We start from the raw sequence: 54325 nt of genomic DNA on the forward strand, positions 1-54325 counted from the left end.
GAAATTAATATTAAACCTTGTAAAAAAAAATTATTATCCTACTTATATTTATAATATTATTAACTCAATGGGAGAAGATTATAAAATTGCAATTATAAAATTGTCATAAATTATTATGATCAATTTAAATTACGAGATCAACTATATTTATGTAATATTTTAATAGAATGGTGTCGTTATTATACTGATAAAGGTATGCATTTTATAGAGGAACCTTCTAAACAGATATTTTCAGATCTCTTGAACCGGTATTCAACATTAATATTTTTAGCTAATGAAGTTATTTATTGTAATGATAACGATGGCCAGATTTATTAAATCTAGCAGAAAATCGTAAAGGAATATTAAGAAAAGATTTTCCTGAAGTTTATTTTAAATTAACTATAATCCCCACACCAAAAACTATTGGTTTATATAATAAAATAATAAATGAGAAATACAAACGTATAGATGAACATTTCCAAAAAAGAAGCAAAGAAAAAATGTTAAAATAGATAAGGTAAAAACAGAAGAAACGTCAAACATCAAATATAATATTATAACATACAACCGAAAACAAGTAATATATACAGACGAAAATTATATTAATGAATTACAAGATGCTTATGAAAATACAGTTTATATTGGTTCTACTTTAAATGAAAAAACATTTGAAGAATCTCTACCTGATGAGAACAAAATACAACTAGAAGTAATATTCGAATTAGATTTTTTAATTTATTATTTTGAAAAAGGTGAGGATATATCACAAAAATATTACCCAATACAATTCATGATCATTATTCAGATAGTATTAAAGAATTTAATCCAGAATTATTAGAAGGTCATGATGAAATGATTTATGTAATTAACATTGAAAATTATGAAATTAAAAATTAATTCAAAAATGATCAAGAATATTTAGAAAGTAATGATTTAAATAAATGGGTTCTAAAAATATCCCAGATCATTTAAAACTAATATTCAATGCTATTTCTATGGTTTAATCGAATGCAATTTTTTTTATAAATTTCTTTGAAAATTTTACAAACAATGATAAAAATAAAATAATTATGTTATATCAATATTGGATTGAATTTTTTACTGATGAATTAAATACACCATTAGCAATTCATGATATGTATATTTCAAATAATCTAAACGTATCATTTTTAACGATAACTGACATATTTACAAATTTTAATTGTATTGTGACATTTGTAATTTTAATTCAATTTTTATCGTACGTAGTTAAATTTATTTGCATGTGTTTTTGACATTTTTTCAATTAATTTAATTTGAAGTTTAGTCAGTTGTGAAAACATTTTTTTTTCTATCGGTTTTTTCGATATTAATTTTTTTCTTTTTGACTATGCACATTAGCAAGCAATAAACGGTCGTTTTGTAATAATGTATTTTTACTTTTATCCCAGAAAATATATTAATTTCACACAAAATTTTAAACCCTCAAATTAGTAGAGAGTAATACATTTTGAGTTATCAAAAAAATTAAAGAAAATTCTTTCGGAGAATAACAAAGTTTGTTCACTCAATGAGCTATTAATTTTTTTTTTTTTTTTTTTATTTTATAAAATTTAATCCCCCCTCCCCCAAAGAGAGCCCTAATGGAGAATGAGTCTCTATACTTTGTAATATTATTTTTATCATGGAAATCTATTGGTTTATCTTAATTTGAAATTTATACGAGCTTCTTTTCATAAACGGTCTAAACATGCTCTTGGATAGCCATTAATAGAAGCAACTTATTTCACAAATGAGCTTATTCAAGCTTTTAAAACTTTGAGTATTGGTATTTTCCATGATATTCGCTCACTCACAGTAAGAGTAAGAGATCAATCATATCAGTTCAATCTTAGATATGCCACCCTATCAACTGGACCTTCACGAGACTTACAAATATATGCTGTAGATATAAAAGATCAATATATAATTGCAATGCTTGCGTTAGATTCCAATATGATTCTTCTACTAAAACCGCATATTTTCTCTAATGCGATTAAGCACACACGCACGACAAAGTTTGTTTGTAATCTGAACGCTGCTCATTTTTAGCTCTGTAAACCATTTAAATGTCAAAAAAAGTTCGTATAATATTCAGTTAACTTTAAAAAGGCACAAAAAGTGGTGTAAACAATCGGAAAAAAGACATTCAAAAAGCTCGTATAAATAAGCGATTTCCCAAATCAAATATAATATTAATCATTTATAAGTAATTCCTCCTGATTTAACAAACTTTAAACTAATCTTTCTTTGCATAAATAATTTTACTACATCACTATAACTATATTTTAAGTTTAATGTCTCACCATTCTTTGTAACATATATTTTATCAACATAATCATAAAAATTGCTTTTACAACATTATTTAATTTATTAGCTGTTTCTCTACTACTACTCTTTTCTACAGTAGATTCGTTTGGCAATTGATTTTCGTAATTAAAATATCTGACTTCATAAGGATTTACAACGACATTAACATTATTATTCTGTTGAGATAGATAATACACTACTTTTAATAACTGACATTTTATTAGTAATAAAATAATAAGTGTTAAATCAATATATGAAGTATATAATCTAATGAAGTTAAAAAAAGTATGTACTATAAAACAATTATTTTATATAGAACATATCTTTTTTTATATTTATGATTTAGTGATATATAAATATATTAATGTTGCTAGATCAATTACCATTAAAAAAGCTCAAAAATTAGATTTAAATTCTTTATAAGATATTCACCGTGATCAATGTATTAAAATAGAATCTCCTATGAACGGTATTAATAAAATAAGATATATAATGATATATGCTGTAAGTAATAATGAAATGACTATTCCTGAAGCGAAAGAATAAATGAAAAATAATTAACTCATTCTTATTCTTGTGATGCAATTACCTGCTCTACTGATGCATTAGTAATCTCAATTTGTGGGTATCCTGGTGGTTGAGTAGCTCTAACCTTTGATAAAGCGTTCAAAATAAATACCTAGAGTGGCGAAATAAAACAGGTAATGACAGTTAAAAGGGGGTAATATTGAAAGAAAATATTATAGTGCGAAAAAAATTTCTCGAGAGTGTTTATGATTCAACTGTTATATCAATGTGAATTAGGTACTAGAGGTATCGGGTTCGAGATATTGATACTATGATTTTTATCCATAAAGCAAACTTTGTAGGGGTTCTTATATGGCAATTTAATTTTTTATAAATAAATAAAAGAGATTTTAAAATGTTTGTTTATTTAGCAATCATATTCATTCTTGGATGCTCATTGATGAGATTCATATTTCTTTGATTTAGAGTAAAAGATTTTATTTTTGTTACATTACCAAGATCTACCTTTCAAAATATTCCTCCATTTTGCAGATATGGTTTCACACCTGATGCTATGATTGCTGAAATAACAAAATGCGGAGCTGTTGCTTGATACCATGCTCCAAGCATCATTACAATTTGGTTAGATTGCCTACTTGTAAGCATATTTCTGTCTACTGGAACTTTGATGCTGTTTCCATTATAAAATTTTGGCGCATCCGTCCAACCCCATCATACTGTCTCATCAACATTAAAGATAAATGATCGAGGAATATCACCAATGACTGATGAGAGCTGATCATAATATTTCCCTATTTCTTCACTAAATGCTTCAACGCGTTGGCTTCCATATGAGAATACCTCTAACCCTTTTGACTCCATCAATGGATCTACAAATGTGCCGAAGAGTATCTCATTTGACACTTTGATTATAGTTATTATGAATGATGCTTTTCAGAAATTCAGTCGCTTCGGTATTGAGAATTGGTGGTCTCCCATTTGGTAGCGCATAATTTTCAAGTTTTTTATATCGTTAGTAAATCGAAGCACCAGAACGACCAAAAAACTCACCAATTTCTTCATATGATACTCGGTTCTGGCCAACATAGAATCTCAAAATCGTGCACACAATCTGAACTTGTTCTCTGAACGTTTTGACTTTTTAGAAGTCTTCCTCGAGTAGAATTGCAGATAATGTAGAGAATATTTTGTGGTTCTACGGCTTCTGTTTGCAGCATTTCCAGAAAAATTGCACATCTGAGCTGATTTTGCAACATAAAAATGGAATAACGTATTAACCGTTCATTGTTACATGAATAACTTTGACTTTACAACATGTTGATTGAATACTTTACATACGATATAATAGTGGCGAACTTTTTGAAATAAAGATAAGATACCTAGCAATCAAAGTATCAGATTCTATATATTATTTTTATTTAAAAAAAAGTTTGCACTAACTTAGTTAGCTTATATCAGAAAAATTAAAATTACTTGAAATTAAATACATTCGGTTCGCACTGGGTTGTTATGATTTACTTATAAAATTTCCGGCCGCTTGCGGTCGAAAATTTCTAAGTAAATTTTGACAACCAGCTTACCTCATGTCTTATTTTAATGTTATATGAATGACTTTTTTTTTTTTTTTTTTTTATCATGTTTTTTTACCCCCTAATTATTATTATCAATTCTTCCTAAATTTAACTTCGACATCTCAATGGTCGGATAATCATATTTGAGTTAAAAATTCTATGCTCACAGAAAAACCTCATAATCACTTCACTTCTCTAAATGGAATTCTACAATGAATTCTTAGCCATAAACAGATTCATTTTCGATCATTTGACCAACAAGACAATAAAGCCTACTCTTTCTTCTCTTTCTTCTTCTTTGTGTTATTCTGTTTCTTCATTCCGTACTCAACTTTTAAAGTTTAATCTTCCAACAAGAATTAATAGACTTATTTCATTAGCAAAATCTGCCACCGTTAATTCGAACCCCTCAAATTTACGTTTTACTAAAATATTGTATTGACAATGATACACGTTTGAATTCTCTTTACATTGAACACTTTAAGCCGTTAAAACCTCATCATTTCGACTTTTTAAATCTACTAAAAAAATATTCAAGTTATTCTTTACCACCAATATTAGATGATGACAAAAATTATGAATTAGATTATAAAAATTATTTTATGTCGAATAGTTCTATACATATTATGCAGGATATTGAAATATTCAATCGTAAAATGGAAGATATGTATGATAATATTCCGGAAATATTCAAATCACTTGATGGTGATCAACGATTTCTTATTAATAGCAATTTATCAATCGTTTTTTATATGGTAATGTTCAAATTGAAAAAATTGGTATTGATTCACCTCACCTTCATTGAACATTTTCTCTAAGTTCGAGAAAAAGTGGTACAGGGTATTTAAACTTGAATTCCCTATTAAACAGCCATAAAAAGCCTGACATGTAGAAACTGAATTCTATTTTAAATTGGCTGAAAAATAATAACTCGTTATATTCAAAAATTGCTCCACTGGATGTCAATTTCTACAGAACAAAAATCGATCCAGCTTTTGCACCAAACAATGATGTTATTGGTATTGCTGAGATACCCATTAGCGAAAATCAAAATAGCAATGAAATTGATTATACAAAAATACCAATTACATTGCCAAATTCCGAAGGGAAAAGTGAAATAATTTATGATATAGAAAAGGCTCTTTTAATGTGTTTTCCTTTGATATTCCCTTTTGGCAATATGTCAACTATTCCCGGTAAAACAATTCGCCAAAAAGCTGCTGTTCTTTTCGGTTCTCAGAATTTTATTATATGTGGTAGATTACAATGTACAATGATTCTTTTCTTATATGATGCTATAATAACTAAAATAGCTTCTTTTATAAAATTAATGCAGAAAATAGTCCTGAACAAGCAGCAATTATTTTAAATAAGCCAAATTCACCAGAACGACCGAGTAATACTCTTGCTGTCGGATCAAAATGGGAAGAATATAATTTGAATCCATTGGTTTTAATTGATTCAGATTTTTTATATCCTGCTGATGATTTAGAGAATGCTAAAGCTCTTAAAATTATGAAAAGGGGCAAGCCTTAAATAATATTAACTGAACGTTTCACAGTTACATTAAATATTAATGATTTCTGCTATCTTAAAACTGTCCTTGCAGGTTGCTGGAGATCAGACGAAGAAATTAAATCACATTAAGAAAGTTGGCAACAATCAATGGAATATCATGGTGTTTCAATTCCAGAAGAAGATCATATATTTCAATATTATAAAAATTTGATTATTTATATGCTAAATTCTACAAGATATAATACACAAGATTTTATTACAAATATATTTTCAATGAATTATGATATGTTTCCTCTTCTCAATGCTTTAAAAAATAAGGTAAATAATGAAAATCAAATCGAAATTGATCAAGTATTAAATTATATTAGATCAATAAATATTATAAATACAGATGTAATAATCGATATATCTAATTGTCCCTCTAATTTTCAGATAAATAAATATATATGTTATTCATTTAATAATCAAGAAATCAATAAATCAAACATTAATTTAGCAAATTTCGAGAGAAAATTTAACGATGGACAGCGTTATATATTCAATCAAGTTAAGAATAGATTATTAGCCGGACAACAATTAACTGCATTCATAAAAAGAAAAGCGGGGACAGGAAAAAGTTCTTTTATCAACTACATAATAAATTTGTTGAAAGTCAATAAAATCCCATATGTTGTATGTGCTTCTACAGGTATTGCAGCAAGTTTAATAAATGATAAAACAATTCATTCAACGGTAGGTATATAATGCGGTCGGGACTGATCACGAGGACTTTAGGGGACCCGCCACCGGGTCCTCGTGATCATTCCCGACCTTAAGTTTTCACTGGTGGGATTGGAGGGGTCTTCGGCCTCCGGAGGTGCCCTTCGGACCCGTAGGCCTCCGATTCCTACAATCCCCCGAGTGTGCTCGCTCCGCTCGCAACAAAATTCAAAATGATTTTTGTGAGCCATACAATTTGTTTAATAATTTGAATGCGCATTAAATTTTGATAGAACACGAAACTTTTTGATAGAAACGATAGCACTTTTATGCCACTTTTCGCATAAACCTCACATGACCAACACGAATCGTCCTCGGTTATCCTCGGTCGGACATTTATCTCATTCAATTTATCTTTGCCAGGAGGTTAATAGTCAAAAAACGACGAATATTTTTTGAATGCATGGCAAACTTTATTCTAAATAATAAATAACTGTTATAATTATCACTTCATTTTTTCTTCATGTATGCGAATATTTTTTCCATTGCTCAAATTGCAGACAATATCAAAAATAAGGATCTTTCTGCTATTGATGTTGCAATATTCTTTGATCCTAAATATAATAAAATGGGAAATTACAACAATTTTATTATCAATCCAATTGGGATGATAATAAAACATAGTAATTCTTCCGATTTTTATTTTATTCAAAGAGAAATAATAGAATTCTTTGACAATCCAATACTAATATCAATTCCAATTACTGAAAATAAGAAACCACCTATAAATCAAAATGTTCATTATTTAGAAATAGACTTATTTCCATTGAAATGTAAATTTGGACGATGGTATGCGTCATATATCTATGAGTCATATAATGATGAAATTAATCGTACATTATTAGATAATGTAATCGTTAATAGTCAACATAAAGACAAAACTCATCAATCTGCTTTTGATTTAAAGCAGGATCTTTTCAAGAGTGCCTAAAAATAAAAAAAAAAATGATTTAATTTATTTATTTATTTTGATTCTATAAAAAAACTAGAAGGTGATGAATATATTCTACTATTTTGTCTTTCAATTGGATAATTTGATAATTTTTCAAAATAAATTGAATTACTAATAGTTAGTTTTGGTAACTTTATATACTGGATAGATGGATCTATTAACTCAGTTTCTTTCTCTATCGTTGATGAATTTGATGTCTCATCGTCATAATAAGTCTTGATCACCTTCGTGCTACCAGACATTAATAAAAATGAAAATTTTATTAAATTATAATGAATTTTTGAAACTAAACTATGACAAATAGGACACAGGTGTTCTTTAAGGACGCCTGGGATTCGGAATAGTTTCAAAACAAAATATAAATAATATTTTATTATTTCTTTTGACCAACTAGTGCATTTGCTACACCATCTATAACAGGTGAGAATTTATCTGCTATTTTAATTCCTTTCGCAATAGCACCTGCATGACCAGGTAAATTTTCAATTCCAGGTATTTTACCTACTGTATTTACAACAAGTTTAGCTACTTTATTCCATACATTACCAATAAATCTTCCGACTGGTTTAATAATTTTATTTTTAATCCAAGCACCTGCTTTTTTAAATCCATTTTTAATTTTGTTCCAAAAACTCCAAGCCATAAATAATAATATATATAAAATATTAATTCTTTTTTTTATTGATAAAATATGAGATGGATCTTGTCATTTGCTTCATTTCCTATATTTTTAAATAATAAAATTATTTTATCACCGGTTTCAAATATTTTATCCATAGGTAACTTTTTAAAAGGTCTTATTTTTTTAATGTCTTCTTTATGTTGTTTAGCAAATTCATAACCTTTCACAATATGTGGACTAATTTTTTTAAATCCTTCTTTCATTTTTTTGAGTAAAGGTTATATTTTCTTTATACCGTTTTTAAATTTGTTCCACAAACCCCACGCCATAAATAATAATAAAAATAAATTCATTGTTTTATTAAATCCTGTAATATTAACTTATTCCTATCTTTTTCTTTTACATCTTTAAATATTATTTTATCATTAGGTTTATATGGTAGAATTCTATTTTTATTACCTAAATTCTTACCTAAATTCTTTTCATGTTCTAACCATTTTTTCACATTTTTGTTGAATTTTTCTTGTTGTTCTTTACTTAACTGAAATTTGCTCAAACCTTTTTTGATTTTATTCCAAAAACCCCAACCCATTTAAAAATTATGAAAAATATTTTTCATTTTTATTAATGTATTATAATAATACGCAATCTAAAAATGAACAAAATGATCAAGGTAATGTTGAAGCTTATTTTGATCGTCTTAAAGATTTAATTGCTAAAAATGATGGTACTCGTTCTTTTATTTTAAGAACTGAAGATTGTCATGATCAAAATGCACCATTTAATCAATCTCAAGAAACTAGATTAAGAATTACTCATGGTGATCATATGATTTCACAAATAACTGAAGGTTTTATTAATTTTAAAATTAGAATAACTGTACAATTATCAAAAGCTATTTCATCTGGTAATTTACAAGATCCTGAAAATTTAGCTAAAATATTTATAGGTTTTAAGAGTTCTAATCAATTATTAGATCAATTACAAATTATGTCTAATAAATATTTCTACTGGTTATCAACAAAATGAATGTTGTCGTGAAGGTTATTGTTATTCTACAATTAAACCCTATGCTGAAAAGAAAACTAGGAAATATACACATTCTTTATATGAAAATGTTTCAGAATATTCTCAATCTGTTTGTGGTACTTATGTTGATTTAAATACAATTGCAGATGGAAATAAACATGATATCGAATTTGAAATGAATCTTCCATTTGAAGATATATTAGCTTTACAAGCATTTGATTTATATCCAAATAGATTAGTTGGTGATATTGAATTAAAGTTTTATGTTATTCAAAATGGTTTAGTTTGGTGTCAAGTAGATCCACGTAAAATTAAAGAAGTTAAAGAATTTTTAGAAGATTCTACTATTAATGCTATATTTAATAATTTACCTTTATTTACTCATGGTTTTACTCAAATAGGTAATTCTGCTAATATTACTACTACATTTAAATATGATACTGAAACTAATCATACTATTGATACTGCAACTGAGAATGTTTCTTTATATTGTACAGGTTTAACAGTAGTTTCATGTAAATCTAATATGTTTGGATTTGGAGTTAAAGAAGAAACTTTAAATAAAATAGCTCAAATACTTCAACAACCTGGAGGTTTAATAATTCCTTCACAACAATTAGATTATAATGCATTTGCTTTAGCTGCTACTGAATCTGGTATACATGTAGTAACCCGATTTGATCTCCAAATAAACGGTCATATATCGTAAAAAAAATTAACGGTTTTGATTGTTACTTATTCGACCGGTCGGTTATTGATCGGTATGCATTGGAAAACTAGGTTTTTCAATGCATACCGATCAATAACCGACGGGTGTTTGTGTGCAATGTTTTTGTGCTAATTGGAACGGTTGTGGTTAGATTATACTGGTGATAACGCAATTTCAACTGCAACAGAATACAAAACAGGTGGGTCGGTTGATGTTGATCGATTGATCAGTAGATCGATTGTCTTCATCGATCACCATGCTTTGCCAAACAAAGTCTGATAAAGAGTTCAAACATTTCAGTCAGAAAAAAGTATGCTAAATTTTTATTTAGCAGATATCTTTTTGACGAATTCAACTTCGTCAGGGCATCCAGGTGACCAATGAGGTTCACTCAGCCACATGTCTGATGGTGTCATCCACTTTCTTGTCATCTCATGAAGACCGTGGTGTCTCCATGCAAAGTTATATTCATAAATGACAGTTTGAAGATCGGATGCACCTTTTGATATTTCATATGTTTCCCACCACCTTTCCATTTTCCCATTTTGTTGTGGTGTGTATGGTGCAGTTCGCCAATCTTTTATCCCATTGTGTGAAAGAATAGCTTGGTAGGGTTTACCAACAAACTCCCCTCCATTGTCGATAACAATCCGAGCTAGAGCTGAGGCATTTGTGATCTCTGATGGCTTTCCCCGTTGGATCTCTGGAAATGGAACTTGAGCAAGAGCAAATTCTTTTTTAAGGCGCTTGATTCCTATTTTTTCTTCCTTCATCAGCCCCTTGATTGTTTGCTTGTGTTCTTTTATTCTTCGTTCAAATTCTAATATTTGTTCGAATGTATAGATTTGTTGCTTATAAGGACCTCTCTCCATTCAAAAAAAGTGAGTAAAGAATTCGAAATTAAATAATATTAATAAAGTATTACAATATTGAATTGATACAGAAAATTCATAAATAATATTTTTATTACTTTGGTGAATCAAAATTCTAAAAATTATGCACTTTTATGACAGTTTTTATGTATGATTATTAAATATAACCAACAACTTTTTGATTGCTTTACATCGACGACCGTTCATTCACCGTTCATTTGGAGACCAAATCGGGTTAGAACACTGAATCTGGTATACAATCTACTATTAATATGCCTTTATTTAATGTTACAACTATTACAGTTGTGTTTCCAAAACATGCTAATGATTATACTTGTTTTGATAATCCTATTTATAATAATGTACAATTAACTATTGCAGGTCAAAATTATCCTGATGAACCAGTAAGTACTTTAGGTGCTAGATTTTTACAATATCAATTAGTTGCTTCTGATTTAGATGGTGGTATACAATGTACTAAAGAATTTGAAGATTCTTTAACTATGGATAGAAATGATTCTAATGGTACAAGATATAATAATACATTAAGTGATGCTACCTCATTTATGCTTAATATACAATGTGAACGTTCACGTGGTGGTTACGTATTCGACGGCTTATACTCTAACGGTCAAAATATACCAATACAAATTAAGGGGCAACCTATTTATACACTAGCTAATGATACTTATTATAATGTTGATGATACTGGAAATCATCCACCTCCTCCACAATTATTCATTTGTCGTGATACTTATTTCACATTAGATTTACATAATGGATTGAAATATTATCCTAATGGTACTCCTGATGGTTATTAAATAAAAATTATTTGAAATTAGATCTCAATTTTATTTAGATTAAAAAAATTAGAAGTATTTTTTTTATTTACTCCATTTCCTTGATTGCTGACTCAATTTGTTCATACATCGTATGAACAATCTCCGGTCTTAAATTCGGTCTATGAGTCTTGATCCAGTCATAGAGAAGATCAAGACTTCCCGGTACTAAGCATTCCAGGGGTTCTCTAGTGAACTCTCCTGTGCCCCAATGCACCAGGAAAGACACCACCCCTTTCTTAATGCGTGGCGCAGAGATGCTTTGGACTGGATATTCCATTTTTAGATGTGAGGTGATTCTAAATATTTCGATACAGTTAGACTTTTTGATATATTTTTTATTATTTTGAAACACAAACTTTTTCAAATATTGAGTACTTCTTTTAGGAATTAAGAAATATAGGATCATAAAATTGAATAGCGATAATGTTGTTTTCTGAGAGTTTTGATCACGATGACTTTTTGAACTGAATAAAGACTGTACTATCAAATATTTCCTGTTTAAATAGTTTACTGATTGTTTCCCATGATCTCGATAAATTAATTTATATCTTAAGTTAGTACATAACTGTAAAAATTGAATCTATCGTTAATTCAAAAGTGGGTAAATACGATCAAAATCAATTCATTTTTTTTACACTGATTCCCTGTCCATAAAAATTACATAAAAAAATCATTGTACATTTATTCAGTCAAATGTGTCACTTTTCAAACGTCAAAAAATATTAATGACATTAAGTTTTATTTTATAAGACATTTTGAGCTTGATCATTTTGATTTTGAGGCATCATTGAGTTAGCATAATTTTGTAAAACATTCAATTTATTTACAAAGGCATTATATTCATCAAAATTATCATTAAATATTTGATTTAATAATTCCATTTTAGATATTTGATAAGCTTGATCTAATTGTTCAGGTGTTATATTTTGTAAAGGATTTTTAATAGTAGGATGATATTTTTCATCTATAAATTTATAAATTTGTTTTCTTAATAAATTATGATATTTATTATATACAGTTATAGTTAAAGTTATTACATTTTTATTTTTTACAATAGAAAAGGAAGGTTTAATATTTATAGCACTAAAATCACAATCTTTAAATTCTTGTGCAAAGCATGTATAAAGAGATTCCATTAATAATAATGAATTGATTTTATAAAATTATTTTATTTTATGGAAAACGATATTAATATTGATGTCATAGATAATATGATTGATTATTGCTTATATAAAAATAAACCTAAATTAAATGAAGAATTAATAAGTGAAATTCATCCAGTGGTGAATGTACCTTATAATTCTTTAAATATAGCAGTAGGTAGAAAAAGAAGTGGGAAAACTCAATGTATAATTAGAGAAATTATTAAAATTAGTAATATTAGTCCTAGAACTCATTTATTAATTTATATTAATAAAAATGGATTAAAAAATGATCCTACATTTGAATCATTAAAACCTTTAATAAAGATTCCAATATTATATGTAGCTGAAAATCAAGCAGAAGATATAGTTAAAGATATATTAAAATGGAAACAATTTTATAATGAAATTAAAAATAATCATTGGGAAAATAAAATAGTAGATAATCAAATATCTGAATTATTTGAAAAATTATATATTAATAATTTTAATAATTTAACTTTACATACTATAATATTTTTTTGAAGATTGTGCTAATAGTCCTTTATTTAAAAAACCTACTAATTATTTTAATCAATTATTTACTAAATTAGCTCATATTCAATGTTCTGTATTTTTCGCTGTACAATTTTGGAAATCTTTACCTGCTGAAGTTAAAGCTAATGTAAGTACTATATTTATATTTCCTAATTTCTCTAAACAACAATTAAGATATATGATTGAACAAATACCATTGCCTTATACTAAAGATCAAATTTATTCAGTTTATCAAAAATTATCTGGTCATCAAAAAATATTTATTGATGTTAATAATCAAAATATAAAAATTGAATAAAAAATGATAAATCAAAATTCATTTTTTTTTTAATGTCATATAGAGAAAGGGGTATAGATAATTAAATAGCTACTTATCTCAATGTTCTGGGGGTCGATATGAATGGTGCTTAAGATAACTTAAGAGAATGGAAAAATCAACAAACCGATAAAACTATAAATGATCTCAATAATCAAATAAAAATATGGCAAACATTAAAAACAACCAATATAGCTCAGAATACTTTATGGGACAATATATTGATGTATTTACAAAATATTCAACATCCGTTTTTTGACGAACTAGCTCCATTTCATCCAGAAGTACAAAAGGATGATGCTTTGGAAGAAACAGAATATGTAGATCATTTTTCATCAGTGCAGCCAACAATAACTATCGACGACATTAAACCAATTTTGTCTAACGAAATTCCACCATTGGGTTATGAAAAAGTGGACGGAAAATATCAAAAAAGAAGAACAAATACCAAAAGTTTACCACCACCTCCAAGACCTCCTGAATATCACATTAGAACTCCTGGTGGTAAAATGTATGATTTTATAGAAGATAAATCAAAATATAAATATACTGGAGGAAGTAATGTTATATTGGATGAAAATATGGATACATTAGCACATCTTATTCTTGATTTAAAGAAAGATGTTAAAAAAATTAGAGAGCTTCAAACAATAGATGGTGCAAGAGAATTAGTTGAAAAACATAATAAAGATAAAAAGGATCCAAGATATCATTGGACTGCAATTGAAGAAGATATAAATAAGGATGGTATTCCAGATGTTATAGTTGCAGATCAACATAAAAGAGCAAAATTTGTAAATGGATGGACGGTTAAACAACATGACCTATATGAAAGTCAATATATAAGATTTTTACAACAAAAATATGGTAGTCCACAAAATAGAAAACTTTTGAGAGCAAAAGGTCAACATATAGAGGATTTCGATGAATTTATGGATAAATATATAAGAAAAGTTACATATGATGATAATAAGCCATTTGATGATCCTAGGGTAGAACCTACCCCAGAAGGTAGACAAATTATGGATACTGTTGATAAATTTAATTTAAAGTATTATCAAGATACAGGTGTTAGAGATGTTTATAAAACACACAAACCAAGAAGGAGAACAGCAAATCAAGTGTTTACTAGATATGTTATTAAGCCAATTTATAATGATTATCTTAAAGATTATCAAAAGAATAATGCTAATGATGAACAACTTCCTGTAAAGTTAGCTATGATTAAAAGAATGTTTTCAATACTTAGTGTATCTGCTAAATTTTATAATGACATTATAAAAACAAGAATGAATAAGATATTGGCAGGTCAAAATATTAAAGATGAGAAAACAGCTAAGAAATATATTAGAGAAGATACAGGAGAAAATTATTGGACAAGTGCTTCAAAGCAAGCAGTTTCTGAGATTTTACTAGATAAGAATAAATTTGCAGATGTTAAATCATCATTATATAAATATATTAACACTAAACGTGGTTTCGAATAAAAAATTTTTAAAATCATTATTTTTTATTATTAAAATAAGTGATTTCTCACCACATGTAGGGAAGAATAATACTGAACATAATAGTTCTAGTGCTAATTGTAAAGTTATTATTAATAATAACAATAGTGAAACACCAGTACATTATCCTGAAGTTAATGAAGAAACACCAAAAATAATTACAAGAGAAACTGATCTTAATACTGATAATGCTAGTGCTTTATATAAACATATAGCTTTAACATTTAGTGCTATATTAAAAACAAATAATATGAAATTAATAGCAAATTTAATTGATAATAGTGGAAAAATTATTATTAATGCTAATGATTTAATACAAGCTATAAGTTTAATTTTAGAAATTGATTTTAATCAAGTTAGATTAAGTTATGAAGATCCTGAACCTTGATGTTTAAAACATGTAAATCCAATTAAAAAAGTTAACTCAATTAAGATTAATGGTTATGATGTTAGTTCTCAATATAATAAAGAATATAACACATTAATGGATGAATTTAATATATCATTAGAAAAAGTATTTATTTATTAAAATTAATAGGATAAGGCACAGGATTTAATAAATATCTTGGTACTGACATTTTTATTCCTTCTTCATTATGAATATTATATTTACCTTTATCGAAATTATCTACTATAAAAATATCTGATAATATTTTTGATCTCTTTTTTAGTTGATCTGTATTATAAACTGTTACTGTTGTACCAGGAGGTAAATTAAATCTATTTTGTTTCATAATTTTATCATTTAATTTATGTAACTCTAAACCAAAAGATTTTCCTTGTTTAAAAGTATCTATTGGTGAAATTTTTTTGTGATTTAATTGACTTAATGTTTTATGATAAGTATTATTATAATTACCGACAATTTTCTTCATATGATATGGATCTATTTCTTTTAACTAATTGATATTGTAAAAATCTAGCACCTAAAGTACTTACTGGTTCATCAGGATAATTTTGACCTGCAATAGTTAATTGTACATTATTATAAATAGGATTATCAAAACAAGTATAATCATTAGCATGTTTTGGAAATACAACTGTAATAGTTGTAACATTAAATAAAGGCATATTAATAGTAGATTGTATACCAGATTCAGTAGCAGCTAAAGCAAATGCATTATAATCTAATTGTTGTGAAGGAATTATTAAACCTCCAGGTTGTTGAAGTATTTGAGCTATTTTATTTAAAGTTTCTTCTTTAACTCCAAATCCAAACATATTAGATTTACATGAAACTACTGTTAAACCTGTACAATATAAAGAAACATTCTCAGTTGCAGTATCAATAGTATGATTAGTTTCAGTATCACATTTAAATGTAGTAGTAATATTAGCAGAATTACCTATTTGAGTAAAACCATGAGTAAATAAAGGTAAATTATTAAATATAGCATTAATAGTAGAATCTTCTAAAAATTCTTTAACTTCTTTAATTTTACGTGGATCTACTTGACACCATACTAAACCATTTTGAATAACATAAAACTTTAATTCTATATCACCAACTAATCTATTTGGATATAAATCAAATGCTTGTAAAGCTAATATATCTTCAAATGGAAGATTCATTTCAAATTCGATATCATGTTTATTTCCATCTGCAATTGTATTTAAATCAACATAAGTACCACAAACAGATTGAGAATATTCTGAAACATTTTCATATAAAGAATGTGTATATTTCCTAGTTTTCTTTTCAGCATAGGGTTTAATTGTAGAATAACAATAACCTTCACGACAACATTCATTTTGTTGATAACCAGTAGATATTTTATTAGACATAATTTGTAATTGATCTAATAATTGATTAGAACTCTTAAAACCTATAAATATTTTAGCTAAATTTTCAGGATCTTGTAAATTACCAGATGAAATAGCTTTTGATAATTGTACAGTTATTCTAATTTTAAAAATTAATAAAACCTTCAGTTATTTGTGAAATCATATGATCACCATGAGTAATTCTTAATCTAGTTTCTTGAGATTGATTAAATGGTGCATTTTGATCATGACAATCTTCAGTTCTTAAAATAAAAGAACGAGTACCATCATTTTTAGCAATTCAATCTTTAAGACGATCAAAATAAGCTTCAACATTACCTTGATCATTTTGTTCATTTTTAGATTGAGTATTATTATAATACATTAATAAAAATGAAAAATATTTTTCATAATTTTTAATGGCGTGGGGGTTGTAAAATAAATTTAAATCAGGTATAAAGAAAATAGGATCTTTACTTAAAAAAGTGAAAGAAGGCTTCACAAAAATTAGTCCTCATATTGCGAAAGGTTATGAATTTGCAAAACAACATAAAGAATATATTAAAAAGATAGGACCTTTAAAGAAATTACCTGTAGATAAAATATTTGAAGTAGGTGATAGAATAGCTCCTATATTTAAACCAGTAGGTATGGAAGCAAATGATAAGATCCTGTCTAATTTACATCCTGCATTTTATATATAAAGAAATAAATATTTATTTTTATTATTATTTATGGCGTGGGGTTTTTGGAACAAAATAAAAAACGGATTTAAAAAAGCTGGTGCTTGGATTAAAAATAAAATTATTAAACCAGTCGGTAGATTTATTGGAAATGTTTGGAATAAAGTAGCTAAACCTGTTGTAAATACAGTAGGTAAAATACCTGGAATTGAAAATTTACCTGGTCATGCAGGTGCTATTGCAAAAGGAATTAAAATAGCAGATAAATTCTCACCTGTTATAGATGGTGTAGCAAATGCACTAGTTGGACAAAAGAAATAATAAAATATTATTTATATATATATATATTGTTTTGAATTTTTGAAACTAAACTATGCCAAATCCCAGGCGTCCTTAAAGGACGCCTGCGTCCCATTTGTCATAGTTTAGTTTCAAAAATTCATTGTAATTTAATAAAATTTAAATCATTTTTATTTATGTCTAATTATAAACCTGAGGTTATAGAAACCTATTATAACAAAAATAGGTTAGATATTCCTGAAATTACAAATTTAAAAGATATAGTAAAACAGAGAAGGGTATCATTTACGAATGCAATTATATTTGAGAAACCAATACCATTTTCAGCTTTAAGACAAAATAGTGAAATATATGTTATACCTTATGAAAAAGAAAATAAATAAAATAAACATTATTTATTTGTTTATTTAATTCTTTAACATTTTGTTCTACTGACCATAATGAAGAAAAAACATTAGTAACATAAATTGTCTTTTTCGTATTGCTTTGAGCATTGTCAACTTCTCCTAATTTATCATCTTTTGGTTCAAAAAATAAAGCTACTGCTGTAGCATCTGGGTCTTTTTCTTCGATAAAATCAGCAATTTTTGTAACTGTATAGAACTCTGTATTCATAGATAGTGAAGTGATGAGGTGACATTTTAAAAATTGTGTATACTTCCCATTGGTGTATTGAAATAAGTTTGCCATGCGACCAAACAATGACCGTCGTTTTTTGACTACTAACCTCCAACCAAAGATAAATTGAATAGGATAAATGTCCGACCAAACATAACCGGGGACAATTCGTGTTGGTTATACGAGGTTTTTGATAGGTTTATGTGAAAAGTGGTATAAAAAGTGCTATCGTTCCTCTCAAAAAGTTTCGCGTTCTCTCAAAATTGAATGCGCATTCAAATTTCCAGATGAATTGTATGGCTCACAAAAATCATTTTGATGATCAAAATGAAAAATGTGCAATTGATATCGGTGAAAAGGCTTTCGCCCATGGATCACTTTATGTGGCTTTATCTAGAGTGAAGTCTTTAAATAATGTAATGCTATTTGGTTTGGATAAATGGCCAGATGGTGGACCTACATTTCATATAAATCCTTATATTCAAACAAAACAAAATGAACAGGCCGAAAATGAGTTTGAATAAAAAACCATAAACAAATTTTTAATTTAATTTTGATATGTGTGAGTTATATATTAGTTTGTTGATATTTAAAACAACTAAACGCTTTAACATAGGTTTATTTCTGTTCTATTGTCACTTTTCTTGTTCAATCATCAAATAAAATTTCAATTGAAAAAAATCGGATACAGAAATGAATTCACTCACTAGATATGGAATATCAAAACTTAAAACCGAGGGCAAAGAGATGGATAATTATCGTTAACAATCCAAATGATAATTACATCAATGATATCAAAAAAAATTTATTATTCAAATATATAGATTATATTGTTATTATTGAAGAATATGGTTCAAACACTGGGACTCTTTATTATCATATTTATGTGAAATTTTGTCAAAGATTGTATAGGAATACAGTAAAAGGTTCATTTTCAGAAAGTTGGTTAGATATTGCTATAGGAGATGAAGCATCTTGTGTTAAATATGTGACAAACTAAATTAACATGGAAATACGATGAATGTATTATTAAAATCAGGAATTATTCAGATAAAATTGAAAAAACTAAAAAAATGTTAGAAGATATCATGAAGTTAAAACCTGCAAAATGTGAAAATTTATATCAAGTGGAATCATTTTATCAAAATAAAATAGATAACAGGTATATTTCTCATATGAAACAAGAGCAGTGTTATTAAGGATAATAAAGTAATATAAATATTTGGGCATGGGGCCCTTCTGGGACAGGAATATCCCGTCGGGCTAGAAGATGAGGAAACCTAGATGAAGTTTTTCTCGAACATTTAAATAAATAGTGGGATGGATTCAGACCAGGTGACCATAAAGTTGTAGTGTTTAAGTATTTTCCGGAAGATGGATGACATTTTGCACAGTTAAATGAAAGTGTGGAGTGATAGATATAATTAACACATTTTGACCTAAATTTAGGCACTGAAAAATATTATAAAAAAATCCTCAAATATAATGATAATGGATTAATGGTAATATAATAATTGTAAGAATTTGTCAGCATCGCTGGTCTAATGGTAGAATTTCAGCTTGCCAAGCTGGGGGTCCGGGTCCGATTCCCGGGCGATGCATTTTTTAATTAATTAGGGTCTATTAATACATGGATGAATGTGATTTTTTAAGATAAAACTTAATATAAATTGTAATATAAATTGTTTTACTACTATAAATATAAATAAATCCAAATAATTATCTATTGGATAATTAGCCATAGTTATAATGATTTAACACATAAACCATCAAGATTTACTCCATCATCTCATAATCATAAACCTAATGATATAGTACTCATCGAAATAAATTACATTGCAATACCTATTATAATAATTTTATGTGAGGAAACCGTTTATTTGCTATCTGAACGGCCAAAACTTTTTGATTTTAAAAAGGTTTAACTTCCGCACTAATAAAAGCACATATCAGTTTTTGATTTACAGCACGTTCATTACAATTTGGCTGCTTAACTTTTCAGCATTTTATACAATCAAATCAAATAATTATAATTATCAATCTTCCAACTATAAATCGAACAAACCAAATGCCACTACTAGTATGAATAATTCAACAAATGAAATTCATCGACATGTCGAAACTGATATCCATTACTCAAATCTATATGATTTTATCTTTCCTAAGCTTGAAGCTGACAAAGAAAAGCAACAGGCCATAAAAGAAGCATTTTTATTTGCTTGGTACAATTATAAACGTTATGCTTGGGGAAAAGATTTCCTTTCTCCCATCAGTAAAAAAGGTTTTAATGTTTTTAGTGGTGGCCTTACCATCACAGATTCACTTGATACGCTTCTAGTCATGGGTTTATACGATGAATTTAATCTTTCCCGATCTTGGGTTTTAGATAATTTTACTCTTGGAACTCAAAAATACTCAGTATTTGAAATTATTATACGACACCTTTGTTCTTTTCTAACTACATATCAACAAACTCATGATTCATTATTTCTTGAAAAAGCGATTTTTCTTGCTGATTCACTTCTTCCTGTTTTTGAAACCAACAGTGGTTATTTTCGTACTTATGTTTCTTTTCATCAAGATAACAAAGGCACTTTTCATGCAGAATCGCATGGAAATATTGAATGTCTTCTTTCTGATCTAGGCTCCATACAACTTGAATTTTATACACTTTCTCTACTCTCTGGTGATCCAAAGTATGCCAAAATCGCATCAAAGATTCACAAAAACTTGTTTATAAAATATCCTAATGAAGGACTTTTACCTGAACGTATTAACACCAAAGATGGATCATCAATGAGTGATATTCGTTCTGTTGATAGTATGTCTGATTCATTTTATGAATATCTTATTAAAATATATTTAATGACTCATGGTACACAAAGTGAAATGCTTAATCATTATCTTTTAACTACTAACGACATTAAAACAAAACTTCTAACAAAAAATGGAAATTGGACGTGGTTAACACGAACAAATAAAGGTAATAAAGATAATATGATGACTCATCTTGTAACGTTTGCAGCAGGAATGTTTGCTATTGGATCTGTTAAGAAGAATCCAAATGCAATCGAGGATTTAAAACTTGCTGATGAACTTGCTACAACTTATTATAAATTATATAAATCACAAAAGTCTGGTTTGATGCCAGAGTGTGTTCGAATAAATGGTGAAAATGTATTAAGGTCATGTGATCCTTATTATAAACTTAGACCTGAAACTATCGAATCTTTATTTGTTTTATATAGATTCACTGGTTTAAAGAAATATAGAGATTATGCTTGGGATATATTTAATAGTATTATCAAAAGTTGTAAAGTTGAAAATGGTTTCGCTACTTTAAAAAACGTAGATAATGATATGCCTTTGCATGAAGATATAATGGACTCATATTTCTTGGCAGAAACTTTGAAATATTTGTATCTGATTTTTAGTCCTTCTGATTTAATTCCAACCGCAAAATACGTATTTAATACAGAAGCACATTATTTAAAGGTTTGGAATGTAGAAGAGGCAAATAAAATGAAGGATATAATAGGAATGTATTAATGCAAAAATTTGTTTTATAATTTTTGTTAAAATAACAAATAAAAATTAAATTTAATGAATAGTATTTTCTGCATAACAGAATGATCGATTAATAGCATTATTTTTCTGCGAAACATTAGATCTTTATTCTCTTTCAATATTTTTTTAATATTATCAAAAATTAGGGCAGAATTGAACCAAGGAACTGTTTTTCAGCAATCAAAGCGTATTGGTCGTCCACTAATTAGAGAAGAAGATCAATACTTTGATGAAGTTCGAAGTCTGACAAACAGCAACCATAGAATTTCAACAAAAACAATTGTTGATATTTTTCGCCAAAATCCTAATTTGGGCCCAATTTCCTATGGTAAAATTTGAAGTATTAGGCATAAACTTCGTTTTCGATATTTTCCACCAGTTGAAACCTTTGCTGTTTCTGATGCTCAGCGTAAAAACAGAATTGCTTATTGCCAAAAATATCTTCAAACCAACACGAATTGGGAAAATGTCCTTTTCACAGATGAATCGAGCTTTTACTTGGACAATTCTCATCGGTGGCTTTGGAGAAGAAAAAACGAAAGCTATTTAGAAGCCGTACAACACAGGAAACTTAAATTTACATCAAAAGTCATGATGTATGGAGGAATTAGCTACAAATAGAAATCCATTGATCTGTGTCAAATGGAATATAAATTCAGAGGTATACATTGATGAGCTAATCGATGGAACCGGACCCATTCCAAGCATGGATGCGCACTATGGACATTGTCAATGGCTCTGACAACACGATGGAGCAACATGTCACACATTTTATAGCTGCAACTCATTAAATCATTTTGTCTCTTTCATTTGTCATAATAATACCTTATTACAGTTCATTTTCGTTGTGGTAAAGTTGTTATAAAATGTCGAAAAAAGAATTGATGAAAGACACTAACCCTGACGAAGATAGTCAATTTATGAAAAGGTGTTGGAACTAAATTCGCTACAGGGATATTCAAAAAGTCAAGAAACATTCAAAATAAAAAGCAGTACTTAGATAACATTCATCCGGATACTGAGGAAATCTTTCTAAATGACCCCGTTTTAAAGCCAGTAGCCATAATGGCACCACGTCCTCGGGAGGACGACGAACCAGGTGTACCAAGAACCAGAGCTCCCGATAAGATCGTGTATGCCAAGAAACACCCTAACCTAATAGTGGTTGAGCCTAGGACTAGACCTCCACTTTCACGGAAAAGTCCTAAAAGGCCATAAGATCCACCAGGAGGTCATTAAATAAGTAAAAAATGACTTACTCCGATTTTTATTTTATTAATAATTATTTTCATTTTGAGTGTTTTCTTCTTGAGTTTGTTGTGTTAATAAATTAGCATATTGTTGTAATACATTTGATTTACCTAAATAAGCATTATATTTATTGAAATCATTATTGAATATTTGATTTAATAATTCCATTTTAGATATCTGATATATTTGACCTAATCGTTCAGATGTCATATATTGTAAATTATTCTTTATAGTAGGATGATATTTTTCATCTATAAATTTATAAATTTGTTTTCTTAATAAATTATGATATTTATTATATACAGTTATAGTTAAAGTTATTACATTTTTATTTTTAACGATAGAAAAGGAAGGTTTAATATTTATAGCACTAAAATCACAATCTTTAAATTCTTGTGCAAAGCATGTATAAAGAGCTTCCATTAATAATAATGAATTGATTTTATAAAATTATTTTATTTTATGGAAAACGATATTAATATTGATGTCATAGATAATATGATTGCTTATTGTTTATATAAAAATAAACCTAAATTAAATGAAGAATTAATAAGTGAAATTCATCCAGTGGTGAATGTACCTTATAATTCTTTAAATATAGCATTAGGTAGAAAAAGAAGTGGGAAAACTCAATGTATAATTAGAGAAATTATTAAAATTAGTAATATTAGTCCTAGAACTCATTTATTAATTTATATTAATAAAAATGGATTAGAAAATGATCCTACATTTGAATCATTAAAACCTTTAATAAAGATTCCAATATTATATGTAGCTGAAAATCAAGCAGAAGATATAGTTAAAGATATATTAAAATGGAAACAATTTTATAATGAAATTAAAAATAATCATTGGGAAAATAAAATATTAGATAATCAAATATCTGAATTATTTGAAAAATTATATATTAATAATTTTAATAATTTAACTTTACATACTATAATATTTTTTGAAGATTGTGCTAATAGTCCTTTATTCAAAAAACCTACTAATTATTTTAATCAATTATTTACTAAATTAGCTCATATTCAATGTTCTGTATTTTTCGCTGTACAATTTTGGAAATCTTTACCTGCTGAAGTTGAAGCTAATGTAAGTACTATATTTATATTTCCTAATTTCTCTAAACAACAATTAAGATATATGATTGAACAAATACCATTGCCTTATACTGAAGATCAAATTTATTCCGTTTATCAAAAACTGTCGGGACATCAAAAAATGATCGTCGACGTTAATAATCAAAAAATAAAAATTGAATAAAAAAATTTTTTTCAAAATCATTTATTTTAATGCAACAGGTTGTGAGATATGAAACACCTAGACGACGAAATGCAGATGGTTCACGTTTATACCCATCACGTGTTGAACCAGAATCTCCAAGAAAATATATTACATTTGGAAAAGATCAATATATTTTTGATGATGATTTAAGTCATTATCATTTTATTGGATCTGATAGAACATTATTTGATGAGAATATGAAAGCTTTAGCGCATCTTATTCTTGATTTAAAAAAAGATGTTAGAAAAGTTAGAGATGCACAAACATATAACGGTGCTTTGGAATATGTTAACAAACATAATAAGAATAAAGATGCAAGATATCATTGGTCAGTTAAAGAAGAAGATATTAATGAAGATGTAATTCCAGATATTATTATAAGAGATCAACATAAAAGAGCTAAATTTGTTAAAGGATGGACAGTCAAAAAACAAGATCCTTATCAAGTAGCATATATGGATTAGTTACAAAAGAATTATGGTAATCCTACAAAAAGAAGACAACATAGAGCAGATGGAAATAATATTAAATCTTTCAATGAATGGTTAAATAGTGAAGTAAGAGAAGTAAATTATCCAAAACCATTTGATGATCCAATTGTTACATATAATTCTGCATATAATGACTTTAGGGAAAAAGTGAAAAGGGCTAATGATAACTTTTATAAAGATACTGATGTTATGAATATTAATAAATTACATAGTACTCGAAGAAGAAGGTCAGCAAATACAGTATTTACATATTTACTTGTTAAAGATGCATATGATGAATTCAGAAATAAATTTATAGAAAATACTGAATATCTTGCAAGAATTGAGGCTTATTGTCCAATGCTACAACTATCTTCTGCATTATTTAAAACAATGGTTATTCTCAAAGTAAAAGTTTTATTACAACAACATAATATTCCAAATATTTCTACAGGTAAAAAATATAAAATGCCACAAACAGGTGAAAGTTATTATTCGACTGCATGTAAAAAAGTTGTTACTGATTTGTTAAATGAATATAATCATGAAAATATAATGTTTGATGCAGTCAAAAATTATGTAAAGATAATGATTGGTAAACCTAATGCATTAGCTGCTTAGTAGATCAATAAACACAAATTTTTTACATCATTATTTATTTGTGATTAAGATTAGTGATTTCTCGCTTCATGTATGGAAAAATAATACTGAACATAAAAGTTCTAGTGTTAATTGTAAAGTTATTATTAATAATAACAATAATGAAGTACATCCACATTATCCTAATCCTGAAAATATTGAAAAAACACCAAAAATAATTACAAGAGAAACTAAACTTAATACTGGTAATGCTAGTGCTTTATATAAACATATAGCTTTAACATTTAGTGCAATATTAAAAACAAATAATATGAAATTAATAGCAAATTTAATGATAATAGTGATGAAATTATAATTAATGCTAATGATTTAGTACAAGCTATAAGTTTAATTTTAGAAATTGATTTTAATCAAGTTAGATTAAGTTATGAAGATCCTGAACCTGGTTGTTTTAAAACATGTAAATCCAATTAAAAAAGTTAGCTCAATTAAGATTAATGGTTATGATTTTAGTTCACAATATAATAAAGAATATAACACATTAATGGATGAATTCGATATATCATTAGAAAAAGAATTTATTTATTAATATCAGAATTACTATGCCAATACGATATTTCGCCAGTAGGTCTAATATTTCCTCATCTTGAAGGGAATATTTTATCTTCTTTTGAAGGTATATTAATTGCATTTGGAACTGGATTTAATAAATATCTTGGTACTGACATTTTTATACCTATTTTATTATGTATATTAAATTTATTTTTATCGAAATTATCTACTATATAAATATCTGGTAATATTTTTGATCTCTTTTTTAATTGATCTGTGTTATAAACTGTTACTGTTGTACCAGTAGGTAAATAAAATCCTTTTTGTTTCATAATTTTATAATTTAATTCATGTAAAGGTAAACCAAAAGATTTTTGTTTTATTTTAGCTTCATATGGTGATATTTTTTTATGATTTGATTTAGATAATGTTTTATGATAAGTATAATTATAATTATGTATTATTTTATTCATATCATGAGGTTCAATACACTCTAAACCCATATTATCAGCCATATCTCTAATAGTTCTACAAATTCTATTAATTATAGCTAAAGATGAATGTATAGGATAAGATTCATTTTTAATTATTATTTTTTTAAAAAGAATTATTTTAGTACCAATTAAATAATTTGAAATATATTGTAAAGGTTTTGATAAAAATGTTGTTTCTGAATCACAATGAATAATTTTAGGATTAAATAAACCTGTACCATAAAGTTCAAATAAAGCTTTAGCTACACTTTCGATTGATTTTTTTATAATGTTTATCGTTTATTTTAATATTAGTAAAAGTACCAAATAAATATCTAGTTTGTACTTCTACAGCTAATAAATAACAATAATCATAATTAAATTCATCACTATGTGAAAAAAATAAATCCATTTGATATTCTCCATTACCTCCAATATATTTTAATTGATATTTTTTATTTAATTTGAAAGGAAAATAATTTATATTCCGTTTTATTTTACCTAAATTTGTATAATCAATACTATAAGGTATATTTAATTTTTTAAATAAATATTTATTTTTATTTAATGTTTTAAAACCTGTATTAATATTTTGTTCATCTTCATAAATATTGTAAAATTCATTTGGAGTTACATATCTAAAATGATAAAAATAATATGAAATATATAATGAATAAGCATAATCTAATGGAATATTTTGTTGTATATTTAAGTTAGTTAATTTTGTAATTAAGAAATTAATAAATTCTTGTATAGTTTTAGGTTTCCCATTTTTAAAATCATTTTCTACTTCTTTTGCAAATATTTTATGAAGTAATATTCTTAAAGGTGTATATTTTAAAATAATAGATTTATAATAGTTATAATATTCATTTAATGTATATAAACCTATATGTCCATCGATATAATCTATATTATATTTTTTTAATAATATCATTAATTAATTTTTTGAATTCATCAAAATCTAATTTTGTATTAATTTGAGTTTTTCTTAAAAAATTTATAATAAATCTATTCATAATGATTTGATAATATTCTATCATAGACTTAAATTGAATTTTATATGTTGGCGATATTGGAACCCCATTTCTAACAGATTTTGTTGCACCATCCATTAGTTTTAAAAAATTATTTTATGATAAATTAAATTTCAGAATACGTAATATCAATTCTAAATTTTGCATTAAAAATTCGTAAAAAGAAGGCTCTTTAGCAGGTCCTTCATCATTAAGTAAGGCTAATCGACGTACTTCATCTATTGATGATTTATTAATGTTAGGTTTTTTTTTTGGTTCACGTTCTTCCATTGTAAAAAATAAAAATGAAATAAATAATTTTTATTCTTTAAATACACTTAATAAATGTTCATCAATTTCACCTGTTACTTTACCAACTATTGAATTTAATATTTTAGTAGTTATTACTAAATCATCTGATAATTTATTATTATCAAATAATACTACATCACCTATTTCAGAATCTGCAGTATTATTTACTCTAAAATAAAAATCTCCATGTGTAGCAAAATCAATAGTATCTTGTAAAATTTCTATTTCTCTTCTAATAACATCACCTATTGAAGCTTTATATCCAGTTTCATGCTTAGCTACACAAATACCTAAATATTCTTCATAAGTACCTGTAGTTTTAACTGATGGAATACAATCAGTTGATGAAGTATTTTTGAAATATTTACCTTCATTGGTTAGAGCATAAACATTGCCTGTTAAAAATACTTATGAACCAATTTGAAATTGTGTTAAATCTTCTGTAACTAGGGCATAATGAATAATAGTCGTATTTATTTGTTCGAGATATCATTCACCTTCATTTGTACTAAATGTATTTGCAATAAAATATGATGAAACATCTATAACACTAGAAGGATTATCACTTTGTTTTTTCTGTGTTACTGAATCAAAACATAATCTTCCATATTTTGTATTATCAGTAGGGTCATTTGTATAAATTCTTCATAATAATTAATGTGTATATCCTGATTCTTCTATTATACTCTGAAAAATGTGATAACAAATTATCTCTGTGACATTTAATCTATTACAATCGAATACACCTTTTTCTTCCATAAAACTGAAATCATATGCTGCTTGATTTGGTTTTATCACTAAATTATCATCAGAAGCTCGTATTTTCCAAGTATAATCAGTATCATACCCATTTTTATCATGCATATTTATATAATTACCTGTTTCTGAAACACCATCATTTTTAATGACTGAGATTGAAGGAACACTGATATCTACACTTGATCATACACATTATTTTACTAATTTAACATGTACTTCAATTAATGGTTTTGCTATTATTTTTTCTCCTTCTAATATTATTGGTGTTCCGTCAATAGCAGTTATTAATAATGATGGAGTTCTATAAGTATAACAATATATTGATATGCATCATTTAATTATCGGAATTTTGCATGGGATCTATCAACCCTGGAAACGAGTCTCCTTTGTTGGATAATAAGACCTCCTCGACGAAAGGCAGCAATTACATTTATTGGAGTTGTTACTCGCTGCCACGAATCAAGGATCTTAATGACTTGCTGGGTTTGTGGGTTAAATTGATTGTTAATCCTAATTTGCTGCATTTTTGCCTTTTGCAAGCCAAAGATTAGAAGGTCGACAAACTGAGTCTGATTGCTACTGTGGGGTGCAAATAGTAGAGGATGAATGTCATCGGTTAATAGAATTTTTCGAAACTGATCACAAAAATGTACACCGAAACCATCCATTATAATAATCATTGTTCCATCGTAATGGAACCATGCTCTATTCGCTCTCATCTCTGGAATAAAAGATTGCTTGACCCATTGCAAAAATAATTTTTGATTAATGTAGTCTGTGTCACACCTCCCAATGTGAACTCTATCTAAAGTGTAACCATGATCAAGGAGTTCCTTTTCGATTGTTTCACGCGAGAGAACAATCATAGGCTTGATGGTAGATCCATTAGCACAAATCCCATTTAACATTGTTGCTCTTTTTGATGTCCTGTCCCTGGGGATTCTTACAGCTATGTTTGGATAACCAATAGGAACAATGCACTGGAGATTTCTTGCGTTAGCCCATTCTTGGTATCCTGATTCATCAATGTTGATGATGAACTCAGGAGGAATACCGAATTCCAGCGAGGCTTCAAGTTCTTCATAATCCTGATTCATTTTTACAGTATCACTGAAGATTCATTCACTTTTCATCGGAGTCCCAGTAACAACATTCAACTCTTTCATAGAGTAAACCCTGTGTCTGATTGTGTCCATGGATAGGTGCTTACCAAACTTATCTTCAATAAACTCTCCTATTTTTTGGTAAGTTAGTTGCTAAGTATCTGAGCTTGAGTATTTCTTTAATCCAATCAATCAACTGAAGCTTCTCATCCTCATCAAGAATAGCAGGTCTACCACCTGGTATTTGGATATTCTCGAAATTAGAGAAAAAATGCTCTATATGATATTGGACAGTGTTTCTTTCGATTCCGAAGAACCTCGCAAGTTCATATTGGCTCACTGAAAAACCATTTTCTCTGCAAGATTCAAGAGCAAATAGAACCTGTTCTCTTTCTGATTTTGCATTTTACCACTCATGCGTTTCAAGAAGACCGTTCAAGAAATTGCCTATTGCACAGCTCTTTACCATCTCCGGATAAACATCAACTGTTCCATGTGGCCCTTTCAATTGAGACTTTTTTCCAGCATTCTTCATCGAAAATAAACAATCAAGCGAAAAACTTAAAAGTTTTAGTCAATTTTATTTGAACATTAAAAGTCATTCAAACTCTTTAACCGTAATTTTGGATGGGGTTTTTTCTCGCTGACGGGAGTTTTTTCTGTTACTTTAGTATTTTTTGATTGATAAGTAATTAAATATTAATTGATTTTTATAACTTTTCAATATTTACGTTTTATTTGATTATGTATTTCTATCATTAATTTGTTAGAATATATCAAAAGATTCTGTTTGTATTGATAAAATATGAATATTGTTATTATTAATTAGTCTGTATGATACATTAAAAATTTTATATTATTCAAAAAATGAATTTAGCTTTTTTATTGAACCGAATAATGATTGTTGCTGCACTGATAAAACTTGTTCTTGAGATTTGATGAAATTGTCAAAATTTGTAAATTTTGTTGGAGATTGGGGACTTTACTGCGGTAAAAATTGCTGCACTGCTGCTCTTGGTTGTTGAGGTACTTGTTTCTCCCGATGTGGAGTCAATTCCTCAAAATTTGAATGAAACTGAGGGTGCTCTGGTCAGACCTTTGATGGTGGAGAGCATGGATGATATTTGGTTTTCTTTTTCATTTACAGAAAATTGGATCAAATTTGTTAGTTTGTTAACAGAAACATCTCAGAAAAAGTTATTTCCTCTGTGCTGTATCTTTTTCTGTAACTTTACTCTAACTCTTACTGGAATACATGATATTTCCAATAAAATATTGAAAACAGCTGAATTTACTCAAAATTACCAATATTATATGAAAGAATTGAAACAAAACAAGGACTAATTTTATGTTTTATACCTTTGGGTAAAAACAAATCAAAAATTATGTATAATAAAACGATAGTTATTTATTTAAAAAACAAAACATATTTTTATTTACAACAAATTATCTTTCCTTTATATATTTTGTCAACTCCTCGGCAGGTTTGGCCACTTTTTCGTTATGACTTTTTCTTCCAATTTTCAAAACCTCATGAATATAATATCTATTTATTATTAAGTTATTTGTTCTTGAACAATTTTCGGCGAAAATTTTTGTAGTTTTTTCGAACTCCAAAATTACGTCATCGTCAATATTATCATTACCCAATGCTAAAATACATTTTGCCAATTCTGCCAATTCCAAAATTTGCGTTTTTTCGATTTTAATATTATTTTCGTTATTACCGAATCTTGTTGCGTAGAAGTTTCTTGCGTAAGAACCATATACTTCACTTAACGCTCTATATAAATCATTTGCGTATTGGACGTCTTGATCTAAATCGAAATTTAAATTCTTTGTTGAGTCTCTAATTGTTTTCATTAACACAAATAACTTATCATGGAATTGCATAATAATTTCATTACCAGAAAAAGAGTTAAACATTTGTGCGATTGTCCCAATAATAGTCGAATGAATTGGTCTAATTGAAGGGTTTTCCATTAATAATTTATATAATGATTCGAATGCTGGGACAAACATTGATTGCATTACTTTCCCCAATTTCTCGAACATTTTACCGAGTAATATAACACTTGAATTAACAACGTCACAATTCTTTGAGATTAAACCATCATTAATTAACTCGATGAATTTCGTCGCAAATATTTCATTAATTAAATCTGTTCGATAATATACGAAAGCAGCTAAAGTTAATAAACCTTCGTCATATATTAAAGTATTCCGACATGAAAGAATATTTAATAATAATGTAATTGTCATTTGGCCAAGTTGTGGATCTAAGTTATTACGAAGCCTTGGAATAATTGTTGAAATATTCGAACAAAAACCTGCTTGTAAAGTGAACTTTATATCTCCTGATAAAATTCCTTGAAGTGTTTGTTTCAAATTATTTAATATTATCCCTAATAAATTAGGTAATATTTCATCAACTATAGTCATTGGTAAATTTAATATTAATTGATTAAGTGCTTCAGATACTAATGAAATTATAAGTGTTGATGAATTAATATATTGATCTGTTAATGATATTTGTAATATCGTTGTAAGTTTTTCATATAATATTGGAAAATATTGCCCAATTAATGTTTCATGCATTTGATTGGGCATTTCCCAAACATTCACTAAATTTGTTATTATGTTTAAATATCGCTCAAGAATTTTCGGATGTTCGATTTGAGTTAAATCGATTATTTCGATAATTGAATTAATTACTAATTCTGGATTTGGACATATTTCTTGATTTGTAATAATTTCTTTATAATGGAATAAGATACAAGAAAGAACATATAATGAAGTTTCTCGTAAATGATTATTATAATTATGTTTACATAACTCGATGACACATGGAAAAGATTTCATTAATAAATCTAATATAATTCCATTATAAGGTCGTTCAAGTAAACTACATATAAGTAATACAGCAGTATGTTTATCAACCCAATTATTTGATGTAGATTCTAATAAATTTATAATGTGTGGTGACGTTAATTGAAATATTAAATCAGGAGTATTCATATACATAATTTGTAATGTTGCCGTAACATAATTACTTGGACTTGGCTCAATAGCATCTTCAATATTAATGTCATTCTCTGAAATGTTATGTAATATGTTTAATAACAATGTAAATAAATCAGTGTTCTCTAAACAATATTGAATAAGGTTTTGCTTGGGAACTTTTCGATTATGTGGGCGTTTATCATATGAATACTCAAACTTTGTGATCTGATGGAGTAGGAAAATCGCTATTTTTTGATATTCTGGTTGAGTCATAAGGAGACCGTTACGGATGTACATGAAAATTGTTCCCATAAATTGGAAACTTATACCATAAAATTGTTTAACCAAAATATACATAATCTTATGTAAACATTGGAATATTTGAAGATCTGCAACTTGAAGTGATGGAACTATATTTTGAAGAATTATAGATATCTTACTCAGTGGATCATCAGATAAGATTTGTTCGCCTAAATATAAAATATAGTCACAAGCTGATTCAGATGCTGTGAGACGTAACTCTGTAGTAATGGTTTGATCATTAAGAGGTGATGAAAGAAGTGTGATTGCTGAGAAAAAAAAATCATTGTAAAGTGATATAAGTTCTGGTGTTTTAAGATAGATTTGAAAATTTGGTGTATATAAAATTTCTTTGAAAATTTTTAATATGGCAATAGTACCATTAGGTCTGATATTTGGACTCGCAATGTTCAGTAAAATGGATTTAAGGGCGTCATACCAATTCCCTTGGTCAATCCCAAATATTAAAGCAAAGATATGACAAGAACAATTTCGAACAGTAGGATCTGCATCAAGAATAGATTCCATTATAGTTGATTTAAGTGTATTAACAAGATCAGGCATTGTTTCCCAAACTTGTTTTATGCATTCAATAAATTGTGAAGTTTTATTTTTTAAAATATGGGATATAAGAATTGCTGAAAATCGTCTTGTGTGAATTGGAATTTGGACGTTTCTTAGTGAAAAAGAAAAAATTTGGAGACATTTAATTGGATCACTCATGAGCATCTCAGAAATTTCTTTATTTGCTTGACTTTGAATTTGTGGATCATTGCTGTTTGCATTGGCAAAAAGAATATTTAAGTGTTCAATGAGTTGTTCCATCCAAAATTTTTTGAATATTGACAAAGTCTGTTCGATAATGACAATGTTAATTTTAAAAAGTGACATTATTAGATCCATAAATGAAAATAAAAATCCTTGATCTTTTTGGTAAGTCATATGATATAGAATCAAAAGAAGACATTACATTGTCTTCCTTAAAAAAGCTTCTTGCCGAAACATCTCATCTTTCTCTCGATCATACAATATTTTGCTTAAATGGGGTACAATTACAAGATACAGATCATATCAATAAAAATGACCAACCAATTGTAATGTTCGATAACTCACTTTACCCAGAAAAATCTTATCCAAAAGTTGAAAATGCTTTCGGATTTTCTGATCCAATTTATTCTAATTATTACTCAAACCAAAAAACTCAAATAAATGAGGAGGATCAAATTTCTAATTTCTTTAGACACAATAACAATGGTAATAATAATTTCAGAAGAAACCATCATTCATTAATCCAACATTTACAAGAGATTTCAGGGAACAATGACCTTACAAACTTGCTTGAACTCCAAGCTAACAACCCTATTGCGAACAACTTTCTTGAAGCTCTTTCAAATTTCTTAATTCATGGATCAGAACATGGCATGGGCAACTTTTTAGATGGTGAAGAATCTGACAATGCTAACAACTATGATTATGATGATGAATATAGTCACGATGACTTAGATGATGAAAATGTATTTTATCAAGATCTTGATGGTTATGAAGAAGAAACATCAGAAGACACAAACCCACGAAACCGTGAGCCAAGTTTTAGTGATTTTATTGATCAAAATGATATTCAATTAGGAGGAGGAGCTCCTCGGATTAGAGTAATTCGTGGAGCGCCAAATCCGGAAGAAAGAGCAGTACTACCACCAGACATAGGCATCCCATTTGAAAACGTTGAATGGCCGAATTTTGGTCAAGGAATTCAAATGGATCCATATTTTGGGGTGCCCCAAAATTTAACGGAAGGAATTGGTGGTGTCGACTTGCAACTAAGTCCAGAGGAAGAGCAAGCTGTAAGAAGAATAATGTCGCATGGGTATAATAGGATGACAGTGTTGCAGGTTTATGATGCTTGTGATCGTGACGAAATGGCAACACTTTCTTGTCTGGAGTCACTAAACTAAATTAAAATACTTCTCTTTTTTAAAATCTTAAGCCTGTAATAATTATTTTTTCATTTAAATGTTGGGTTAAATACACTTTTTCGAATCGAATGCAATACCTCAGGCCTCCGGCGTGGGTCGGTGCCCAGCCTCCGGCCGTTCAACCCCCTCCGGTCCCCTCGCTATCGCTCGGTCCCTCCGCGGGGAGGGGGTTCGCCTAACGGCCCCCGAAGGGCCCTTCGGCCCGGCTCTCCCCTTGCTCGCTTCGCACGCATTACAAAAATCAATATGATTTTTGTATACTCATACAATTTGTTCTATTATTTCTTGGGTTATTGAATTTTCTTTTTACCGATAGCTTTTCCTATACTTATCGTTCCTCGATCGGCTTGTATCGGACTGTATGGTTCTCTATCGTCTCACTGGAATCTGTTATTTTTTCACCGGGTTTTGTTATTGAATTTGGTCTCTCGCTTGCTCTATATACAAAAAATCAAATTATTTTGAAAATAAAAGTAATAATGATATATCGGAACCATAACAGTTTCAATATCTGATCAATTTCATAATTTGTATGCAAAATCTTCATTAAATATATTTTGAAATTATATGAATATTTTATTTATAAACCTATCACAGCCGATAATAGGAGGGGGGTCAGGACTTTTTGAACACCCTATATTGTTCATTTCAGTATTCAGAGTTTACGATAAATGTAAATGGAGGTACCATAAACTCTTGGAATGTATGAACAAAAAATATTGTAAATATAAACAAATTGTTTTGGCTTTTTGTTGTGTTTTGAATATCATTTTCTTTATAGAAAATCATTCTAATAAAAAAGATTGTTAATAAAATCATTAATATGAGATAATTATAAGGTTTAATGATATTATCTTTAATATCATCAAGAGAAGATAATAAAATTGTGTAATCATATGATATAATTTGTGAATTTGATGGGTTTTGAAAATCGATTGATTTTCTTAGAAACAAAATATTTAATGGCAATAATCATAGATTTTTCTATTGAAAATATTATATTATTTGAATGAATTTTTTTTGACAACAGCCATTCAAATTATTGGCATTTGATATTTCGATTGAAAAAATTTCTTGGCATATAGATTTTTCAATTTGAAAGGGAACATGTCTTATAATGACAAAAATGTTCCCCCAGGTCAAGTGACCAATTAAGTTGTAAAATATTTTGATATACTTTGTGCCGATATAGCCGATACCATCTTCTTAATCACCATATGATTGAAAAAGTGGTATCGGCGTCGACCGTTTACTTGTAATGAAGGGGAGTGTATGGGAAATCTTGACTATTTTGGAGCAAATCGACGAAAAATGGCTTGAAGCAGTAAGCGACATTAACAACGGTACAGCAACAATAAGAGAAGCCATATTAAGTGTAAAAATCAAAAATTCATCCGAGGCTATTGATATTTCTATTGGTACATTATATAGGATAATCAAAAGAAGAGGACTCAATGTTACACGAGGACGTGGAAGAAGTTTAATTAGTGTTAACAAAGAAGAACTCAAAAATATCATGTACCGTTTGAATATAGACAAAAAGGAATTATTATTGGAGTAACAAAAATGTATTATATTCTCAAAGGGTCAAACATAACAATTCTTTTTAAATATGATTCTATCCGTGAAATTTACATGAAGAAGAGTGGGTACAACCGAAAAAACCGAAGCAGCCGTTTATCGCCAGATGCCGATACCAATTTACTGTACCTAATGCTTGCTGGCATATTGATGTGCACTATCGGAAGAAAGTTAAGGGAATGTACATTTATGCTGCAATAGATGACTATTCGAGATATTGTGTTGGGATTGAGGCTGTTTCATCAAAAGATGCAAAAACTATTTCAAATTGTTCAAAAAAGTTCATTGAACTAAACGGTCGCCCCACTATCGTCTGGTGTGACAATGGAGGTGAAAATGTAGGCGATAAAGCTGTGGAATTATTAAGGGAAAAAGAAATAGGACTCATAAAAATATTTCCTTTAAATACACAGCAAAATGGTAAAATTGAACGCTTTTGGCCGTCACTTGAAAAAATGACAACAAGTGATTCAAGTTCATTAGAAACATTTAGGAATAATTATAATAACATTATTCCACACTCATCACTTTCTATGGATGTTCCAGCAAAACTTTATTTGGGTAATCAAAAATGGAAAGTTGGGGATGAAGTATTCATGAAAGTCGAAGAAAATGGGAAAACAACTATCCACAAAATGGAAATAAAAATTTCTCAAATAATTTTTGATTAAAGCTAAAAATACAATTATACATTCGAAAAGTGGAAATCGTAAACCATTCAAAAAGTTAAGTCACTTGACCTGACGGAGCATTTTCTTCACAACAGAGGAGATATATGTATTCATTCAAATTCTGTATCGTTTCAAATGGAATATTCCATTAAAAATTACCTTTTGTCCGATCATAAATCAATCAAAACCTATCGGGAAAGACGATACATTCAATACTTTTCAAATATTGATCGTTCATCATTTTTTTAATTCGATAATATTATTCAATATACTGATTCACTACTGGTATAAACTAATATATAATTTTTCTTTATTACTCGAACAATTGATAAAAATATTCAAAAATGACATAATATATTGGATTGCATTGCATAAGTTATGGAATGAATATCAAATTGCTGTCAATAAAAATTCAATTAAATATTATCAATACATAGTTTAGCCGATGTTAATCATGTGCATAGCAATCTTAATTTCAAAACTATTAACTAATTAATAATGACTTTGTAAAAATTTTTAGTATAATCATTTTTTCTTCAAATAATTTAAAATTAAAATAGCATAAGATAGTTGTCTGGTTATATTCGAAATCAGATGTACATGTACAAACTTATGTCCAAAGATTAAATTTGAAAAATTTTAAAAAGATTTTATTGAATCAAAAAAGAAATTTTAATATAGTATACACTTCGTATGTTTTTAATTTTTTCCCTGAAAGGTCATCAGATTACCAACAAAAACCAACTTTTTAGAAATTCTACATATCTCAACCTATTGTTTTACATTGCAAGAAAGCATAACAAAACCTTATTTTTTTACATTATAAAACAAAGAAGAAATATCAAATATTTGATTTGAAACTTTATAAAAATTACATTAAAGAAGGAGTTAACCCAATGGAAATTGCAGAAGTTATGAGAAATGATTATGATGAAAAATTGAACAATAATTCGACCTGAAACAAGGAACATGAAGATTATTTACTAAAACAAAAAGACATAATATTTTATTTTATATATATATATATATATATTAGAACCATGGCATCAGATATCGATCTGATGCTTTGTAAGACTTATTGACTATTTCATCCAAATCATTTGCTTCATTAACCAATTTTTGTAATTCTTCTTTTAAGTTATTTATATTATTAACATTTAAAAAAGAATCTACGAACAAAGAAAACTCGTAAAAGTTATTATATAAACACTTTGCAGTTGTTTTAATTCCATTCATTAACAACGCGTTTCCAATATTAACATTAAAGAATTTTCCGAATTTCCCAAACAAACGAAAAATTATTTCATTTTTCGCGTTAATATCATCGAAAACGTTTACAATGATTTCGATATTTTCTTCATCAATAAAAACATTAAAAGGGTTAAAAACATTTGTTTTTAATATATATTGTAATGTACATAAAGAAGAAAAACGCGAAATGAATACATTTGACCAATCATATAAACATTTCATTGTATTAAAGTTTAAAAATAATTTTTTTTCTTTTCTTAAATTTGTTTTTTCATTATTAATAATATTTAAAAGTTTTGAAATTTTTGTTGTTTTTATATAAGTTTTCATATTAGTTCTTAGTAAATAAAACTCATTTTTCAATTTTAAAAAAGGAATAAATGAAATAATTTGTTTAATGTTTCGACAAAAAATGTTTTTCGATAATATTTTCGAGATTAAATATAATAAAATTGTTTCTTTAGAATTAATTTCATATTTTGATGCCAAAATATATTTAACTTTTACTCCGTTTGTTAGAATTAAATCAATTTCTGATGTTCGTGAATTATTATAAGGGATTTGATATATCATTTTATATACTTCATCATTAATATTATTAATTAATGGAGGCAAAAAACTTTTATTAAATATTTTTATTGTTTTCCTTATGTTTTTAACATTATTCGGAATTAAAATGTTTTTATTTTCATTTTTTATTATTTCATTTTGTAATTTATATTCGAAGTTGTTATTAATTTTCATTTGTTTCATTTCAGTAAATTCAGTTATAGAGTCGAAAAATTGTTTATTAATGTTTGTCGAAGGATATAAATATTTTTCAAATGTTTTATCATTTTTCTTTTCTGTTGAGAAAAGTAATGACCAAATTATTGGAAAATAAATAATTTTATTCGAAACATTTTTTATTTCGATACGATTTAAATATAATGCTAAATATAACAAATCATTTGGTTCAATAATATATGAAACAAATTCATTAATATTTATATTCGATGAATTATAAAGTGAATATAATAAAAATTCATTTATTGTTTTATTATTTATTATTTCAGGTTGATAAATTTGTTTTATTTCGAAATTATATAAATTTCTTGACTTTTCATATGATTTAATATGTTTAATATCATCGAAAAATTCAAGTTGAAAATATTCGCGTATAATTTTATATTGGTCATGTAATTCAAATGTATCAAATTTATTTAAAACATATGAAAAGTTTTGATTTTTTATTAAATTTGTGACTAATAAATATATTGGAATTGTGTTCTTATTTAAATTGTTATCAATTTTCACTAAAATTTCATTTAAATCAGGAATAAGTTGATCGAAATTATCATAATTTTTATTATTAATTTTTTTAATTATTTCATATAAATAATTTTCGTTTTCATTTTCTTGTAAATTCCAATTAGAAATATCATTTGTAAAGTATTTATTAATTCCATTTAATACTTTATTTTTATAATGAATTTGATTTTTTATTTGGATATCAATACAACGATTTAATATAATGGAATATTTTTTAGATATACCAAAACTATTATATAAATCAAATGAATAATTACTATTAATATTAATTTTAACATGATAATCTTTAATAAAATTTAATTTATTAATAGGTATAACATATAATGAATTAGCATCAATAAAATTGAGTATTATCTCAATTGGCATTTCATTATAAAATGATTTGTATAAATTTTTATTATCCACAAAATGTTTTATTTCTTGAGAATAATCAACAGATTTTGTTGTTTGTTTAAAAAAACCAAAAATAAACCATTTAGAGATGTCAAAATTATTAATTTCTTCACCTAAAACAGAAATTGTTTTATTTTTATTCTTTTTAATGATCCAATTAGCCATTGCATTCGAAATTATATCATTAAAAGGTTTTGTTTTATTATTACTCATGAAATTTAATGCAATATCAATCAGTTCTTGAGAAGGATTTTTATTATAATATAAAATGAATTTAAGAAATGGTTCAATTTCAATGTTTTTAATATTATCATCATGAGAATTTATCAATGAATTCATTATATTCGGCCAATATAAGTTATTAACATTAATCATTGGTATTAACATTTTTATAAACTCATTAATATAAAAAGAATCTTTTAATAATCGAATAAACTCTGGAATTGGTTCCAAAAGTTGTAAACTTAATAAATATTTATTTTCTTTAAATGAATTTGCTAATAAATTAATGTAAATTGGTATAAACTCATTTTTAGATTGGAATAATTCAATCAATGATATTAAATATCCAAAAAATTTCGAATATGTTTTATTAAATATTTCACTTTTTATATAAAACGGTAAAAGAAATTTCGCAAATTTCGATAATTTTAAGCCAAAGTATTCATTTAGCTTAGTGATTTCATTTGGTAATGGTAAAAATGAACAAAATAATGTAAATGTTTTAATATAATGTTGAAGTTTATCACATGTAAAAACTTCTTCATTAAAAAAAGTATAAAAATAAAGAGAAAATTGTTTAAATGGATTTGGATATATGTAACGATTCATTTTTATGAATTTTAATAAGCGATTAAATAAAATTATATTGTTTTGATATGAAATTAATAAGTTTTCAATTGGAAATGAATTTATGATTTGCCTATGTTTATAACTTAAAAAATCAATAAAATATTGTTTTGGATATAAATAATTTTCGGAAATTATAAATTCGTTTTCAAATGTTAAATTAATTCCAAATTTCTTGGCTAATAAATATAATTTTATATCATCATCATTTACTTCAAAAATATTTTGAAGAATTTCTCTTTTCTTAGTTAATGATAATTCTTTTATTAAAATATTTTTTGTTTTTATATCAATTTTTTTGTTTTTTATTAAATAATTTTGGATTTTATTAGTAATTTTTTTTCTTTTATTTTTTAATAAAAATTTATAATATTTCATATATAACTTGCATTTATATTGTATTAAATCATTTAATATTTCAATATAATAATCATTATCAAAACACCATTGCAATAATAATTTAAAATTATATTTTTGTATGCTTTGTTTGATGATATTAAATTTTAATGACTTTTGTTTATATTTTATTGCTATTGTTAATGTTTCAGGATATTCATAAAAATGTTTTTTAAATATATCATTTCGAATAATTTCCTTAAAAATACCATCAAAATACGAAAAATTTAGTAAATAAAGTAAAAAAGTAATGAAATTTTTAGAATTTAATTTTTCACTTAATGTTTTTGCTGTTAATTTTACAGAATAATTTAAAAAATTTCGAATTTTAATTTCTATTTTATCAATGTATATTTTATCATAATAAATATTAATAATTTCTTCAAATATTATCTCAAAGAAATCATTTTCTATAATAAATTTAACAAAATTTGTAGAATTAATAAACAATAAAATTTCATTAATGTTCTTTTCTAAATTTTCTGATTTTTTTAGTTCTTTTATTATAATATTTGTTACTTTATTAGGATTTAATATGAAAAAATATGATAAATATTCCGAATAATTATTTAATTTATGTTTTAAATTCTCTTCTAAAATATTAGACAAATTATTTATATTTTTTTGGGTTTCATTATTTCCATTATCAAAAGCAAATCGAAGATATTTAAATATATAAATGTAATCAAAAATTTTTATGTTTTTAATGTTTTTCATGATATATTCTAAATACACATTAATACGTTTTTCAGTATAATCAAATGTACATAATGAAATAATATCATTTACATTATATAAATTTGTTGAATCAGAAAATTTATAAATTTGATTTTCGATTCGATCAAACAAATTCGGAAACGCTCTAACTAAAACAGAATCAATTTTAAAATCTTTTTTAGAAATAATTTGATTAAAATTAACTTTAGATGTTTTATTCATTGATGTTAATAACTCACTATAATAAATTCGTGATAAGTTTGAATTAGTTTCTAAAATTATATTAATAAAATCATTTGGATTTAATTTTTTAATGTTTTCTTTAATGAAAATTATATAATTGTAAATATTAGTTGGAAGAAATTCAAGTTCGAAAAAGTTTAAACTTTTGTTTTCATGATAATTAAAACAATTTTTAAGTTTTAATTTATTAATAATGAAATTATCAATGAATATTATTAATGTTTTAAAATCAATGAAATCAATATCAATTGAATTAATGAAATATTTAACAATTTTACAAGCTAAAAATATTGAATTTATATAAGTACTACTTAAAATAAATGTAATTTTATTAACAATAGTATTAAATTCTTCTTTATTTTTAATCGATACATAAATAGGTTTATCTAATAAACCCAACGAAATAATTAAATATTCTTTAAATGATTCAGAAATCTCTTGAATAATAGATTTAGTTTTATTATAATAAGTTTCAACTTCAAAACAAATTATTTTTATTATTATTTCAATTAACTCTGGAAATTGTTCTTTGTTTTCATTGATTATATTAGTAGTTTCTCTTAATAAATTATGTAATATTGAAGGAGGAGAACTAAAATCATTTTGTGGAAATGTTTGTATATAATTAAATATTGTTGTCGGATTTTTCATTTTAATAATTTTTTTGATTTCTTTATATACTTGAAAAGGATTTAATTCAAATGATAATGATTTATACAAAAAAGAAATTTTGAAATCAGTTGGAACTTTAGATACAGCTTCATTCGAATATATTAATTTCTTTTTAGGTATTATATTGATATAATAATCGATTAATGTCTTATCAACATTTGGATTATTAATCAAATTTAAGAATTGTTCAATAAAAATTTGATTTTTTGTAATTTTATTAAATTGTTTTAAAATTTTTAATGATTCATTTGGTGTATATTGAATTGAATCAATTAAAAATGAAATTATTATTTCGTCATTTAATAAATTTATACCGTTAATATTATTTAACCATTCGATTATAAAGTTGCTTAAATTTATTGAATTCTTTTTATTTCTAAATACATGTTGAAGAAATTTTTTGAGTTTCGTGATAGAAAATAATTTGTTGAATAATTTTTCATCAATTAATAAAAATTTTAATGTTTTAAACAAATTCGAAATAGTTCTAATGAAAAGTTTATCTTTTTTATATGAAAAAAAATACAAAAACAACAAATTTGTAAATTTTTTTAATTTCTCTTTTTGAAATAATTTTTTAGATTTAATGTAATTTGATTTTAGTAATAATTCCATAAATTTATTAAATAAAACAATTTCTTGAAATATATTTTCATTAGTTTCAAATGAATTAATCAATAAATTAATATATGCGTTAAAATAAATAAATAATAAATTGTTATCATTTAAAATTTTATTAATAAAAATATCATAAAAATAATTATTTTGTTTTTTATCTAAATTATTTTTATAATTTATACATTTTTCAAATAATATTTCAGTAATTCTATATGAAAGAAAATTAATACAATCAAAAAAACATTTTAAATATTCTTTAATTTTTTGATATATTATATGCTGTGATTGAATATTGATAAAAGAATCAGAGAAAATATCAAGAAAAAATGATTCATCTTTATGATATCCATGTGGAATATTATTTAATATATATGTTTCTGATTCATTTGATATATTATTTAATAAAACAAAATGTTTTAACAACAAATTTATTAATTCACTATAATTATTAATTATTTTTATTTTAGAATTGATAAATATTAATAAATATAAATGATGAATCATTCGAATTCCTAAAAAACAATTTTTTTTAATTTCTTCTTTCGTTTCGAATTTATTTATATTTGCTATTATTTCTTCTAATATATAAATTATTTGTTGCATTTCATCTTCTGATTCAATATCAATTTGTTGAATTATTAAGTTTATTATGTTCTCATTATATTTTTCCTTAAAAAATGTATTTTCTAAAAATAAAATTACTTGTTTTCGTTGATCAAATTTCTGCATTAATTTTAATTTCGCTACAAATAAATTAATATCAATACATTGAATTAGAAATAATGTATCTGTTTTACATTTTAAATTTAATATTAAATCTAAACAATTTGAAATTAGTTCTGCTTCATTAACCGTCATAAATTCACTAAGTCTGTTTAATTCAACAAGCAAATCTTGAATAAGAAAAGGATTATCGTTTGTATTCTCGAGAATATAATAATATTGTTTGAATTGTTCAACAGGATTAATTTCTTCACGTGAGTATCGTGTCATAACAAAATCAAGTGGTAATGAATTGTCTTTATATTTGAATTCATTTCCATAAAATTTTATGGTTTGTAGTAATAGTCGTATTAAATCATAATTTTTATCATCCGACTGAAAAATAGATTCAATAGTATTATTAAAATAATCAATGATATCTTGAGATATAAATGTATTTAAAGTTTTTGGAAATGACCTTTTAACAACCTTAACAAACTGGTAGTGTACCAAATGATTAGGCGAACATTTTCCTAGAATTTCAATAATTTCTTTAGTAATCTTGTTGTAATTTAAAGTAATTTTAAAATCAAGAATATTCAGAATTGAAAGCAAATCACAAATATTATCATCATTAATTTCAATTTCATCATTAAATATTTTTTGTATCACGTAATTTTTTAATTCATTGTTCATATCCGAAGAAATTACTTCCTCCTTCAATAGAGACAAATCTATTTCGTCCTCTCCGAGTATCTCCTCCAGCTCGCTCGTTCCATCCGGGCGGGGGTTCAACATCGCTATTTTAAACGTTCTCATTCGCCGATACGACGATTCAGTAGTTTATTTTGAACGTGCCTATAGTCCCAGAATAAACCCCTGGTTAACCAATTTTTTTTTATAAAATATTATAAATATTTTATTATTTATTATATTCTTTTTATATTTTAATTTGAAATATTAAAAATTAAAATAATTTTTTATTAAAATCAGTTATCTGAACATGTGAAAAAGTTTTTTATTATCTTTCTTCATGCTGGATGATTCTTGTTGAAAATGCCGAACATGCCTTGCATATTCTGTATTAACAATCAAAATCTTCGTTATAATGCGATATAATATCTGCAACTCTATATGCACCTACAACATTCTTTGGACATGTCGCTGTCCATATACATCGTATATTTACATGATCTTCTGCGTTTGCTTATTCAGTCCTCTTGGTAATGAAAATGATCGAACATAATGTTTTAAATTTTCATAAGATACCCAGATCTAATGGTTGTATTTGATCGCTGGTGTGAAGCGGAATGGGTTTAATGATAATGTTTTGTTCTTCTTGGCATTCTGCGACAAAATCATCAGATGTATGTCTTTACATCTTCGTGTTCTTCTGGTGTTAGTAAAGGGGGCCGTCCGATTAAAATTTGTTCATTATTTGATTGCATCAATAGGTGCGAGATTTTTACAATATCAATTAGTTGCTTCTGATTTAGATGGTGGTATACAATGTACTAAAGAATTTGAAGATTCTTTAACTATGGATAGGAATGCTTCTAATGGTACAAGATATAATAATACATTAAGTGATGCTACTTCATTTATGCTTAATATACAATGTGAACGTTCGCGTGGTGGTTACGTATTTGATGGTTTAGATTCTAATGGACAAAATATACCAATACAAATTAAGGGACAACCTATTTATACACAAGCTAATGATACTTATTATAATGTCGATGATGCTGGAAATCATCCACCTGCACCACAATTATTTATATGTCGTGATACTTATTTCACATTAGATTTGCATAACGGTTTGAAATATTATGCTAATGGTACTCCTGATGGTTATTAAATAAAAAGTAATTATTTGACCAAATCATCATATTATCATAAATTAAATAAATGTGCAATGATTCAAAAAAAAATCATTTTTATTTAGTTTTTAGTTAAATTAAACCCTTTTTTTCCAATTCGACTACAAAGCGTAAACTATTGAGTTTTTATTTAGTAGCTATTACAAGATTATCATTAATTGGTGTTTTTTTTTTGTTTCATATAGAAACCAGTGACCCTTGTAATCTGCTAAATGTATTTGTTCCTGTATACTGTTCTTAAAGCCAAAATAATTATAATAATCTCGGGGTCTATTATACCGTCAGTGGATAAACTCGAAACACTGGATAAACTCGAAACAGGGGGGTCATATTTTAATTTTTTAAATTTCATTAAAAACTATGAAAAACTGTTTTTCACTCCATTTTTTTTAATGTTATCGTCAAGAGATAGCAGAATATTAAAATTATCCGCTGCTGTAAGGTCACACAAGTCAAAATACTACCAAATGGTAACTGCAGCCGAGGAAAATCCAGGTGTCATACGACCAATTGCCAAAGAGTTCTTCGTTTCCACAAATTATTTTTATGGAGTCTTAATATCGCACGCACTCGGTTTAGATACAATAGCGGATTTGGGTTCAAATAAACATAAAAAACAGTCGGGAACAGCACTTTATTTGAACCCACGATATCAAGAATAATTAAAACAATGGATTATCAAGAGAAATGACAAAAACAAAGCACCAAATGTTGAAGAAATACAAAACAAAGCATATACATTTAGAGTTGAACAAATTAAGTTTGCCAATGCATTTGCTGATCTTATAAAATCACAAAAAGTCAAAAACGAAGTTAATATAGAAGTAATTATACCCGAGGTGGATTGGGTGTACAAATTTTCATAAAAACACGAATTAAAGCTTGTCAAGCCTGATTCATTGGATATTTCACGTGCACAAGCATCTTGTGCATCAAATATTTTATTTTGGTTTGATAACATATTCACACAAGATATTTCGTTATTATTCCCCAAAAATGCAATTTTTAATATGGATGAAATGGGAATCAACTGGAATGACATTACAATGGTCGCAGCACCTAAAAATTTGAAAAGACCCGTTTGCAAAACTCAAAATCAAATCAATAATCATTTTTCTGCTGTGATTACGTTTTCAACGAATCTGGACTTCCCGATGCCATCTTTGATTATCGGTGGTCTATTAAATGTTCCACAAGTGTTAAAAAATATATCTGATGAAAAAAACTTCCCAATTTATGCAAATACGAATGGTTCAATGACACAAGATTTATTTAATGAATATTCGGTTTATTTCACCAATTGGATTCATTTGTATAAAGAAAGGAATGGTATGGACCCCGATCAACCAATATTGTTGTTTTTGGATTCCCATACATCAAGAGAAAACCCAAAAGCGATAAAAAATTTCCGAAAAAATAATATTATAGTATGCACTTTTCCGAGCCATTTGACACACATCATTTAACCGTTTGATGTTGCAATTGCTGCACCATTACGTGCATATTATAAAAAGGTTGTTCGAAAGCTTAAAGCCAAATATTTGAAGAAAAATAAATCGGAAAAATTGACACTTGATCAAAAAATAGAAATAATAATACTTGCATTGATTTCTTCAATGCAAACTGTTATCATTGACATTAATACTGTAGCAGCATTCGAAAGCACTGGGTTATTTCCAAGAAATCCATTAAAACCCAACAATCATTGACGATACGGAAAATCCACTTTTCCCGGACGGGAAAACAACCAAACAATTTTCTTTGGCGAGCAAAATAATAATAACATCTGATGATGTTTATAATTTGCTTAAAGAAAGAGAAGCAAAAATGTAAAAAACACTTCAAAATTGAATTTTTAAATTTTATTTTTGTAAAATTAATAATAACCGCTGTTTCGAGTTCATCCAGTGTTTCGAGTTTATCCACTGACGGTATCTATTGATCTTACGGACTATTGGCCTGATTGTATGAAATCCAACGAAATGAATTCATTTTGAGCCATAAAATGATCTATTCACATCTATCACTACTTCCAGGTGGACGTCGTAACAAGTATGCAACATTTACAACTTACGAAGAGAATTCAGCAATTGAAATTACTTCTGGTTCTACTTATCACTACAGTATTGTGCCTCCTATAACAGTACAAGGTATGCGTAAGGTTAAGAAGAACAATACTATTAATTCATCATACGCTTCTGGTGTGTGAAGCTCCTCAAGGTAACATTATTCGTTGGGCAATTGTGTATGTTTATGCTGGTTCTATTCCAGGTGATCTTAATTTTGGGACAGGTGATAGTAATCCATCAGGACATGTATTTATGATACATCTCAACCTGCTAACACATCTAGGATATTTACGCCATTGTCGCGAAATCTCTTTGCTAATAATGATATTACTTTTGTATTCAGTTCTACAGATTATTATTCCAACAGGCAATCAAGGTGCTTTATCAGCATTAATCTCAGATGCTAACACAATACAATAAAAAATTAGTCATTAAACTTTTACTGGATTATGTCCATTATCTTTCATATGTCTTCTGATTTTAATTGTATCATGTATTGGTATAAAAGATGAAATGCATTGAGATCTTCGAATCTGACCCAGCTGAACGTTTGGTCAATAGACCATCTGCCAAGGAATCATACTACTTGTCCATTATGATAATTGAATCTTATTTCGTGTTGCACTATCTTATCAATCTCAAATTGCATGAATAAAATAACGAATGAAAAGCAGTCGATCAGATGTGGTGACGATCAGTAAATCATTCAATCCCACTTTTGAGAACCAACGGCGACTTTGATTTATAGCCACAGGACACACCAAAATTGCACGTTAATTTTTAATATCACTCTATCGTACTATACAAAAGTGTCATAATGATTATAATACATTACGATCAAATATAGTTGATTGATTAGTTTACTGATCGGTATTGATTATTTTATGAGTTGAGATTTGTCCCGAGTCGATATTATTAAAAATAATTTTAATCCATAAATGGAACTAAACCGTATAAATTGAATCTATCGTTAATTCACAAGTGGTAAAACACGATCAAATTCAATTCAATTTTTTATCACTTCCCCTATACATAAAAATTATCGACCATTTATTTATTCAAAAAGTGTTACTTTTCGTACGATATAAAAAAATATCAATATCATTATTTTTATTAATAAATAATTTTGATGCTGATGATTTTGAGGCATTACTGAGTCAGCATAATTTTGTATAACATTCAATTTATTTACAAGAGCATTATATTTGTTAAAATCATCATTAAATATTTGATTTAATAATTCCATTTTAGATATCTGATAAGCTTGATCTAATTGTTCAGGTGTTATATTTTGTAAAGGATTCTTTATAGTAGGATGATATTTTTCATCTATAAATTTATAAATTTGTTTTCTTAATAAATTATGATATTTATTATACACAGTTACAGTTAATGTTATTACATTTTTATTTTTTACAATAGAAAACGAAGGTTTAATATTTATAGCACTAAAATCACAATCTTTAAATTCTTGTGCAAAGCACGTATAAAGAGATTCCATTAATAATAATGAATTGATTTTATAAAATTATTTTTATTTTATGGAAAACGATATTAATATTGATGCCTTAGATAATATGATTGATTATTGTTTATATAAAAAATAAACCTAAATTAAATGAAGAATTAATAAGTGAAATTCATCCAGTGGTGAATGTACCTTATAATTCTTTAAATATAGCAGTAGGTAGACAAAGAAGTGGGAAAACTCAATGTATAATTAGAGAAATTATTAAAATTAGTAATATTAGTCCTAGAACTCATTTATTAATTTATATTAATAAAAATGGATTAGAAAACGATCCCACTTTTGAATCATTAAAACCTTTAATAAAGATTCCAATATTATATGTAGCTGAAAATCAAGCAGAAGATATAGTTAAAGATATATTAAAATGGATACAATTTTATAATGAAATTAAAAATAATCATTGGGAAAATAAAATAGTAGATAATCAAATATCTGAATTATTTCAAAAATTATATATTAATAATTTTAATAATTTAACTTTACATACTATAATATTTTTTTGAAGATTGTGCTAATAGTCCTTTATTTAAAAAACCTACTAATTATTTTAATCAATTATTTACTAAATTAGCTCATATTCAATGTTCTGTATTTTTCGCTGTACAATTTTGGAAATCTTTACCTGCTGAAGTTAAAGCTAATGTAAGTACTATATTTATATTTCCTAATTTCTCTAAACAACAATTAAGTTATATGATAGCTCAAATACCATTGCTCTATACTAAAGATCGAATTTATTCCGTTTATCAAAAACTGTCAGGACATCAAAAAATGATCGTCGATGTGAATAATCGAAAAATAAAAATTGAATAAAAAATGAAAAATTAATATTTATTTTTTTTCAATGTTAAATAGCCAAAAGGGTATAGATAATGAAATAGCTACTTATCTCAATGTTCTTGGGGTCGATATGAGTGGTTCTATTGATAAATACAAACAATGGCGAAGAAATCAACAATCCAATATAATCATATATGAAATTGTTAAGATGCCCATTCTTTCTAATTCCTCTGAGCGACGTAAATATTTGTCAACCCAAGATATTTGGATTTGATTACCTTTATCGAAAGTGACTTGTCGATTTTCTGGTGGTTTAATTGGAACATATAATTATGATGCATCGTAACCAAAATAATTCAAACTTACTATTTTGGTTAAAGCTTCTTTAACTGACACTACCCTTGCATTAAAACTTGTTTTATAATTATTTGATTGATCCGAAACTTGTAATCTCGAACTTGGTTCGGGTTTATAATTATATTTAACGATATAATGTACTGCATTTGGTGAGTATTTTTCATGCATTGTATGTCTGAAAATGTGCATGTGACAGTGACCACCCCACTAATATAGAAAAATAGGTGTATATTCAATAATTCTAGTTCCATATTCATCACGTGGAAGAAAAATTTCACCATCTTCATTTATGAACATTTCATGGCATGGTAGTTTTGGAAAACCATATTTACAATTTCCGTCAGGAGAACCTTTTAGACATTTTTGAATTCTACAATTATGAATCATCGCAGAATTTACTAAATGATACATTTTTCTTAGCTCTGGATTTGGTGCATGCGCAAAATATTATTCATGAAGTGATTCAACTGAAATACGTTTATGAAGCCAAATTAAAGCATGTACATGGGGTGCGCCACGCGCTTGAAATTCAAGTCTCCAACAATAATGAGAAACATTCCCAAAACCCATTCGTAAAATTAATATAAAAAAACCTTTTTCGAACACTTCAGAAAATCGTGAATGCCATAGCGATATTTCTTCATTAGAACAAAATCTTATATCACAATTATTTGTTTCAAACCCTATTCTTTTAATATTATTTTCAATTATTTTAACATCTGAGCGATCGTTTACAAAAGGCAATATAAGTATATATCCACCAATTATTAAAAAAGAACCTAAAAGATATGTTACAGAGGGTGATGCTAAATATATTTTTGATGATGATTTAAGTCATTATAAATATCATGGTGCTGATAGTACATTAATTGATGAGAATATGAAAGCTTTAGCACATCTAATTCTTGATTTAAAAAAAGATGTTAGAAAAGTTAGAGATGCACAAACATATAACGGTGCTTTGGAATATGTTAACAAACATAATAAGAATAAAGATGCAAGATATCATTGGTCAGTTAAAGAAGAAGATATTAATGATGATGGAATTCCAGATATTATTATAAGAGATCAACATAAAAGAGCTAAATTTGTTAATGGATGGACAGTCAAAAAACAAGATCCTTATCAAGTAGCATATATGGATTATTTACAAAAGAATTATGGTAATCCTACAAAAAGAAGACAACATAGAGCAGATGGAAATAAGATTAAATCTTTCAATGAATGGTTAAATAGTGAAGTAAGAGAAGTAAGTTATCCAAAACCATTTGATGATCCAATCGTTACATATAATTCTGCATATAATGACTTTAGGGAAAAAGTGAAAAGGGCTAATGATAACTATTATAGAGATACGGGTATTATGAATATTTATAAATTACATAGTACTCCAAGAAGAAGGTCAGCAAATGCAGTATTTACAAGTTTACTTGTTAAAGATGCATATAATACTTTCGTTGATAAATATGAAGGTAATAGTGAATATCAAGAAAGAATTAAAGGTTATTGTCCAATACTTCAATTATCTTCTGCATTATTCAAAATAATGGTTATCCCTAAAGTAGAAGAACTATTAAAAAAACGTAATATTCCAAATATTGAAACAGGTAAAAAATATAAATTGGAGACAGGTGAAAGTTATTATTCAACTGCTTGTAAAAAAGTTGTTACTGATTTGTTAGATGATCCTAACCATGAACAAATAATGTTAGATGCAGTCAAAAATTATGTAGTAGAAATAATTGGTACACCTAATGGATTAGCAGATGAGTAAGTTATTAAACAAAAATTTTTAAAATCATTATTTTTTATGATTAAAATAAGTGATTTCTCACCCCATGTAGGGAAGAATAATACTGAACATAATAGTTCTAGTGCTAATTGTAAAGTTATTATTAATAATAACAATAGTGAAACACCAGCACATTATCCTGAAGTTAATGAAGAAACATCAAAAATAATTACAAGAGAAACTGATCTTAATACTGATAATGCTAGTGCTTTATATAAACATATAGCTTTAACATTTAGTGCGATATTAAAAACAAATAATATGAAATTAATAGCAAATTTAATTGATAATAGTGGTAAAATTATAATTAATGCTAATGATTTAGTACAAGCTATAAGTTTAATTTTAGAAATTGATTTTAATCAAGTTAGATTAAGTTATGAAGATCCTGAACCTGGATGTTTAAAACATGTAAATCCAATTAAAAAAGTTAACTCAACTAAGATTAATGGGTATGATTTTAATTTTCAATATAATGAAGAATATAACACATTAATGGATGAATTTAATATTTCATTAAAAAAAGTATTTATTTATTAATAATACATCATTGGATCTTTTTCTTTTGAAATATAATAATTGCATTTGGAACTGGATTTAATAAATATCTTGGTACTGACATTTTTATTCCTTTATCATTATGAGTATTATATTTACCTTTTTAGTAATTATCTACTATATAAATATCTGGTAATATTTTTGATCTCTTTTTTAATTGATCTGTGTTATAAACTGTTACTGTTGTACCAGGAGGTAAATAAAATCCTTTTTGTTTCATAATTTTATAATTTAATTTATGTAAAGATAAACCAAAAGATTTTTGTTTTATTTTAGCTTCATATGGTGATATTTTTTTATGATTTAATTTAGATAATGTTTTATGATAAGTATAATTATAATTATGTATAATTTTATTCATATCATGAGGTTGAATATATTCTAAACCCATATTATCAGCCATATCTCTAATAGTTCTACAAATTCTATTAATTATAGCTAAAGATGAATGTATAGGATAAGATTTATTTTTAATTATTATTCTTTCAACAGGAATTATTTTAGTACCAATTAAATGATTTGAAATATATTGTAAAGGTTTTGATAAAAATGTGTTGTTTCTGAATCACAATGAATAATTTTAGGATTAAATAAACCTGTACCATAAAGTTCAAATAAAGCTTTAGCTACACTTTCGATTGATTTTTTTACTAATGTTTATCGTTTATTTTAATATTAGTAAAAGTACCAAATAAATATCTAGTTTGTACTTCT

The 54325-nt window shown here is 26.6% G+C and overlaps 8 protein-coding genes across 8 annotated transcripts; 5 read left to right on the forward strand and 3 right to left on the reverse strand.

Annotated features, from left to right (window-relative positions):
• Nucleotides 1-10321: 10321 nt before the first annotated feature.
• On the reverse strand, nucleotides 10322-10870 carry GO595_008916 (IS2 transposase TnpB; the record flags this gene model as incomplete). Its single annotated transcript, XM_067922543.1, has 1 exon — nucleotides 10322-10870. The coding sequence occupies one exon, from the start codon at nucleotides 10868-10870 to the stop codon at nucleotides 10322-10324; it is 549 nt and encodes a 182-aa protein (XP_067770910.1).
• A 272-nt stretch (nucleotides 10871-11142) lies between these two features.
• GO595_008917 (uncharacterized protein) lies at nucleotides 11143-11691 on the forward strand (the record flags this gene model as incomplete). Its single annotated transcript, XM_067922544.1, has 1 exon — nucleotides 11143-11691. The coding sequence occupies one exon, from the start codon at nucleotides 11143-11145 to the stop codon at nucleotides 11689-11691; it is 549 nt and encodes a 182-aa protein (XP_067770911.1).
• Nucleotides 11692-11758: 67 nt separating this feature from the next.
• Nucleotides 11759-11989, reverse strand: GO595_008918 (uncharacterized protein; the record flags this gene model as incomplete). The annotated part of the gene is made up of 1 exon (XM_067922546.1): nucleotides 11759-11989. One exon carries the CDS (start codon nucleotides 11987-11989, stop codon nucleotides 11759-11761), a length of 231 nt encoding a protein of 76 aa, XP_067770912.1.
• A 1942-nt stretch (nucleotides 11990-13931) lies between these two features.
• GO595_008919 (uncharacterized protein) lies at nucleotides 13932-15194 on the forward strand (the record flags this gene model as incomplete). Its single annotated transcript, XM_067922547.1, has 1 exon — nucleotides 13932-15194. The coding sequence occupies one exon, from the start codon at nucleotides 13932-13934 to the stop codon at nucleotides 15192-15194; it is 1263 nt and encodes a 420-aa protein (XP_067770913.1).
• A 14005-nt stretch (nucleotides 15195-29199) lies between these two features.
• On the reverse strand, nucleotides 29200-29958 carry GO595_008920 (DDE-domain-containing protein; the record flags this gene model as incomplete). Its single annotated transcript, XM_067922548.1, has 1 exon — nucleotides 29200-29958. One exon carries the CDS (start codon nucleotides 29956-29958, stop codon nucleotides 29200-29202), a length of 759 nt encoding a protein of 252 aa, XP_067770914.1.
• Nucleotides 29959-34172: 4214 nt separating this feature from the next.
• Nucleotides 34173-35219, forward strand: GO595_008921 (uncharacterized protein; the record flags this gene model as incomplete). Its single annotated transcript, XM_067922549.1, has 1 exon — nucleotides 34173-35219. The coding sequence occupies one exon, from the start codon at nucleotides 34173-34175 to the stop codon at nucleotides 35217-35219; it is 1047 nt and encodes a 348-aa protein (XP_067770915.1).
• A 10965-nt stretch (nucleotides 35220-46184) lies between these two features.
• On the forward strand, nucleotides 46185-46502 carry GO595_008922 (uncharacterized protein; the record flags this gene model as incomplete). The annotated part of the gene is made up of 1 exon (XM_067922550.1): nucleotides 46185-46502. One exon carries the CDS (start codon nucleotides 46185-46187, stop codon nucleotides 46500-46502), a length of 318 nt encoding a protein of 105 aa, XP_067770916.1.
• Nucleotides 46503-52141: 5639 nt separating this feature from the next.
• Nucleotides 52142-53035, forward strand: GO595_008923 (uncharacterized protein; the record flags this gene model as incomplete). Its single annotated transcript, XM_067922551.1, has 1 exon — nucleotides 52142-53035. The coding sequence occupies one exon, from the start codon at nucleotides 52142-52144 to the stop codon at nucleotides 53033-53035; it is 894 nt and encodes a 297-aa protein (XP_067770917.1).
• Between the last annotated feature and the right edge of the window lie 1290 nt (nucleotides 53036-54325).

The sequence above is a fragment of the Histomonas meleagridis genome (assembly GCF_020186115.1).
Source record: "Histomonas meleagridis strain 2922-C6/04-10x chromosome Unknown contig_79, whole genome shotgun sequence".
Taxonomy (NCBI): domain Eukaryota; phylum Parabasalia; order Tritrichomonadida; family Dientamoebidae; genus Histomonas; species Histomonas meleagridis.